Source organism: Apium graveolens, chromosome 4 (assembly GCF_009905375.1).
Source record: "Apium graveolens cultivar Ventura chromosome 4, ASM990537v1, whole genome shotgun sequence".
Lineage (NCBI taxonomy): Eukaryota > Viridiplantae > Streptophyta > Magnoliopsida > Apiales > Apiaceae > Apium > Apium graveolens.
The window spans coordinates 270,806,630-270,878,718 of NC_133650.1; the positions used below are offsets into that span (position 1 = coordinate 270,806,630).

Below are 72,089 nucleotides of genomic sequence, written 5' to 3' on the forward strand. Positions count from 1 at the left end.
CAGTCATCAGAAGGAATGTCAATCTTCTAAACCATAATACAACCTTCACAGCTTTAACCATCATCACTGTATTCTTTGGCACAAGCGCCTACAATTATCCTTTTACCGTTAAAGTGTCGGCCACCTCTTTGGCCTTTCCTGATAGTAATAGTTCCTTATAATCAATGTCTTTTAACCACCTTCAACTAAATTTTCTACCTCATTTCCATCACAGCTAATGTGAAGAGGTTTTCATTAAAATCTAATGAGTAAAAAAAATCACCATTTTTCCATAAGTTATTGCCTCAGTCTTTAGAGGCTAATCACTGTCAAGACTGACTCTCAATCATACTTAGAACATCTTTTATCTTAAGTCCTAATTGCCCTGAACAATTTCGACCATTACTGGTTCGATCCATACCTTCTCGTGGTTTAACACGTGCCTCACTTGGCATCAATATAATTACGTCATATTTCCTTTATCAACATTTCTATTCTTGAGAAATTTGAATATTACCTATCTCCTTGTAAAACCTCTAAGGTTATCCTTCAATCATTCCTCCTGTATTCCCTAGATACAGGGCATATCACAATACCATATACTAATACTAGAATCATTGTCTATATACTTTTGAAAAAATTTCTCCACTGATCCTTTAAAGGTTGTTGTTACCTTAATCCTTTCCAATTCATACTGTCAAAACTCACACTGTCCCTATTAAGGGTGAAATTCCTACCTTTATGCATTCCCCTAGGATTCATTTTAAGTTACCGATGTTCTATCCTTAATTCCACCTTTGAAAAGGTACATGCATCCATCCATGGATAAACCAAGTCATATATCCTTGATAGATTATCTTATTCATCATTCCCACCTCGATAGTCTATACCTAACTTCATAATAGCATCCTTATTCAAATTGAGGTCAATCCATATGGCCTCCAAAAGATAACAATGGTCATCCGCTTTTTCTTTCCTGATTTGGTAATGATAACATGGATGTTCTGGAAGATATTGGTCATGTTCAACGTGAACTTTTTCTTAATAATTCCTTATTTACTTTTGTTGTTTATCTCAACAGTCACCTCAATGTTGGGATATCTCTCATACCTGGCGTCTCCCTTTCTGAGTATCGAGCCACCGGTCTTACATTTCACATTCTTGAAGGTCACTTCCTTTATCCAATTTTCTTAATTTCTTACTTCCTTGTCTCCTTAGTCTATCCGCGTCTCATTATTTACCCTTCGAATTATCTCAAGGTTTCATTGAATTCTCCCAACTTACAGGGGATAATTATATATGTATCTCTTATGCCTTCAACCATCTATTTTAACTCATGGTGAATCACCCTCATCCTGACGATTACATACTTTTCTATGTCTATTGCTACGAGTCTTTAGGGTTTCCTCATACCCAACTCCCTTATCATTCCTCAAACTCTCTTGCCTTTATATTCCTTTCTCTTATCATTATTTCATGAACCAACACAACATAAGCATTTATTTCAAACATCCCGTTATTCTGGATTCGTGTCTTCAGAACGAATCTTGATAACTTTTACAACTTAGATTCATAATTCATCATACTCGTCTGCCTTTGTTCTGGCTCTTAAGCTTTTACACTATCTCCATAACCTTGGGAAGTACTTTCCTGAAAACAATTGACTGAACTTAAATCAGTTTATTATAATCTCTTGCTCCGTGCCTTCCTTGGCCTTTCACCAGCGGGTGGTCTCTCTCTTAGGAGGGTAAGTGACAAAACAGTCTTTTGTGGTTCGTCAATCATTTAGAATCTCAAATGATTCATCTATTTCCTTTAGCCAGGCTCTTGCCTCGATTGGGTCAGCTTGTTCCTTGGAACTCTGAGAGCTTAGCGACTTAAAGGTCATGAAAGAATTTCCCACTGCACTGTCTCCTCAGGGTGGTGGTTGGGGATAATAGTCTAAGTTCTCTTTAGACAGGTCCATGAATTGCCGTATAGGGGTACCATCTCGGGTCTCCTTTCCTTACTCGACTTTTGTTTCCTCAGTCTAAATATTTCTTCCTACTCCCCATAATTGGGGTCATCTTACATAATTTAAATCCTCATTTTCCACTTCATCATGTTATGGGTTCCTTTTGTCTTGGTGGCAACCTCCCTGACTATCACGTTCAGGGTTTGCTCTAACTCTTATTCCTCAAACTAGCTTTCATCTAAGATTTCATCTTTAAGCTCTTAAACATTTGGAACCCAAATTCTATAGGAATACCTCATTATTCCCTTATCATCTCTCTCGGTATTAATCTCATATCTATTTGTTGGCTCTCTGCCTTCATTCATCACTTTTACTGGCACAATATGTTCTTTTCCAATAATTCGGGCTGTATTGCTATATCAAACAGCTTTTCGGTACCGGCTCCGGTTACCTTCACTTCTATTTCCATTTTCTCAAAATCTCTTATAAACTCTCCAAAAGACATTATCATCTTGAGTCTCTCCTTTTTACTAAGGGCATCAGCCACCATATTGGCTTTCCTCGAATGATAAAGAATCTCCCAATCATTATTCTTGATTAGCTCTAACTGCCTCCTCTGGCATATGTTGAGCTCTTTCTACGTAAGAATGTACTAGAGCTCCTATGGTTTGTGAATCTCACACTTCTCTCCATACAGGTAGTGCCTCAAATCTTTAGGGCAAAACTATTGCCACGAGCCCAAGCTCATGGGTGGGGATATCGAATTTTAAATTCCCTTAATTGTCTTGACGCAGACGCGATTATCTTGTTGTGCTATATAAGAAGCACCCTAATTCCTTATGCGAAGCGTCACTTACAAATCACAAAATCTCCTTTTTCCCTCCGGCAACGCCAACATAGGGGCCGTCACCAACCTTTGCTTCAGTTCTTAAAAGCTGTTCTCTCATTTCTCTGCCTATTCGAACTTCTCAGTCTTATGAGTAAGCCGTGTTAAAGGGGCTACTATCTTTACAAACTTGAACGAACCTTTGGTAGTGACCAACCAATCCTACCTCTGGTAGTCGACCTAACCATGGTCATCAATTCATCAATGGTCCTTTATCCAATCTTGTCAGGATCCTCCATGGGATCCTCCTCAACAACTATCCCTTCTAGGACAACCTCCTCAACCGCTACATCCTCAATATCAACATCATCCGGACCTGCGTTAGGACGCTCTATCGGATCCATAATCTGATCTTCAATGAGTAATAAAACATCATCGCGCTGTTTCTCCTCAACCTCAGGGTTCGGAGTCCCGCTACCATATACGATAACGAACTACGCTCCTATCACGATATTTATAAGGGTTCCCATAAGGGTTTTAACTGTCAGTACTACGTTAGGTAGCCCGACTATGAACTTGGCAAGAGTTCTTATTATCTTAGTGAACTTATTATCTTAACGTCCCATCATCTCTGAGGTTTATAACGCTTAGCTCTGATACCATTTCTGTAACACCCCCAAATCCGGGGTCGGGGATCCGGGTTGTCACGAGTTCCATTTCCCTTAATAACACCCAATCTTAATAATTACTCAACTACTCTGTACTGTGACCCCATAATAAACACACACACCATACGTTATAGTCTCAGAGATGAACATCCAAAAATAACCACAAGTCATTTTATTCCACAATTATCTGCCAATACACCTTAAAAGGTTTTCTGAATAAATTTACATTTCTTTGCCATTATTACAATTCATAATTATACATAAATCTGATACATTAGAAGTTGAAAGCCTAGCCTATTGGTAGTTCCTACCTCAGCTACGGCGGCATCAATGCTTCTAGAAAACTGTGGAACGTCTCTTAATCGCTTGCGAATCGGGAGCTTGGTCCTGTTCATCCTTTCTATATGTTGTTGTGTGATGAAAGAAGAAAGCAAGGGTGAGCAGCAAGCCCACCAAAATAATATGTATAATGATTAATAGTATATGAGCCTTCTCTTAGTACTCATGAAAGTCTTGGTCAAAAGAAATGAACCAAGTTGATATCTTAATGCGATGAAGTCGCAAAATATTCAGTATATATATATACATATATACTTTTCAAAATATTGGAAGTCCTCTTCCATGCATAATATACACAAAGTCCCAGTGTATAACTGTATATAAAAAATATCGTTGCAAGGTGATCTCATATATCTAACCTTGTCTCAACGTTTTTCTGAAAATCTTTGTCATACATAAGATAATTATTAATTAGATATAAGTTTAAAAGATGAAGTTACCAAATACTCCAATATACTTATATCTTTTCCAAATACTACTTGAACTACCACCGTTCAAGTTATAATTAATTTCAAAAGTTCATCACATAGATGAGACTATAAGACAAGATTTGAATAGATTAAATCTTTAAAATATTATCAAAATAAAATGAAGTTACGAGATACTTCATTTGATGTAAACATCATTTTGAAAACTTGACCCTGCCAACACCCAACAATCGCCCAACCGTAGCCTTTCTATCGAAGTGCTCTGGGTAGTGTTGCAGAAATTATCCAATTGGATGATGAACTCATTACGGGAGTTTGCCGCGCCAGGAAGACCACTCACGATGATCAGTCGTAGTAGTACAACCCCACCATTTTCTACATGTAGAGGAGAACCTGTCAGATTTACTTATCAACCGAACACTGAACTCCTAAGGAATGGACCGCCTTAGCGGAACTTCCAGGCCATTTGGGCCAATATAATAAGGCTGGGCCGGCGCTACTCGGCCACTTACGCCACTCCTAGTTCAGATGAAATCCATGACTCTGAAACGTAAAGCTCGTCCCCACTTTCCCCAAGTAGAAACTTGTTGATACGGCTCCACCAAGAAGTCGTATCTATTTGGAAAGGAGAACTCACCGATATTTCCCAGGCGATGCCTGTTAATGGATTAACTTGTTCCAAGAATTTTACTTCCCGAGTGTTGGGTAAGTAATCAATTCATTTATCAAAACAGCAACCTTGTTGCGAATATAAAACACACCACAGAGCCGGATCCCTCAGGTTTTGAGCGAGTATTTAATCCCCTTAAAAGGAAGATCTTAAATATAAAAATGAGTTTTGGGATCCGCTCTAACTTTTAAAAATCATTTTGAAGACTCGAAAACACTTTATAGAGTGTTTGGAGTAAAGCTGATTTAATGAAGTAAATCAGTCCCTAGAATATTTAGAAAATGACTGAATATTATTATTTAAATAATATTCCCATAAAGAATAATCTTTATAAAAATAATTGAAGTAGAAGTATTAAAACTTATACTTGAAACGAGTATTAAATAACCAAAGATATACTTATATGAAAGTATTATCTTTATTTGAATAATCGAAAATAAGTTTGATTATTGACACCTTATTCTTTAATAAAATAAAGAATATATTACAGTAATAAGCGGAGTCATAATACCTCGAATGAATATTATAAATAATATTCGTAAAATAAAGGAGTCATACATCCTCAAATTAATATCCAAGTAATATCCAATAATAATATAAAAGAGTCATAAGCCCTTGAATGAATATTCAAAATAATATTCAATAATAAAATAAAGGAGTCATAAGTCCTCAGATGAATATTCGAAATAATATTCAATAATAAAATAAAGGAGTCATAAGTCCTCGGATGAATATTCGAAATAATATTCAATAATAAAATAAAGTTAAAGTTATCGAATAAACCTTATTCGATTAATAGTTTGGAAAACTATCACCATATATATATATATAAATATATATATATATATATATCCATATCCATATATACAAAATCTACTCGGGATCCTCGACTCCCAGTTTTAGAAAATATTTTCACCTTTGGGTCCCTATACTAAGGGTATATGCAAGTTACCGCTATCCTCTAGCATATGTATTATCAACTGAACCAACAGATATATATATGGAAAGAATGCGAAACAGGCATGCATATATATGTACCATAGCAGCATGCTTCAATATATTGCATCATTTGCTAATTAACCAACATGCATCTATCGCAAGATAATGCAAATACATATAACCATCACAACAACAGTTATAACGGGTAGAAAACTTGCCTGAGCGACTTGGGGTGATAAAAGGCTCGGGACGAGTCTGGTAACCTATAAACAACAAGTAAGTTGGAATTAAACCAAAATCACTTGTAAATCTATACTTTAACTAACTTAGACTCTAACGCTTGTTTTGCGCTCACTGATTCGCTTAAGTCACTCGGGTACCCTCGGCTCCACCATTTTTAATAATTTAACCTTTACGAGTTTTAAAGCGATTCCTTCACGAGTGTCTTACCAACTGCCTAACACACTTACCATAAATGTTTCATACATTAATTAACCCTTTTTGGTCTTTAACCTATGTTTCAAAGTAAGGCGAGGGGAAAAGTTTCGTTCGCGAAACGCCGTTACTTGAAACGGTCGTTTCTCCTAAACCGTGCATCGGAATCGAACGAACTACATATCAAAACGAAGCTCGTAACATGAGCTATCTAAACATGGCAGTGGTCATAATCTAGCAGGGGGTTCTCGGGTCCTAATGCTATGCACAAAAACAGTCCAAAGAAAATCGGACGTTACGATGGCTATGTTTACGCGATTTCCAATGTTTTAAACCATTCAAAACCATCCCAAATCAACCTCAAATCCAACATACAACCAACATCCATCCTTATCACATCATAACAACCCCAACCAATTCAATTTAATCATTCATACTTATGCCTAAACTTAACTTTAATCATACTTAAGTTCTTTTAATCAAAACCACAACATTTACCATTCCATTTCACTACCATTTCAAATCCCAAACTCTAATCACAACAACAAGCTACAATATCATCCTACTAATCAAAATCATCTTATAATATATAGGAATCTAGGGTTTGGAGATGGTATACCTTCCTTGAAGTGGTGGGAGGAGCTAGGAGCCTTAAGAAGCTTTGAGAAGTCTTAAGAATGCTTGGATCTTCAAGAAAAACAAGAAAAACTTCAAGTTAAAAACTTGAAAACACTATTCATAGTCTTCTTCTTTGATTAAATGGAGAAGATGGAGAAGGAATTGATGGCTTAAACTCATGATATAGCCCTAACTAAGCATGAAGATGATTAGGGAATTAACTCACCAATTTAGGAAGCTTGGATCTTTGATTTTGAATTTCTTGCTCTTTTGAATAGTAAAAAGCCGAGAGCAAAGATGAACCATGCCTTGGTTGCTTTTTGATTTTGATGAAAAATGATTTTGCTTGGCTTGTTTTTGTGTTTGATTTAGTAAATTACCTAGTTGCCCTTGATTTTGTATGGTTAAAAAGTCACCACATCTCCTTCCTTTTTTGTCATGCCTATGTCACCTTGCACATGTCATAATGCTCCCACTTGTCCACACCTTGTGGTTTGATGATGTCACAGTCCCTGGCTTCTTGTACAAGCTTGTCTCTTGGTCACTTATTTGTTTTACGGTTCGCTTATCTTTCGTTCTCGTTTATCGTTTGAGGGATCATACCCGAGATCTTATTACTTAGGTTCCCTTAACCTTTCTCAATATATTGTATTCCTTCTATGATCCTCTCTTATAATCCTTTAATTTAAATCCTTTTTATCCTGTTACCTTATACTCAATTCTCTCCGTATCTTGTGGATTTCCGGGAAAAATCAAAGTGTTCGGAATTGGATTCTGACGATCTTTACATACACTTATATACCACATAGAGTACTAATAATATCCCATAAGATTAATAACAGAACCCCTACATAGTGTGGCATGAAAAGTTTTCTCGTTCAGCAAAAACACTATTCATAAGGGTTTCAAAATTTCTCCAAAATTGGGGTTATTACATTCTTCCTTTAAACTACCCCATTTTGCCGAGGTGTTCTTGTAGCTGAGAACTCCTGAATAATACCCTTGTCTTTGCAGGATTCATTTAAAATTGCATTCCTGAATTCTGTGCCATTGTCACTCCTCAATCTCTTTACACAGTTTTGATCTTCAGCCTGCTTCTCAATTTTCTTGATGTGTTTAATAATGATGTGTGAAGTTTCATCCTTTGAATGCATAAACTCTACCAATGTGTATCTTGAGTAGTCATCCACCATCACAAGTGCATATTTCTTTCTAGAAATTGATAAAACATTAACTGGTCCAAACATGTCCATGTGAATAATTTGCAGAGGTGCACTTATGGAATTCATAGCTTTGCTTTTGTGACTAGACCTTTTCATTTTGCCTTTTTGACAAGCCTCACAAACTTCATCTTGAGCAAATTCCAAGTTTGGCATGTCTCTCACTAATTCCTTTTTAACCAAGGTATTAATTACTTCGTATATCAGGTTAGAGAGTTTCTTGTGCCACAACTTGCTTTACTCAATAGATTCCTTGGTGTAGAAGCAACATATACCATCCTTATTTTCTTAGTATAAATCTGCAACAAACAAACTTCCCTTTCTTGCTCCTTTCAAAGCAACTTCACCAGTCTTTTTGCTGATAATTGAGCAGTCTCCTTTGTCAAATGAAACCTTGAATCCTCTAGCTGTGAATTGACTGACACTTAGGAGATTCACCTCAAGACCAACTACCGGTGCTACATCTTCAATGACAACATTTACAGAAACTAACTTGCCATATCCCATTATGAATCCTTTGTTGTTGTCTCCAAAAGTCACCAATGGGCCATCCATCTCCTCAAATTGTGATAGTAGGGCTTTATCACCTGTCATATGCCTGGAGCATCCACGATCAATGATCCATATGAATTTCTTCACTTTGCCCTGCACACAATGATGATTACGTGTGTTTAGCTACCCAAGCAGTGTTGGGTACTTTCTTCATTTTAACAGAAGTTGCAGAAGTAGAATTTGATGACTCAAAAAGAGCAGTGTTCAAGGTTTGATTTTCATTTTCCTTTTTAGTTGTAGACCCAAGTTTAAATTTTTAAAGATCTACTCTCAGTCTATGACAACTTGTCATTACTTTCATATTGCAAGGAATGCAATCAAATTTGTCACAGAAGGAATAAGGATCTTAAGCCTTTGCTTCATTGTATTTGCATGCTCCCACTTTCGGCTCACTAACAGCCTTTTTACAAAGGTGATTTAGGTAATTGGTTGAGCCACATTTCTAACATTATTTCCTGGGAGCATCTGCAACAAATGCAAAGTTATTACTCTAGTTCACTCCAATTTTCCCATTCATGTTCTTCTTTTTTCTTTCCTGCATTCTCATTCTTTATTAGTGTCTTAGAAACTTGATTGACCATGGGCTTCTTTTTGATTTCAGCAGTAGGAGTGTTTTCTTCATTTTTCTTTTTATTGTCTTCATCTGCAAGTTCTTGCTTGATGACCAACTCAACTTCACTGAAATTGACTTCACATGCCTTGAACGCAGGTGTATCAACTTTTCTCAGCATAACTGAGACATTTTAATTAGAAATTGCTTTACCTTTATCACCTTCATTTTTATTATTATTGTTTAAGGCATCATGGTTCAAACCAATAGCTATATTAGCACATGGTTTGTTTTTCTCATGGTATTGTCCAACCAACTGAGATGCATTTATGAAAGACTTCAGTTTCACCTCATTCTTCTCCAACTTTTCCCTCAACACAACTTCTATTTTACTTGCACACTTGAGCTTGCTTTTCAAATATTCATTTTCTTGCTTGACAGTTTCAAGCTCAACAAGCTACAGTTCCAATTCTTACTTCTCAATCTCAAGCTTCTCATTTGTCTTTGAGAGTCTACTCACTTCCTCAGTAGCTGCCACCATGCTTGTGTGGATATAAAACATCTCTACTCTAATCTTTTCAACAGTTTCTTTATATTGCCTTGTATTTAAATCAATGGTAGTTAGAGTTGGTACCTTTGATTTTGATGAGGATGATTCTCCTTGCTCAAAAGCCATAAGTGCATAATTTCCAAACTCTTCATTCTCAGCTTCTTCATCAGTGTCATCCCAACTCTTGTCTTCAACTATGTAAACCTTTGCATCTTGTTTCTTCAAGAGAGCTTCATACTTTGCTTCCAATTCCAAATATGCTTTATCCTTCTTCACTTTCTTTGGCTTCCTGCACTCAGTGGCAAAGTGGCCCTACTCATCACAGTCAAAGCACCTTATCTTTGATCTGTCAGCAAATCCAGTATTGTATCCACCTTTGTTAGCTGAGTTATACTGATTTTTTGGTTTCTAGTTGTTGCTATTAGAAGACTGTCCCCTGCAATTGAAAAACCTTGGCTTTTTGACCCTTATGTTAGAAAATTTTCTATCCAGGTAAGCCATAGATTGATCCATCTCATCTAGCTCATCAAGGGTGTAGAACTCATCTTCCTCTAGCTCCAAAAAAACTTATTTACAAGGTCCTTTGTTCTTTTGCTCCACAGCATGAATGAATGAAACTTGAGCATCTTATTCATCTTCACTTGCTTCACTGTCATTGACAACTAAGGCACTTGAACTATCAACCACATGTCCTTGGTTTGCCTTTAATGATTTTTTTTGCAACATTGCAAGCTCATATGTTTTCAAGATTCCATACAAAACTTCCAGTGTTATTCTGTTCAAGTCTCTTCCTTCTCTAATAACTGATATTTTCTGTTCATGGTGGTCAGGAAGAGCTAGCAAGAAGTTTAGGTTAACCTCCGCAACTTTATAATATTTATCATGAAGTTGTAAGTCATTTATCAATTTGTCGAATCTTTCGAAAACTTCAGTAATTCCTTCTTTAGGCTTTGCCATGAAACCCTCATACCGAAACACCAGTATTCTCCTTTGATTTGATCGTACTTCCTCTGTACCCTAACAAAAAATTTCAATCTTCTCTCAAATCTGTTTGGCTGTGTCATAGTTGACAATATTGTTGTACATAACATTGTCAAGTGACTCTATCAGAATTAGTTACAGGCCACAATCCAGAGAGACTTTTTCCTTTTCAGATTCAGTGTATTTTGAGGGGTCTTTGGGAGCATAATTAGCTGGAATGACCATGTCTCTATCAGTAGATTTATCAACCTTTTCCATAGGAATAAAAGGGCCACTTGAAAATCTAGATGTACATTCAGTTGACCATCCTTATGAACATTATCATCTTTTTCTTCCAAAGTGTATAGTTGATTTTATCAAAGGCTGTTATCTTGATACTGTTTATCTTTTGTGCACTCATTTTTCCAAGATCTTTATCTGTTTACTTTCAGATTTTGCTCTGATACCACTTGTTAGATATTGAATGCAACACGGGGGGGGGGGGGGGTGAATGTGTTTCTTGGATTTTTAGCCTTTTTAAACTTGTTTGGATATTGTATGAGCAAAGCAGTTTATATTTACAGAGATATTGTGTTAGAGAAATAAATCAACAAGCATAGTATTTCAAAACTCACTTAATTTATATAAATTAAGTTTGTCTTGCTACAAATTCTGTGTTCATAAGAATATAGGAACTCAACTTCTTTCTTGAGGGAATACAAGAAAATTTGATCTATTTTTTTTCCAACTAAACCAAGGACCAGTGCATGCTTTATACACTAGCAACATGGGTTTACAGGACTTGCACTAAAATGTACTACACTACTTTCTAAAGTAACCTTTTTCTATTTCCATTTCTATCTTACCAAATCTGTTCAGAATCTTGCAGGTCTGTGACCATCCTTAGTCCAGTTAATCTTGGCCCTTGATCTCGTATTTTTCCAGCTACTTTGTAGACTTTTCAATCTAGTGAATAGATCATTTATTGACTGATAATTTTAAATTTTGAACTTGTCTACATTCTGTATTTGAGAGGCATGTCGGGATCTCCAATTTGTTCTATAGAGAAGTGACATCTCGATAAGTATAATGACTTACCGAGATCTCTGAGTTCTTTATATGTATATTTAACTTGTCAAGGTCTCTTGATATTTGCATGTGAAATGACTTATCGATATGTCTGATATCTCTATATGTAGAAATGACTTGTCGATATCTCTGAGATCTTTATATTCATTTTGACTTGTCGATATCTCTGAGATCTCTATATGAGAAATAGACTTGTCGATATATCTGAGATCTCTATATGAGAAATTGACTTGTCGATATCTCCAGTTCTTCACATCTTCATTTGACTTGTCGATATCTCTGAGACTTCTCTATATGCCAGTTTGGACTTCTCGATAAGTCATTCTGGACTTCTCAAATGACTTCTCGAAATTGCTTGATCCGTGACTTGTAGATTTCTTGACTTAGAACATTTTTCCTAGAACTACTTTATTCAACTCCAAGATTCTACACTTTTCTCTGAGGCATGATTATAACTTGATCCTCTTCCAGAGTTTATTCCTTAGCTTGAATTTGTTTACAGAAAAATCCTCCAGTCTAATCTTCTAAATTTTTTACAGACTCGAGAAATATAATACAGAATACAAAATTGATTATCAAACAACCAAATCTCAGGGTTGTCAATGTGATTTAGTCTTGTTATCATACAAGCATGTCTTGCACAACAATGATTGAATTTTTTTTGAGAAAATACTAAGGGTGAGCATAAAATTCAAAAACCGGATTATCCGAATTGCTGGTCCAGTATTCAATTAAAAAAATTCACAAATTTGGATATCCGGTTCGATTTTTTCATAAATATGGATACGAATCCGGATCACATTTTTACAAGAATTTGAATATCTGAATCTGACCCGTGTTTTTTAATTTTAATAAAAAATAAATTATATGTATAATACAAACAAGGTATTAATTTTTTACGTTAGAAGTTAAGAGTATTTTGGGTTTTGGGCTTTAATCTATCCTCTAGCTAGTGGCCTCTAGCTAGTGGCCTCTACGTTCTTTCAAATTTTCAGTCTTTCACGCTTATAAGATCACAGTGGTCTTAAGTCTCAAGCAGTCGTAAGCAAACTACAGACCCCAGAATATAATTATAATTTTTTAAATTGATTTGCAAATATTCATGGTTCTATTGTCCTTACATGTGGTCTACCCTTCACAGGACATGACTAATATAGACCTTATGCAGTTAAATTATAATGTCATCTAATCTTAACGAAAACATCGACATTGTAAATTTGGAAGATAGGAATGAAAATAATCAGTAATTAAAAATCAACAAAGTGACCCTAATGTGAAATAAGATTTAAAAAATAACATGAAGAAGATCAAAACATCATCAGGTCAAAAAGAAAAAAAAACTAGAGCTTCCAAACAAGGTGAAAAAAATGACAAGAAGAAAAGCAAAGCATCCAATCTTTTTTAGAAATATTGAGTGCCTTTCCATTCCTTTTTATGTACTCAGTAGCAAAGTGACTCATCTGCTTGCAATTATAGTGCCTCACCTTTTACTTATCCACCTTGTTGGATTTGGAATCCATTTCTTCCCATTTCTTGAAATTTCGTTTGTAACCACCAAAGAATTTCTTGTTGAAACCAACTTTCCTCTGTGATTTCCTGAACCTTATCTTCCTGAAATATTTCACAATCATAACTGCCATCTGTATGACTTTCGGATCAGGAATATCAATGTCAGAGTTACTTACCAATTACCAACATAACTTAACCTGTATAATAAATACAAATAAACATGCATCTAACCCCATCCAATTACTCAGGATCTTTTCAGGTGATAGTATGAAACAAGAACACAAACTCAACTATTATTACATTCCAAAATGAAATTTTCACAAAACTCTGATAAGAAACTTATTACACTCCACAAGTCTATTCAAATTTTACAACTAATTCAGTTTTTATTTCACACATATACTACACAAACTATACATGAGCTGGTAAATCAAAGCTCTCTTCCTGAATTGGGATTAGCACCCTTGGTGCCAGAGGGTCATGCATTCTCACTCGCTTCTTTACAACTCGAGTGTGAACAAGCTTCATTCTCAAGCTTTACTGAAAGATAAAGGAAGTAACAACAAGCGTCAGCCATAATTATTCAGCAAGTCGACAATATATATATATATATATGTATGCTAGTATCAACAAAAGTAAATTAAGTGAATCTGATAAAGGATAGATAAGTAATCTCAATGGATGTCTATTTATTTATGTGATTATTAAGGAATACCGCTGACAACGATCAACAATAAACCAGACTGGACACAAGAACTAATATATGTACTATAACCTGCTGATCAGTCAGGATACAGTATGGATCTATGCCCATCCGCTTAGACCCACTATCATATCGGGTACCCAGGCCTATTCTTGCCTCAATAAACAAAGGGTCCAGTTCATCTCTGGCCCTATTCGTAACCATCCGGTCCATAAAATGAGCATCTGGAATAATCGGTGTGCTTAGATGTTATCCCACCATCACGATTTGTATCTAAATATAAATAATGCGTAATCAAATGGAATATAAATAGAAACGTTCACTTATATAGGATAATCAGAATTATTGTAAAGATATTATCAAAAAAACAATAAATGAATTGCAATAACCCCAAACAAAGGTCATATGCTCAAGATATCAATAATTATTGTAATGGAAGATCAAGAAATATGCATACTAGCATAATCTGTATCTGGTACAAGAATAAGTACAATAATTCACTATTCTGGAATTAGAATAGGGGAAAACCTTGCTTGGTATGCGAACAAGATGAACTCTACCACTGCTAACTAGTCCTGGCTTGTACTGCCTCGTTCGGTTCGTATCTATAAATGAACAATACTAATTTAATTGACTTGTACAATAATTGTAAAACAATTGGTATCCGTTTACCCCTTATCGTTTACCCATACGATAACAAATAACTCGTAGAATAATTAAAACTATCATTTAGGACTCAACTACACATATAAATCACTTAACATATAAGTCAGATAGTCACCCAGGTTATTGAAATATTTTTAGAAACGAAATCGGGTCATTATTCATATTTTTACTCAATATCTGACTCGTATAATAATTTTGTAAATTATTTAACCCGTATTCTAAAATAAATTTGGCATATAAATAAATATATATCGAATGCCGACTCATTTCCGAAAGAAATTGAGATTTAAAACTATTTTTATCAGAAACAAATCATTTTTCTAATTTTAGGAGCGTCCATTTCATTTAAAATGAATAAACGGTTCGATTAATATATAATTAATATGAATAATCATATTATTATTCAAAATAATTGATTATTCATATTAATTAATCATTAATCCTATTTTTAAATAATTATATAAGAAAAATCGGAATTAAAAATGATTTTCCATAATTTTTGGAAATTAAATAAAGGTAAAATAAATTATTTAAATAAACTGATTAATTATCAGAATAATTACTCAATTTAAATAAATAAATAAATAAAATTTTGGAATTTTGGAAAATATTTGAAAATATTTCATATTTATTTATAAAATTAATTAATTAATTGAATTAAATAATCAATTTATTTAAATAAATAAAACTGATTTTGAATTTTAAAAAAAATTCAAAAACACATTTTTGAATTTGGATTTAGGTGAATGGATCAAAACCGGGTACATGAACGGGTTGGAATCGGGTCGGGAAGAAAACATCGGGTCACCAGGAACACGCCGTAAAATTTCCAGAATCCGGCGAGTTTCCAGAGTCGGGTGAGCTCCGATCAGCATCAAATCAACTCCGTTTGGTATGATTTTTGATGGGTTTTCATTCTAAACCAACTCAACAACACAATTTAGGCATCAACAACTCAAAATCATCCCTGAAAATCATTCTCCGACCAAATCAAACCAATTTCAGGCCAAACATCGATTTGGCATGAAACTTCACGTTTAATAGCTTGAATAAAAGCTTAGAACACATACAATCGAACCCCTAACACCCTACACACCTCAGATCATTCAATAATAAAAAACAATTAATGAAAAAAAATTCATAAACACTAATAATCGAATTATGCTTCCTAGCAATCGTTTGATGAAATTGATGATATAAATCAACTATACACAATCATATAAAGCTATATGAACCATCAAATCAATCAAATATCCCTAGAATAAAAAACCCTAATTTCAGTATGATTTCTAGAAATCAAAATAAAAAATCCATGAATCTGTGCATGAAACTGATAACATAATTGAAATATACAGATCAAGAGCTTCAATTTGTGCACTTATATGATGGTGTTTGAACCCTAGGATCACCAGAAATTAATGATTAATTCTGCAATTGGATCAATAACTCTAACCCTAATTTTTAGAGAATTTTCTGATTTTTCTGATTTTTTATATTTTTTTATAAAATTAATAATAAATATAATCTATTTATAATTATAAAAATGCCGAATTATAATTTAGGCCTTAATTATATTTCTTAATAAAATTAATTAGCCCTTAATTAATAATTTATGGGGAATAATTTTTAAAATTTTAATTTCAAATAATTATAAAATATATGCCAAAATTTCCCAAAATTATGAATAATCCAAAAATAAAAAATATGCAATATTTGAAAGTCCCATAATTAAAAAAAAATTAAAATAATATTTTATGGGCGTCGGAGTACCCGTAGGGGCCCGTAAAAAACATTTTTCATAAAATGAGACATTTTCTAAATTAACTAGATGTTCGAAAAATCAATATGGTAAACGCCATGTGATGCAAAATAAGGCCAAATGCTCTATATGAAATAACAACTATTAAAATGAACTCTGGATAACATAACTTTTAATATAAACCCATATAACACGTACAAAAATAATTGAAAAATATCCCGAACCACACTGAACATATATAACACATAACAACCAACATTTTATGATGATATAACAAAATAGTCGTAATTTCCCGGTTCTTGCAATTGTAGTATGAGTATCCCATTCCTCAAGAAGTGCTCTGGAAAACTTGGTATTAAAATCCTCCTTGTGATACTCTTTTCCAACAAGTGACGAATATTCAGCAATATTAGGAATCTGTCATAAGTTTTAGTGAGGCCTTCATCGGGATTTTCCTCAAAGCGTTTATACTTTTGAACAAGAACATCTCTTTTATTTTTCTTGATTGCATCAGTTCCTTGACATTGAGTTTCCAAGGAATCCCAGATCTGTTTTGCAGTTTTGCAAGCAATCACTCTATTTGACATTACAGTGTCCAAACTGTTATGAATGATATTCCTGACTTTTACATCCTTAAGTACTGCAACCTTATCTTCATCAGACCATTCTGATTTTGACTTAACTACATAGTGCTCATAAGTTGTAGCAGTCATAGTAATCAGCTTTGTTGGAAAAGGTGGTCTATCATTGATTGTGTTCATATAAGTTGTGATGTTAATGCTTTCATACCTATTACCTGACATGTTTGATCTTTTCTGATTAAGAATAAATTAGACTGCTCTGATACCAATTGTTACCCATTAATATAACAATTCTATGAGGGGGTTGGATACGATTGTATGAATAAATCGAAACCATGATATGAATATGAAACAGTTTTATTAATATGATATAAAACTCTCACAAACTCTCTCAAGAAATTCTGACGTTCATGAGAGCTGTCAAGTTACAACGATGCTCCGGTAAAAGATAATCACAAATGATAACCTTTTATGTGCTTATAAGTCACACACCCACTCTATCAATTACAAGATATATTCTAAATATATTTATCTAGTTTCCACACACACATACACAGATATATATATATATATATAAATCAACAGATATGATCCTATAAATCAGGAACCGATAGATCAACTCTCCTTCATAGCTAGGACTGTATAAATTAGTAGATAGTGATTAGCCTTCATATCTTAACCAGATAGCATCTCCTGACATTAAACAAATCCTGATGACATCAACAAATCCTGACTAGTCTTTCCAGGCACATCCAAATTCACCCCCTAGCAAACAAAGATAGAACTACCCGGACAATCAATGCTTAGCCTTGGATATTCAACCAAGAGGCTTCACAAGTTGCTCTTTCTAAGATATTAATTATGGATCAGTTGTACATCGGGAAGGTTTTCATTTATTTTTCCAGTCTATGCATCCTGAATTTCATATACATTCACGTTTCACTAATGCGAGAAATTGTTATAGTATTTTTATTCAGGAAAAAAGGAAGTTAAATGATTTTTTCAATAAATTATCTTCAAGAATCTGCTTAACGACAGATGCTTAAAGAATGTTAGAGTTAAGAAGCTGGTAAAGTTGTCATATTACTATAATTTATAATAAAGGAGTTAATTTTTCATTTTTATCACTATTGTTAGCACATTCGAGTCATATTTTTTTAAACGGTCAATCGTTTATACCTTAAATAATGCTAATGCCCGATCACATTAACTTCATAATTAACTTCATACTTCACCCCAAAATAAAATATTTGGTGTTAGGTATGAAATACAACACAGGGGGGTGAATGTGTTTTCTTGAATTTTAGTTAACTTGTGAAAGTGTTCGGCTATTTAGAAAAAGAAAGATGTATGGATTTGTATAAATAAAGTACTAATGAAAAACACACAAGCAATTATCAAAAAATCACTTGATTTATTAAAATCAAATTTGTTTTGCTACAAATATGTGTTCTTAAAGATAAGAACTCAGCTACAATTCTTGACAAAGAATTCAAGATTTTTTGTAGATCTGTTTTGTTACATCTGAACAAAGGACCTGCGACATGCTTTATAGATTAACATGCACGGGATTACACAACTTGCACTAAAATGGACTAACACAGTTTTTAAATCTATTTTGTACATTTTCATTTCCAGTGTTAGCAAATCTGTGCAGAATCTAGTAGGTTTGTGACCCTCCTTTTCCAGTGAATCTTGGCCCTAGATCTTGTATTCTTCAAGCTGCATTTGCAGTCTTTCCAATTTAGTGTTGAGTGATAATATTGAATCTTCAATTTGTCTGCATTGTGAATTATGAAGTAGTATATCGAGATCTCTTTTATTCTATAGAGATGTCACATGTCGATAAGTATAATGACTTATCGATATCTTGAGTTCTCTACATGTGTTAGTGACTTGACGAGGTCTCCAGTTCTCTACAAGTAGAATGACTTGTCAATATCTCTAGTTCTCTACATAAGATTTTGACTTGTCGATATCTCCAGTTCTCTACATGAGGATTTGACTTGTCGATATCTCTAGATCTCTACATGAAGAATTAACTTGTCGATGTCTCCAGTTCTCTACATGGGTTTTTTTTAACTTGTCGATATCTGAGTTCTCTACATGCAGATTGACTTGTCAATATCTCTTGGGACTTCTCTACAAGTCATTTTAGACTTCTCGATATCCCTTGATATGTGACTTATCGATATCTGACTTAGAACATTTTTCCTAGAAAAAACTTATTCAACTCCAAGCTTCTATACTTTTCTCTGAGGCATGATCATGATTGATCTTCTTCCATAATTTATTCTTTATCTTGATGGCTATTCATAGAGAAATCCTCCAGTCTAATCTACTTAACATTTTTATAGACTCAAGAAATACAATTACAGAATACATAATTAGATTATCATACAACCTATCCTTAGGGTTGTCAAGATGACTTAGTCTTGTTTTGTACAGGCATCTCTTGCACAATATTTAGTTTTGTTTAAAATTTAAGTCATTTAAGCCTCAACGTCCGAAATATTGTTTACATATACGATGTATTGCTACTTATAATGATGTTCCCTTTTTTGATTAGTAATTATTTAAAAATAACATTTAATTAGTAAAGATAAAGTATGGTTGGATTAATATATAATATTTTATTCGTAAGGATGGAGAATAGAGGTAGCGGGAGATGAAGTGGCAATATAGGGGATCAAAATTGCTTCCTCAAATATAGGGATGGAGTTTTTATCACTTAAAATTTATTAGTAAGGGGTAACATGGTCTGAGCAAATACTTTTTAGCTTCAATCCCTAAACTAGTCCATCCGGAGGAAATATAGGTAAAAGGGCTTTAACATGGGATATGCTTGATCTTATAGGCTAAGAGTGAGTTCAACTAAAAAAAGAACCTAACTGTATTTAGTGCCAATCACTTAAAATTTATACGTCTTGGATCATATATTTATTAAATATTATTCTTTACATTATGATGTTAATTTTTATATTCATATAGATTATATGTATTACACCTCCGACCATTATCTAAAATTTATTCTACGGTAGGCTACAATACCTAATTTGGAGAATTTTTTATGGTTGAAATTTGTTAGGTTACAATGATACTCTGGTAAAAGATAATCCTAAATGATAACCTATTATGTGCTTATACGTCACAAAACTGCTCTATCAAATACAAGATATATTCTAAATATATTTATCTAATTTTCATATAAATATCTAAATTAACGGTTACGATCTTATAAATCAGGAATTGACATATCAACTCTCCTTAACAGATGGGATTGTATCAATCAGTAGATTATCCTTCATATCCTGACCAACTAGCATCTCCTGGCATCAAATAAATCCTGATGATATCAGCAAATACTGACCAGTCTATCCCAACATATCCTAATTAATATACTTGTCCACTAGATTTCTTACTTTAAAGGCATATCTTAAGGTGCAACTAAAGTAAACCGTGGCAGCGTAATCATTACATTGACCTTCTCTTGACCATTTTGGCCATTTGGATTTTGAAAAAACTTGAAATAAAAATTACGAGCATGGTGAAAGAGATGTTGAGGTAACATGAAGTACATTATTTAAGTAGTTTTTCAGATTATTCATTGGTTACTTCCCCTGCTTCTTTCTCTATTGTATTAATAATGCAATTCCAAAATTCAATTAACATTGTTAACTTACCAGTCACTAATATCATATTCATTTCTTGTTTGTTTTAGATTGATTTATGATCATTTAGGGAAGAGAGTGAAAATATGGCTTCATTAGATCTGACACAGCAAAGTAAGCCATCTTTTGTGAACCTAAAAATGATATAAAATTACTAGTTAGTAGTTTTTTTCTAAATATAAATTTTTATTTTAAGTAGCAATACTGAATCGGAAATTAAATTGATTAAATTGCTTTGGTTATAGACAATTGTGTTGTGTCATTGCTTACATACAAAATATGAAAGAGGAAAGTGAACTAACCTTTATTTAAAATATTTGGTAGGTAAAAACTTGTTTTTTTATAAAAATAATACATAAACATAATTGTTATATTTTTTGAAATGAAAAATAAACATATCTTAGCTTTTATGTTGCATTTGGGTTGTGGAAAATAAGTATACAAATAAATTCTACTATATTAATTTTTTGCAGGTGGGCCCAAGAAAAGCCCAATTATGGGACCCATTTTTTATAGCAAGGTGTATTCTTTTGCAACTTAAAATTTGGATGTTAGGGTAGGAATGAAAAATGTTTCCATTGATAGCAAGGGCAACGAAGAAGAGACTAACATCACAAAAGTATTGCCGTTGATTTTGATTACTCTGCAACAACATTATTTTGACCTTTTGCAATATTTTTGAGCTGTTACAGAAAGCCATTTATGGAGTACTGATAGTTCACCCCATTGTTATTCCCAAATAATCTAACAAGTTGAATTACAGAAGGGGGGTTGAATGTAATTAAAGGTTTCTTTCCAATCTTCAAAACTTCTTACAAATATAAATATAACTGTGTATGAATATGCTAAGTGCGGATAAGAAATATTCACGTATTCAAACACAAAGTAAATAAACAAGGATGTTTAAAACTTTCGGGTGGATTGTTGTTTCCACCAGAGATATATATAAATGGTGAAGATCTTTGTGATGCAAGAAGCACACAGCTTCTTACAAGTAAAATTACAAAGAGAGAACTAAGAAATTCTTAACAGATTATGCCTTATCTATTTCTCAGTTCTTTCGATTGATATTTTTCTACTTTCTACTCTTGGTTTATATATCACCAAGTTACATGTGAAAGAGACAAACTAATAAAACAAAACTGTCTAAGTCTAATCACATGCTTCTTCATTTCTCCATCCAGCATATTTGTTTTTCTTTAATTTAGCATAAAAATAGAAATGCTTCTTGATCTTCATAATCCTGATTACTGGCTGGTACATTCCTTTTGTATACAATGAACCCATGTGACTGTCAAGTCACTATCAACTGCTATTTGAATTTGTTATCCATCGAGACTCTGTTGGATCATCCGTCGAGACTCTATTTGGATCATCCATCGAATGTGACTTGGGTCATTCGTCGAAGCCTTGTAGAAACATTCGTTAAAAGTATTTCCATAGCAGTTGACTCAATTTCACTTATACAAAATTACAGGGAATCTAATATATACAATTAGCCAACCTATTTTACATATCATTCTTGTAGTCAACATGACTTAGAATATCCTGCAACTTCTAATTCTTTAAGACATTACAGTACACAGGAATGTGCTACAAAAACTTATTTAAAACATAAGCTACTCTTTCAATAGATGATAAGAAAGATTATCCGTTGAAAGCTACAAAATTTACTTAATTAAATCTACCAAGCTGTTTTGTTAACTTATCATCAAGCCTAAAACAAATTCCTAACAATCTCCCCTAATTTAGGTTTACTAGAATTGTAGGCATGAATTTAGAGGGACTTGATGATAACAAAACAACCTATATAAAAAGGTCATTCAATAGCAGATAAAAATGATAAGTGCTTCAATTTTTTATTAAGAATTGATAAAAGGAAGTTCACACATGTCTTACAAGTTTCGTTCAAGGTGCTCCTCTAGTCTGAGAAAATTAATCTTTTCTCCTTGAATGTCTAGTCTTATTTCCCAATTTTTCATTGTTCTCTTTAATCTGGTGTTGGAGTTGTCTGTATAACTCAGATTTATCTTCATTAGATTGATCCAGCATCTCCAGCATTTATTTAAAAGTTTCATTTCTTGAAATCTTTAGCTGGTCTTCTAGTCTAAAAAATCTTATGGTGTTGTTTTCATCTTTGAAATCCATTAACCAGTACGGCCTCAAGTGCACTCTATTCCCAGTGTAAGGAATGGTTAAGACTCTTGGTAGTGTACTTGGGTCTCTCCAGCTTTATCTTATTTGTTCAATTTTGTTGAGTATCTCCTTTTTATCAACCATGGTAAATCCAAAAATTTTCTTTATTGCTGAGAATACTTTCACCAAGACAAAGTAGCCTTCATTGAGAATCCTATAAAGAGGGCAAGTGAATTCCTTTCCACCCTTGTACCTGAACAGTAATCTTTCTGGGAGTCTGTTGTGGGCATCTATAGCTCTCACTTCATCTATCTCATCCAGATAAAGATTGATGTCTGAAAACTTTTTAATGCCACAAATAAAGAGTTGATCTCCTTTATTGACTGTAGGTTTAGGTTTGGATAGGATTTTGGATTAAAATGGGACAGATTTGACTGGCTTTCTCAGTTTTTTCTTTATTCTCCTTGAAGTGGTTGGTATTGGGATGTTTAGCTCAGGAATAGGTAGGCTTTCCCAGTCTATTGGCTCATCTTTAAGAATGACTGGTTCATCATGAAAATTTACCTCATAATTGACCTTGATTTCAGCTTGCTCCATTGTGGGCAAGGTTTGTGATAAGTGGAATTCATATCCACTTAAAACGCTTCATTTCGGCTTATATTGGATGTTTTAGACTCAAGTATGTGCTCTTTTTGATGTGTTTTGTGTAATTGCATTGCAGGGCACTAGTTAGGAGGAGGAATGGAGTTTTCAATGATTTTATGCCAATAAGAGGTCAAGAATAGAGTTTCGGGAGATCGCACGAAGAAAGGAACGCAAAACAACAAAAATCAGAAATTCAGCAGAACCTCAGCACGCCCGCGCTCAAGACAGGGCGACCGTGCCAGTTTGGAAGAAAGGTAGCACGCCCGCGCTGGAAGCAGCGCGGCCGCGCCTGTTGCTTTTTCCAAAATCCTGATTCTATTCTGATTTGAAGAATTGAAGCGTCCAGATCATCCAGGAGCCTATATATAAGGATAAAAAGATGTTTTTAACAATAACAAAGCCAAGGAGAGCATAACAAAGACCTAGAGAGCACAAGACGGCTATGAAGAAGAAGACCTAGTTTATTTATTGTGTATTCTTTGATTTAGTCGATACTTTGGATGCTTATTTTTGTTTCGTTCTAAACCTTAGTACTTCTATATTATCTCGTAGTTTTCTGAACTTATTTAGTATCATGTTTTCAATGGAACCCATGGTGATGATGTGTTCGATCATGAACTAATCGTTGTCATGGGGTTCTAACACTTATGTATTTCAATAGTTGATTATTCTAAATCTTTAGTGTGTGGTGATTTATGATTTCCTAGTTTGGTTGTGCTTATTCGTCTTTGATGCGTAGCTAACATCTAAGATTGTTTGTTAATCTCTATTGAAGCGACAATGAATATAGAGGTTTATAACTTTAGCATAGGTTTATGTATGAATTGACATGCATAATTTGTAGGTAATTTTAACCATCTTACACACCCTATGTAATCAAAATAGATAACTTACTCTTAAACCGTTATATTTTCAAATCTTATAGACATATAGGGTCTAAGCATAATTGGTGTCTATTCGGCTTCTATCTTAATTGTGGATGCTTAGTAGTAGGGTATACGTATATCAAAAGATAGCGTATACTAATTTTTTGTTATCTGATTAGTTATCATCACCATCGCATGCTATTGATAAAGACATAAACTTTGAATGAAGTATTTAATGAAGTTAGAATCCCATGTTTTATTCTCATATAAGTAAATCACTTTTTAATCTCTTAGTTAATGCATACTAGTATAATCTCTTAAGTAGTTAATCAACTCAAACTTGTTACTTGTCTTAGCTGTGAACGATAATCATACATTGTCGCATAAGTGCATAATCTGAACTTAACCTAAACCAGTCTGTGGGAACGAACTCGACTTAAATCTTAGACTACTTGTGATCATGTATGTTTGCGTGTATTTTCGCGTGTATTTTAGTGCGAACAAGTTTTTGGCGCCGCTGCCGGGGACTCGGTATTAATTTTTAGTTTATGTGCTTGACATCAGTGGTCGTTAAAGTTCACTGACACGGATTCTTTTACTTTCACGGTTTACTTATTTGTGTTTCAGGTACTCGAGAGAGCGTGTATACGAACATGTTCTCAATCTCTTTAGGAAATTATTGAAGTTCTTGGAGAAGTTGATAAAGTTGAAGAAGAAAGTGAAGAAGAAGAAGAAGTAATCATTATAATGGGAGATCCAGCAGCAGCAATGAAAGTGGTGAAAGAGTATTCTCAACCAAAGATCATGGACATTCAATCGAGCATTGTCGGGGCCAGCCATCGTGGCCAATACCTTCAAGATCAAGCATAGAACGATCCAGATGGTCCAGAACTCAGTTCAGTTTGGGGGTGCTCCAACAGAAGATCCTAACATGCATATTAGGGACTTCATTGAGATCTGTGACACTTTCAAGTTCAACAATGTCTCTGAAGTTGCTGTGAAATTGAGGCTTTTCCCATTCTCTCTAGGGGATAAGGCTAAGGGCTAGTTACACTCTCTACCAGTTGGTTCGATTGCTACTTGGGAAGATCTTGCTCAAAAGTTTCTCACTAAATTATTCCCTATGGCAAAGACAGATGCAATCAGGAATGCTCTTACTCAGTTTGCGCAACAATCAGGGGAATCTCTATGTGAAGCTTGGGAGCGTTATAAGGAGATGCTGAGAAAGTGTCCGCATCATGGAATGCCCCGCTGGATGGTGATAAATTAATTCTATAATGGGTTTTGAGCATAGTCGAGACCTATTCTCGATGCATCATCAGGTAGAGCTCTATGGGCTAAAAGCTATGAGGAAGCTTATGAGATGATCGAGATGATGGATGCAAATGAATATCAGAACCCAACCCAGAGAATGCCACATGGCAAGGTAGCAGGAGTTCTTGAGGTGGATACAACTATAGCTATCACTGCTCAGCTAAAGGCGATAGCTATGAAAATCGATTCCCTGGCCAATTATGGAGTTAATCAGCTAGCCAGTGTTTGTGAGCTGTGTGCAGGTGTGCATGCGATGGGGCATTGTGCTATATCTTGTGAATCAACTCTGTTTGTGGGCAACTTTTAGAGGCTGCAGCAGCCAGTTCCTGCCAAGTACCATCCTAACATCTCTAATCATCCAAACTTCAGCTAGAGCAACAATCAGAATGCAGTGCAACAGCTATACCAGCAGTTAGGAAACAAGCAATTAAATCCTCCTGGTTTCCAGCAACAGTTTACACCAAGACATCAGTTTCAGCCACAGGGGATGCAACAACAATCTCATGGAGGTCCATATCCATCTGTTAATGAAAAATCTGAATTGGAGGAGTTGAGGTTTATGTTCAAATGCCAAGCGGTTTCAATCAAGACTTTGGAGAACCAAATAGGGCAAATTTCCAATGCACTGTTGAGTCGACCTCAAGGAACTCTTCCTAGTGATACAAAAGCTAATCCAGGCAAGAGGGAAGTCAAAGAACAGATTAATGCAATCACCTTGAGGTCTGGAAAGGTCGCAAACCCTCAAAATCATCAAGACGAAGATTCTGAAAAAATTTCCAGAATGCAGGCGTGCCCGCGCCCATATCAAGTGCACCCGCGTTCGAAGCTTAAAGATCCTGGAAGCTTCACTATTCCTTGCACTATTGGAAACTTGTCTTTTGAAAAGTGTTTGCATGACTTGGGAGCTAGCATCAATCTGATGCCCTTATTTGTCTTCAAGAAACTTGGTTTTCCTGAGCCAAAATCGGCAAACATGTCCTTATAGTTGGCCGATCGGACCATCACTTATCCACGAGGTATAGTGGAGGATGTCTTGGTCAAGGTGGACAAACTCATCTTCCCTACTGATTTTGTAATTCTGAATTTCGAGGAAGATGAGAAGATTCCCATCATCTTGGGAAGACCATTCTTGGCTACATACCGAACTACGATCGATATACAAAAAGGAGATCTTAGGATGAAGGTTCAAGATTAGAAGGTCGCTTTTAATGTGTTCAAGGCAATAAAGTTCCCCACAGAGAAAGAGGAGTGCTTTAAAGTAGAGCAGGTCGACTCTGTCATGAATTTTTAGGCACAAAGCATGCGCTAAATAATTCATGCAAGTATACGCGTTCACAAATAATATAGAATTATTTCTAGTTCGTTCCCACAGAGACTCTGATTAATTATATTTAATTAATACTTACTCACCAATGTATAATTATTCTTCAATGTCAAAATAATAACAATTAAGGTTGATTAACTAATATTAACTACGAGAATTAATCACTTGACTTAACAATATTAAACACACATAAGATCATAACTTCATTACTACTTCATTCAATAGTCATTGTTATTACCCTTAGCATGTAATGGTGATGATATTAATCGAACAACACGAAACTGATAAACGCTGACTTTCATTGTACGAATACCATTCTACCAAGGATCCACAATTAAGATAGAAGTTGAATAGGCATTAATTATGTTGAGACCCTATATGTCTACAAATTTGACAACATAACGATTTAAGTGCAAGTTATTCATGATGATTACACAGGGCAAGTAAAATGGTTAGAGTTACCCACTAATCATGCATACAATACATGAACCTATGCTAGCATGGAAAGTTCTAAATCTCAAGATTCAGTGTCGCTTCATAAGAGATTAATAGGCTATCTTACATGTTCACGATGCACATAAGATGAATAAGCACAACCTATGCTAGATATCATACAATCACCACATACCAAGGTATTAAACAATTAACTAAAGAAATCCATAGTAAATCCGCAATGATCCCATGATCACGATTAGCCCATAATAGAACTCATCGTCACCATGGGTTCATATGAAGTCATGATAAAAACACAACGATATAAACTAATAAAAATATTTAATAAATAATGAAGTACGTCACAAGAGTATTAAGGTTCAAAGCATAAAGAAAACTAGCATCCACTGTTACAACGAATTAAAAGAATCACAAGATAAACGTATGCTTCCTCTTCTTCGTTATTGCGTGCTAAAACGGTCTTCTCGATCTTCTTGCCCTTGCTCTCGATTATCTTCTATCAAGAAAATATCTTCCAAAAGGTTTATATAATAACTCAAAAGAACCAGCGCTCATAGAAGTCCAATCGTAATAGAATTATAAAATCCAGATTCTGAAAATCCGCACCCAGGCGGCCGCCTCCTTCTTCTAGGCGGACACCTGCTACCAGGAGGTCGCCTGCTCCCATCAGGCGGGCGCCTGCATCACTTCTAGAAAATTCCTATTTATGCTTCTGTTTTTGCTGAATTCTTCACACATCAACCCGAGACTGATTCCAAGTACTTCTTTAGGCTTTATTTGATGAAAACACCCTATCTAAGCAAGTTATACCCTGAAATGCAAAAACACTAAAAAAATGCGTCAAATACACAAAATACTCAAGTTCAAGACACCAATTCAAGCCATTATGAAATGCTCTAAGTGGTATAAAATGCCACTTAGCACACCTCCAAACCTAAATCGATGCTTGTCCTCAAGCGTCACAGACTCAAACTCAGAATAAAACATGCATGAATGTAAACTATATGAATGCAGCGATCCCCATCGCGATGACTAAACCAACCAACACATGACACATCAACAAATGCAATTAGGCGACTAAGATCAATTAAATCTTACAAGCTAACATACAACTAGAAACATGGTGTGTGTGAATGCTTAACAGATATGCTTCGAAACTAGATCAATCACCATAACTTAATTATCCTCAAGGCAATCACAAGCTTATACAAGGAATATATTCTAGAAACAAAATGACTTATAACACTTCAAGATTACTGGATTTTACTACGGAATCATGCTTTTATTCAACACATTAACAAATGCTTATTTGATCGTGCAATGAGTGAGGTCCACAAAAGATTTTTGCAATGGTACCCTTTTAGCAAGCGTTAGGTTAGCGGATCCCAGACTATAAAAGCCTTAGGTCACTAGGCACAAAGTCCCCTAAGAACTTAATAACTCGAATACCAAAGAGCCCACTCATGATCAATTGTGCATTAAACCATATTTTTTTTCTTTTTTCTTTTTTTTGTTCAATTTTTTTCAATTTCTGAGCAAGTGCGTTTCGCTCCATCTTGCTCAACCCTAGACTACTCGTATACAATACGAGCCGGCTACTAGCCATTTGACGCCTAGCCACAACTAGCAATGAATTCCAATTTTCCTTTCCTAATTTTTATCTTTTCATGTCTTTTATCATTAAGAGCCTATCATACATTCTAAGCATAAGCAATAGATTTACCTCAAAAACCATCAAACCATGACAACAATTTAGTCCTTAAGCATATTCTAAGAATTAGTGAAATTAAAAGTGTTTCTAGCATGCATGTCAACCTAACAAGATTCAACATCACTCTAACGCTATCACTATACTCACATCAATAATACATATTAATCAGTAAGGCAACAAAAAGGGATCATAGTATATGCATGAGCTATATGACATGATAAATAAAGCTATAAAATAAAAAAAACTATATGGCAAAAATATACAACTATATGAACTAAACTAACATGAAAATGCAACTACATGACACACACACAGATATGTTCCTTAACTACCACCCCCAAACTTAAAATCTTCACTGTCCCCAGTGAAGGTAATAGAAAGGAACACAGGGTATACCTACTCAGATGAATCATTATCATCATCACCCTCAGAGGGTGGAGTGTCAGGAGGTGGATAAGTAGAATCCTCACCATAAACGGGCCACTGGATGTCATCTCCAAGACCTCTAAATGCAGTCCCAAGTGCTTGGGTGAGCTCCTGTGCAAACTGACTCTGCGACTCATACATCGCATCCATCCTCCTGGAAAGCCTTCTTTATTGGACATCAGCCAATCCCGAACCATCTCCTCCCTGGGCTCTCGAAGAACCTGCCTCTCCCCGAGCCTGACTGGGCCTAGCCATGGTAGCACCAGTTGCTAGAACTCCTCCTGAAAGGTGATATCCCAAACCATGTGACTCAGGCTCTCCATCCGTCCACTCCTGTATCGCATTCAACGTCGATGAATCAATAGGAGCAGCCGATATCTGCAGCTACTCATAAGATAGCCACTGGACTCCACATGCCTTGCAAAGCTTCATGACAATAGAGGCATACGGGATGGAGTACTGCGATTTCCCCTCAAAAACTTCAAAATCCCTTGGTAGATGTACTCACCAAGGTCCACATAATATTCCTCATTCAGAATTCCCCATAACAACCTTGCCCTCTCCACTATAACCTCATGTGCATGCACAGAAGGAAGAATATTAGCACACATAAATGTATTCCAAGCACGAGCATACCTGTTCATCGCGACAACGGGGAAATTACGATACTCGTTGGTTCCCCTTTTGAACTTCCACACTGTGCCCCGCTGACAGAGAGTAGCAATAATCAAGTCCATATCAAAGTCCTCAGGGGACTTTTCATTCCAATTCTCCTCCTGTGGTTTCCTTCATCGCTGCCCAATAACACGGCGAATCGCCTCGGGCTGATAATTAACAGTAAGCCCACGAACAACAGAAAACCCATTCTTGTCGGCCTTGGCGTTCGTATAGAACTCGCGAACAATACTCATCGGAACCGCCTCAGGTGACTCGCATAATATAATCCATCCCTTCTCAGCAATCATCGGTAACAAATCACCATCCCTCCCTAATGGCAAGAACCCCATCTCCCTTATAATAGGCTTAGTCAGAAGCTTGGTGTACTCTTCTTCAACAGCCCCATCCAACAATCGGGGCCTCGCAACAGTGTTCCTAGAAGAATCAGCAGTCGGAATGGTGCTGCTGCTCCCTACAGTTCGTGATCTCTTTGGGGCCATTAGAACCAAAAATAAGGGTTAGAGAGTTGTGTTTGGTGTGTAGGAGATATTTCGTAGAGTTTAAAGTGTGTGGGATGTGTATATAGAGGTTGTATGTATATATATAGCAAGATTAGGGGTTTAATTTGATTAGGAGTGGGGATTATGGCTAATATTGGGGAATAATTCGTGGGTTAGTGGTGATATGTTGCCGTATTTTTTTGTTTTGTGTTTATGTGTTTTATTTATAATAGGCTGAAAATGAATTTTTCAAAATTCAGGGCCGCAGGCGGTCGCCTGGCACCGCATGCGGGCGCCTGCTAGCGCGCGGCCGCCTGATCCTAGCAGGCGGGCACCTGTAAGGTCTCTGGAATTTTTTTTTTCTGCCAACATTTTTCTGATTTTTTTGGGTTTTTGGATAAAGTACTAAATTCTAAGGTGTCCTATGGTCTCATATCTTGGGTTGCCTCCCAATAAGCGCTTCTTTTACGTCATTAGCTTGACGTAGAGTAATGCGATCAAGTTGACAATAAAACGGCACTAACCACTTCACGGTTTGCCGTATCCCCATAATAGTGCTTCAATCTCTGACCATTTACTTTAAATGCTTGGCCCGGATCGTTCTCAAAAATCTCCACCGCTCCATGTGGAAACATAGTTTTGACGATAAATGGTCCAGACCACCTTGATTTCAACTTTCCAGGAAAAAGTCGGAGACGAGAGTTGAATAAAAGAACTTGTTGCCCCGGCACGAATGACTTAGGTGATAGCTTCCTATCATGTCACCTTTTTACCTTTTCCTTGTACATTTTATTGTTTTCATACGCTTGAAGTCAAAATTCATCAAGTTCATTTAACTTAAGCTTTAGCTTCTTCCCAGATGCATCTAGATCAAGGTTTAACTTCTTCAATGCCCAATAAGCCTTATGCTCAAGCTCCGCAGGTAAATGACATCCCTTACCATAGACAAGTTGAAATGGGGACATCCCAAGTAGAGTCTTGTATGCAGTTCTATAAGCCCAAACAGCTTCATCGAGCTTCAAAGACTAATCTTTCCTGGACGGACAAACGACTTTTTCTAGAATGCGCTTGATCTCTCTATTAGGCACTTCATCTTGACCATTAGTTTGCGGATGATAGACAGTAGCAATGCGATGATTCACATTGTAGCGTTGCCTCATAGAAGTGAACTTACGATTGCATAAATGCGACCCTTCATCGCTTATGATAACTCGTGGCGTTCCAAACCTTATGGATATCTTCTTATGAAAAAACTCAACACTACCTTTGCATCATTAGTCGGTAGATCCTTGACTTCTACCCATTTCGAGATATAATCGACTGCTAGCAAGATGTACTGATTATTACAAGATGAGATAAATGGTCCCATGAAATCGATTCCCCAAACATCGAAGACCTCAACTTCAAGCATCATATTTAAAGGCATCTCATCCTTTCTGGTAAGATTTCTAACTCTTTGGCAATGATCACACCTTAAAACGAACTGATGTGCATCCTTAAATAATGTAGGCCAGAAAAAACCTGCTTGAAGAATACGAGCTACTGTCTTTTCACCACCATAATGTCCACCATAAACTGTGGAATGACAGTCTCGTAATATCCCCTCCGTCTCACAGAATGGGATACATCTCCTGATGACCTGGTCAGCTCCTTATCTAAACAAATATGGTTCATCCCACATGTACCACTTCACCTCATGCAGAAACTTCTTTTTTTGAGCCGCATTCATATTGGGAGGCATTATATTGCTAACAAGATAGTTCACAATGTCTGCAAACCATGGCTCTTCCTCTTGAATTACGAACAACTACTCATCCAAAAAAATATTCATTAATCAACGTCTTATCATGTGAAGTAGAGTCGGGATTTTCCAATCTAGAGAGATGGTCAGCTACTTGATTTTCAGTACCTTTTCGATCCTTGATCTCTAACTCGAATTCCTGTAGCAAGAGAACCCAATGAATAAGTCTAGGCTTCGAATTCTTCTTTGAGACCAGATAGCGGATGGCAGCGTGATCTGTGAACACTGTCACCTTTGTCCTAAGTAGATAAGATCAAAAATTTTCGAAACCAAAAACTATAGCCAAGAGCTCCTTCTCAGTAGTGGTGTAGTTCAGTTGGGCTCCATTTAGCATCTTACTAGCATAGTAGACCACATGAAAGATATTATTCTTTCGCTGCCCAAGAACTGCTCCCACTGCATAATCACTTGCAGCACACATCATCTCAAAAGGTTCTCTCCAATCAGGTGCCATAATGACTGGTGCGGTGATTAAACTCTTCTTGAGAGTCTCGAATGCTGCCAAGCATTCATCATCAAATTTGAAAGGCACATCTTTTTCGAGCAAGTTGCACAACGGCTTAGATATCTTAGAGAAGTCCTTGATAAAACGCCGATAAAAACCCGCATGACCAAGAAAGCTAAGGATTCCCTTCATAAAAATAGGTGGCGGAAGATTTTCAATGACGCCCACCTTGGCTTTATCCACCTCAGGACCTTTACTAGAGACCTTATGCCCAAGAATGATTCCTTGCTACACCATGAAGTGACATTTTTCCCAATTGAGCACCAAATTGGTTTCAACACACCTTTTGAGTACCAAACGGAGATTATTCAAGCATTCATCATACGAATGTCCAAAGACAGAGAAGTCGTCCATGAACACTTCGACATTATTTCCAATCATATCGAAGAATATAGCCATCATGCATCTCTGAAAAGTGGTAGGTGCACCACATAAGCCAAAAAAAAAACTATGCGAAAAGCAAACGTGCCAAATGGAAAAGTGAAAGTAGTCTTCTCTTGATCTTCAGGTGCAATGCAAATCTGATTGTATCCTGAATAGCCGTTCAGAAGACAATAATATTCATGACCAGCCAACCTGTCAAGCATCTGATCAATAAATGGAAGAGGGAAGTGATCCTTCCTCATGGCTTTATTCAACTTTCTGTAGTCCATGCATACCCTCCATCCTGTGACTGTTCGAGTGGGGATGAGCTCGTTCTTCTCATTTGCTACCACAATAATACCTTCTTTCTTAGGTACACATTGCACGGGGCTCACCCAAGAACTATCAGAAATAGGATATATGATTCCTGTATCCAGCCACTTTAGAATTTCTTTCTTCACCACTTCTTTCTTGATAGGACTAAGCCTTCGTTGTTGCTCAACAGTCGGCTTGCTACCTTCTTCTAGAAAATTTTATGCATGCAGTATGAAGGGCTGATCCCTTTTATATCTGTTATAGTCCATCCGATGGCCGATTTGAATTCTCTCAGGATCCGCAAGAGCTTGTCCTCATCACTACCTGAAAGGTTGGATGCAATAATAACAAGCAAAGTAGATGCATCACCTAAAAAATCATACCTCAAGTGTTCAGGCAATGGTTTAAGCTCCAAAGTAGGTGCTTCCTCAATAGATGGTTTGAGCTTTCCCTCAGCATTCTTGAGATCAGTATTTCCCAGAGATTCAAATGGCATGTCTAGCTTTCGTTTCCAAGGAGAAGAATTTAGATATTGTAGCTGCTCATTGCCTTCATCATCTTCACTGTCAAAATCCCCCAATAAGGCTTTTTCAAAGGCATCAGACCTTAGCACATGATCAAGTTCTGAAGTAACTGCAGAATCGACCAAATCCACCTTGAAGCACTCCTCATCTTCCGTAGAAAATTTCATCGCATTGAACACATTGAATGTCACATCTTGATCATGCACCCTCATGGTGAGTTCACCTTTTTGCACATCTATCAAGGTACGGCCTATAGCCAAGAAAGGTCTTCCCAAGATTATGGGAATCTTCTTATCTTCCTCGAAATCCAGAATGACAAAATCTGCAGGAAAGATGAGCTTTTCCACCTTTACTAGCACGTCCTCCATGATGCCTCATGGGTATGTAATCGAACGATCAGCCAATTATAGAGACATGTAGGTGGGCTTCGGATCCGGCAAATTCAGCTTTTTGAAGATAGACAACGACATCAGATTGATGCTTGCTCCCAAATCGCAAAGGCACTTGTCAAATGATAGCCTGCCAATGGTGCAAGGAATGGTGAAGCTACCTGGATCCTTAAGCTTTGGAAGTAACTTTTGCTACAGCACGACACTGCACTCTTCCGTCCGAGCAACGGTATCAAGATCATCCAGTTTCATCTTCCTTGAAAGAATACCTTTCATGAATTTCGCATAACTAGGCATTTACTCCAGAGTCTCAGCGAAAGGTATGTTGATGTGAAGTTTCTTGAACACCTCCAGAAACTTACCAAATTGCTTGTCCAGCTTTTGTTTTTGCAATCGCTTAGGAAAAGGTGGTGGAGGATAGAGTTGTTTCTCTCCTATATTACCCTCAGGCAGAGTGTGTTTAACAGTAGTCTTCCTTGGTTCCCCCTCTTTCTCCTTTTGCTTTTCTTCATCTACAACTTCAACTTCTCCATCTTTTGCCTTTTCAGAATCAGCAACTTTTCCAGACCTTAAGGTGACAGCTTTGACTTGCTCTTTAGCTTCCTTCCTTCCTGGCACTTTAGTATCGCTGGGAATTGTGCCAGGTTGACGATTAAGAAAGGCATTGGCTATTTGTCCAATTTTATTTTCCAAGGTCTTGATAGAAACAGCCTGACTTTTGCACAATAACTTTAACTCCTCAAAATCAGTACTAGAAGGTGGAGTAGCACCTCATTGTTGAGGATATGATTGCCTTTGAGCAAATTGCTGAGGTTGCTGGAATCCAAGTGGATTAAACTGTTTACTTGCAGCTTGCTGATATGGTTGCTGAACAATATTCTGATTATTGCTCTAGCTGAAATTGGGATGATTTCTGTTATTAGGATGATAAGTAGCGGGCACAGGCTATTGCGGTCTCTGAAAATTGTACACATACTAAACAGATTCATTAACAAGAGAACACTGATCCGTAGCATGAGAGCCTGCACAAAGCTCACAGACACTAGCTATTTGATTTACTCCATAGTTGGCTAAAGAATCGACCTTCAAAGACAGCGCCTGAAGCTGCGCTGCAATAGCTGTAGCTGCATCAACTTCTAGAATACCTGCTACCTTCCCATGCATCATCCTTTGAGTTGGGTTTTGATACTCATTTGCAGCCATAGTTTTAATGAGATTATAGGCCTCAGTATAGCTTTTGGCCCACAAGGCGCCTCCAGAAGCTGCATCGAGCATGGGCCGAGATTGGGCCCCCAAACCATTGTAGAAACCAGTGATCACCATCCAGTCAGGCATATCATGATGTGGACACTTTATCAACATCTCCTTGTAGCGCTCCCAAGCTTCGCACATAGATTCTCCTTGTTGCTGCACAAACTGAGTAAGAGCACTCCTCATAGCCGCAGTCTTAGCCATTGGATAGAACTTCCCCAAAAACTTTTGCGCAAGATCTTCCCAAGTAGTGATAGACCCAGCTGGTAAAGAATATAACCAGTCCTTAGCTTTGTCCCTTAGAGAGAATGGAAAAAGCCTCACCTTGATAGCCTCATCAGTAACACCATTATATTTTAAAGTACTACAGATCTCGACAAAATTCCTGATATGCATATTGGGATCTTCAGTCGCAGCACCTCCGAAAGAAACAGAATTCTGCACCATCTGAATAGTTCCCGGCTTGATTTCAAAAGTATTGGCCTGAATAGCCGGATGAATGATGCTTGATTGAATGTCATCAATTTTAGGCCAAGAAAAGTCCATAAGAGCTGGATCAGCTTGAACTATACGATCACCCATTATTTCAGGTTCTTTATTTTCACTCTCTTTATCCAAATCTTCAAAAACTATCTTCTCAGGAAAGTCAAGAGTTGTATCTGTCTCCTCAGCTTTATCCAGATTCCTCTTGCGAGTACGAGAATGTGTTTGCATAAACGCTCGCTAGAGTACCTGAAACACAACCGGAAGCATTAAGTAACAAGTCTTAATCAATGAATCCTAATGACCACTGATGGCAAGTACATAAACTAAACAAAGTAACACCGAGTCCCCGGTAGCGGTGCCAAAAACTTGTTAGGCATAAAGCATGCGCTAAATAATTCACGCAAGTATACGCATTCGCAAGTAATATAGAATGATTTCTAGTTCGTTCCCACATAAACTCTAATTAATTATATTTAATTAATACTTACTCACCAATGTATAATTATTCTTCAATGTCAAAACAATAACAATTAAGGTTGATTAACTAATATTAACTACGAGAATTAATCACTTGACTTAACAATATTAAACACACATAAGATCATAACTTCATTACTACTTCATTTAATAGTCATTGTTATTACCCTTAGCATGTAATGGTGATGATATTAATCGAACAACACGAAACTGATAAACGCCGACTTTTATTGTACGAATACCATTCTACCAAGCATCCACAATTAAGATAGAAGTTGAATAGGCATCAATTATGTTGAGACCCTATATGTCTACAGAGTTTAACAACATAACGATTTAAGCGCAAGTTATTCATGATGATTACACAGGGCAAGTAAAATGGTTAGAGTTACCCACTAATCATGCATACAATACACGAACCTATCCTAGCATGTCAAGTTCTAAATCTCAAGATTCACTGTCACTTCACAAGAGATTAACAGGCTATCTTACATGTTCACGCGCACATAAGACGAATAAGCACAACCTATTTTAGATATCATACAATCACCACATACTAAGGTATTAAACAATTAACTAAAGAAATCCATAGTAGATTCGCTATGATCCCATAATCACGATTAGCCCATAATAGAACTCATCGTCACCATGGGTTCATATGAAAACATGATAAAAACACAACGATATAAACTAATAAAAATACTTAATAAATAAAAAAGTACGTCACAAGAGTATTAAGGTTCAAAGAATAAAGAAAACTAGCATCTACTGTTACAATGAATTAAAAGAATCACAAGATAAACGTATGCTTCCTCTTCTTCGTTGTTGCATGCTAAAATGGTCTTCTCGATCTTCTTGCCCTTGCTCTCGATTATCTTTTATCAAGAAAACGTTTTCCAAAAGGTTTATGTAATAACTCAAAAGAACCAGCGCTCACAGAAGTCCAATCGTAATAGAATTATAAAATCCAGATTCTGAAAATCCGCACCCAGACGGCCACCTCCTTCTTCCAGGCGGGCGCCTGCTACCAGGCGGTCGCCTGCTCCCATCAGGCGGGCGCCTGCATCACTTCTGGAAAATTTCTATTTATGCTTCTGTTTTTCCTGGATTCTTCGCACATCAACCCGGGACTGATTCCAAGCACTTCTTTAGGCTTTATTCGATGAAAACATCCTATCTAAGCAAGTTATACCCTGAAATGCAAAAACACTAGAAAAATGCGTCAAATAGACAAAATACTCGAGTTCAAGACACCAATTCAAGCCGTTATGAAATGCTCTAAGTGGTATAAAATGCCACTTATCATGAATTCAGAACTTGAGCAATTACCAAAGTCAGATGCCTTAGAGAGATCCTTAATAGGGGAATCAATTATTGAAGATGAAGAAGGAGCAGAGCAACTACAGGTTTTGAATGCATCTCCGTGGAAGAGGAAGTTGGATATGCCATTTGATTCTCTTGGGTTAGCAGAGCTGAAAATTTCTCAGGAACGTCTCGAGCCGTCTATTGAAGAAGCTCCCACACTTGGGTTCAATACGCTGCCAGATTATTTGAGTTATGCATTTTTAGGTGCACCACCAGACAACGGGTTGGAATATATCTATGATAATCTAAAGGGTGACTGGCTGGTTCCTTCTGTGCTTACAGAGGGTCCCTCTCGTGCACCACAGACAGTTGATAGGTTTGGGCTTGGTGATGCGCGGTATAGACGGTTGATTCGGCGTATTGAGGTCATGCATGACATCCACCGACGTTTTGCTGAAGATTTGACACATTCTCTCGGTACTATTTTCCGAGACACTGGTGTCGAGGTTGATTGGCCACCTGATCCTCCACCCGAAGAGGGTGATCCTCCCGCTAACTAGGTATGCCTTGTTTCCTTATTATTACCTTCAATGAGGACATTGAAAATTTTAAGTTTGGGGGTGATAATGTAAGGATTAGTAGTTTGTGTGTGTCCATATAGATTTATATTGCATGTTTATTTGTAATTTATTTGTAGTTTTATTCATATGTTTGCATAATTTATTATTTAGGTTGTTTTTGTTTGCATATTTTGTCATGTTATTATGTTCCATGTTGCATTTGCATGCATATAACATGATCCCTTAGGTTGCGCTATTTCTGATTGATTTGTTGATGTTAATTTGAAGTGTAGTGATGTCGAATAGAGGGATGTTTAAGTTCTAATAAATTGAATTGCATGCCCAGAAACAAAATACATTCACAAGTATTATAGGTTGCTTTCGAACTAGATCATGATCATACTTGTTTGCTTGTTGAGATTTAATCACTTAGTTGTACTTAGAATTTGTGTTATTCCCGTAATGATGAAGTAACACTGATTTTTAAATTGGAAAAAAACTTGGATATCATTGTTTATTGTGAATAAGGCTAGGCGTCAAATGGCTAGTAGTCGGCTAATATTTTTATGAGTAGTCTAGGGTTGAATAAGATGGAGCGAAACACACTCATTCAGAAATTGGAAAAAAAAGAGAAAAAAAGAAAAGAAAAAAGTATATGTGTTTTTCTGTGTTGTGTATAATTGGCCAAGAGTGAGCTCTTTAATACTCGAGCTATTAAGTTTTATGGGACTTTGTGCCTAGCTACCTAAGGTTTTAATAGTCCGGGATCCGCTAATCTAACGCTCGCTACATGGGTATTATTGTATAAGTGTTTTGGGAACTCATTCATTGCACGGTCAAATAAGCGTTTATGTTATGTGATCATTATAAAAGCTTGAATCCTTGTATAACTCTAGAAAAATTGAAGTTTTGTAAGCCATTATGTGTTTAACATTTATTCTATGTATAAACTTGTTATTATTTTGGTAAAAGAATAGGATATGATTATTGATCTAGTATTGTGAGTATATCTGTTAAGCATCGCACACATGCACGTTTCTGGGTTGTAAGTTGATTTGTGGGATTTAGTTGAACTCTGTTTCGAATAATTGCATTCTTAGAAACATTGTTTATTGATTGGTTATAGTTATTCCGAGGGGATCATTGGATTTTCACGTAGTTGTATTCATGCATTTATTTTGTTTTTAGTGTTGAGTCTGTTTATGCTTAAGGACAAGCATCGATTTAAGTTTGGGGGTGTGATAAGTGGAATTCATATCCACTTATAACGCTTCATTTCGGCTTAAATTGGATGTTTTGGACTCAAGTATGTGCTCTTTTTGATGTGTTTTGTGTAATTGCATTGCAGGGCACTAGTTAGGAGGAGGAATGAAGTTTTCAATGATTTTATGCTAATAAGAGGCCAGGAATATAGTTTCGGGAGATCGCACGAAGAAAGGAGCGCAAAACTACAAAAATCAGAAATTCAGCAAAACTTCAGCTGGAAGCGGGGCTGCCGTGCTTGTTGTTTTTTCCAGAAGCCTGATTCTATTCTGATTTGAAGAGTTGAAGCGTCCAGATCATCCATAAGCCTATATATAAGGATAAAAAGATGTTTTTAACAATAAGGAAGCCAAAGAGGGCATAACAAAGCCTAGAGAGCACAAGACAGCTACGGAGAAGAAGACCTAGTTTATTCTTGTGTATTCTTTGATTTAGTCGATACTTTGGATGCTTGTTTTTATTTCATTCTAAACCTTAGTACTTCTATATTATCTCATAGTTTTCTGAACTTATTTAGTATCATGTTTTCATTGGAACCCATGGTGATGATGTGTTTGATCATGAACTAATCGTTATCATGGGGTTCTAACGGATTTAATTATGTATTTCAATAGTTTATTGTTCTAAATCTTTAGTGTGTGGTTATTTATGATTTCCTAGTTTGGTTGTGCTTATTCATCTTTGATGCGTAGCTAACATCTAAGATTGTTTGTTAATCTCTATTGAAGCGACAGTGAATATAGAGGTTTAGAACTTGCCATGCTAGCATAGGTTTATGTATGAATTGACATGCATAATTCGTGGGTAATTTTAACCATTTTACACACCCTATGTAATCACAATAGATAACTTGCTCTTAAACCATTATGTTTTCAAATCTTATAGACATATAGGGTCTAAGCATAATTGGTGTCTATTCGGCTTCTATCTTGATTGTGGATGCTTGATAGTAGGGTATACGTATATCGAAAGATAGCGTATACTAATTTCATGTTATCTAATTAGTTATCATCACCATCGCATGCTATTGATAAAGAAATAAACTTTGAATAATGTATTTAATGAAGTTAGAAGACCATGTTTTATTCTCATATAAGTAAATCACTTTTTAATCTCTTAGTTAATGCATACTAGTATAATCTCTTAAGTAGTTAATGAACTCAAACTTGTTACTTGATTTGCGGTAGTAGACTGGGTTGGCTTTGCTTCTTTCTTTTCTTCTTCAAATACCAGCTTCCTTTTGGCTCTTTCCTTCCTCACTCTTTTTACAGAAATATGCTTTGGTTCCTCCAGCTTCTCAGTTTCAGTTAAGATGGCAGGATTCTCACATTCTGATATGGTTACAAGCTTTTCAGCTTGTTTCTTAGCTTCTAAGGCAGCCTGCCTTTTCTGATGCTTGATCCTTAACTTTTCTTCTTTCTTGGCTTCTCCAAATTAAGGATGTCCAGCCATCACACAAATGAGTTTTCCATGCCTATAAATTTTAGTTATTCTCTTCTTCAAGACTGAGTCTCTTGGATCTTTATGATTAGCTATGGAGTGACCATGCAGCTTCTTCTCATCAGGTTGAAGAGTTGCATAGATTAGGTCCAAAGGATTCTTGCTAGAATGTTTTGAAGAATGATTCTTGGGCTTCAAAATCACAGTGGCCTTTTGATGTCTTCTAGTTGAGGTTTGACCTCTCTCCATATTCCTCAAGCTCATTTGACTTATTAAAATTTGTCTCAGTTGTGTGAAGTGCTTCACAGATTTGTCTTAATTTTCAACTGAACCAAACACCTTTTCAATTCTCTCATCAATTTTCTTCTTTTGTTCTTTCAGCTTGAGTTCAGCTGCTGCAATATTGATTAAGTCAATATTTTCCAACACTAGTGGATTTGAGAAAGTAATGGCTGGAACAATTACTTTGCTGACTTGAATGTGCACATCCTTCTCCCCTTACTAACTTGGATACTTACATCTTTCTCCCCCTTTTTGTTATCATCAAGTTGAGCAGAGTTGGAAGTTTGAGCAGCCACCAGTTGCTATAACAGATGAGTTTGAGTTTCTTGATTAGAAAGAATTTGAGCAACTGAATTCTCCACTTTTGTCATCCTTGAACCAAAGTTCTTAACTTTCCAATTCAAGTTATAATATTTCCTGAGATTCTGATTTAAGTAGGTCATGGTAGAATCAGACAGTTTTGCATCCAACCTCTTATTGATATCCTCCTTTACTTATGCAATATCATGCTTTAGTATATCCACAGTTTGATTATGTTGGAGAGCTTGAATTTTGTGTAACTGTAGGGACTCTAGATGTGCTTGTAGAAGACTCTTGGTGCTGGCACTATTTGTGGCTTGAATTACAGCTTGAGTTTGGTGGATGAGTTTGAACAGGGTGGATTTGAAGTGATGATAATTGCAGACCTTCATAAACATCCAGTCCGGAGTTTTTATTTCTCCCCCTATATTCCTGACTACATCCTCAGCATCCTCTCCAAGAGAGTCATCTCCAATAGAACCACCAAAAGCACCAGAAGGATAATTAAGATCATCACCATCTATAGAAGGTAGTGAATTGATTGCATCATTGGCTCTTAGCATAGAAGCTGTAGTGTGCACCAAGTTCAAAGTCCTTTCAGCAACCTCATTGCCCTGTCCAGCTAGAATTTGGTATGCTGGAACAGGATGAGTAAATATCTCAGCATCAAAGGAAATAGAGTCTAACACAGCTTGATATTCTTGCTGAAATAGTTGCTTCTTTTCTGCATCACTGATATCCTTTAACTCACTAGTAGAGGGCTCTTCCCATTCTTCTGTTGTACATGCTTTTATCTCATTATCTCTCTTTTATTGCATCAAGGGCTCCCCTTGGCTTCCTACCCTCACACCCTCACCTTCACCATCTAAGGTGGGAATTCTCTCACTCACTTTTTCCATGTTGGAAGAAATAGCATGCATTTGTTCACTCTTTTCCTCTCCTTTTGCCAGAGAGTAACTCAACCTCTCACTCAGTTCACTCCCTTCCCTCAATCCTAAGAGTGATTGAACAACCACTAAGTCATCTACACTAGTAACATTTGTAGAAATTTCAAGTTGTGTAGAGACTTCCAACAGATGAGAGACATCCGTCGGAATAGTATTTGTGAATGTCGACGGATAATTATTGTGAAGCTTATCCGTCGAGAGATAATCACTAGTTGACGGATGAGAAATATCCGTCGAGAGAGTAGAAATGATAGAGTTAGGAGTTGAAACTACTGTAGAATCTGTGGAGATTGATTCGAGATTATGCACAGATTTTTTAGTAGTATTAGAAAGAAATGGCAAGTGAGCCAACCAATCATCTATAAGATGAAGCTCACTTGCTTTATATTTTGGCTCCTCCATTGGTGTTAAAGATGGAGAATCAGGAATTGATGTGTCTATCATGTCCACATCCAGTGAGTTTGTGGGAGAATTTTGTGTGTGAGGTGTCTCAATTGTGAGTTGGAGCCACATCAACCTGACTTTGTGATGGTACATTAACAGAGTCTTTGACTGCAGTTGGCACTGTGTGTGCACCCTGTGACTCCCTCATAGGTTTAGATTTCATCTTTCTTATATAAGTTTGAGGTTGGTCTATGTCCCTTCCCCTTTTGGCCTGTGCTCTTGGTTGAGAGCTTGTTTTAAATTTCACATCCTTTTGGGAGGATGCAACTAGTAATGAGCTTATTTCCTTACTGAACACTACAGTTTGTTGGGAAACTGCAGTGTTGCTGGCTTGGGTCACACAAACCTCACTATCCTTATCCTTATGATTTCTTTGATTTTCACCCTGTCCTTCACCTTCCTCACCACCCTTCACACTCCCCTCTTGTGCTTTGGTAGGTTTTAAAACTAGTTTCTTTTGAGAGGAACTAGAGTGGGGTTTCTTTGACTTGGATTTAGAAATTTTGGATTTTTTGGCTTGGGTAGGCATTTGTTTGGTCACTGTCACAGATGCCATAGCCACAGTAGTTTGCAAAGAAACTTGAGGTTGGGAAATTACAGAGATAGAAATATTTACCTCACTTACCTGAGGTGCCTCCATGATTGGCTAGTAATTGAGAGGTACCTCACTGTTGAGATTGTTCCTGTTAAGATCAGCAAGAACCCTCTTTTCTTGGACCCAATAATCAAGCTTATTTGTTGGGTTCTCAATTAAGAGGTCCTTAGACACATAATTTTCTAGCATCATAATAAATCTAGCATAGTTTATATTCTTAGACCTCTTCTTAATGTCTCCTAACTTATGCCCTAGCTCATACATGACAGAACTACTGAAATTGAAGTACTTATCACTTAAAGCATGCAAAGCATGTTAACTATAGAGTAAATAACTGCATCAAAATTGCTAATATTTCCTGAAAATGCTTTAATAAAAGAGTCACAGAGAAAGCTCCATTCTTTTCTAAGGCCCATTCTCCTAACCTCACCTAAATTGGCAGAATTGAGAGAATAACCCATAGACACAAGCATGGTGCTCACATCTGTGTCTGTGTATGAAACAAGTGTGTTGTTTTCAGGTAAATGGAAGAATGCTTGAATTTCATCACGGTCAATACAATAGTCATTACCTTTGAGAGAGAAGGCAATGGTCTTATCTTTAGAGTTGTACACTGTAGTAGTCCAAACCTCCTCCACAACTTCACACCAGATAATTGGAGATTCAAGCATGGCATAGCTAAGTTTGCAACTTCGAATAAAGTCCATCATCTTGTGATAGTCCTCAGAAGCAGCAATATCTTTGTTCACCAGTGTTACGAAGTTGTTCTTTTAATACATAAATCCATATTGGGACATGATTTTGACTACTGGTGCCATTGTTGTGATTGAGAGCAGTTACAGAGAAAAGGGGTTTTATTTTGGAGACGAAGAGAGTAAAATTGCTTTGAGAAAGATAAAAGTAAAATGAAAAATGAAAGAGGGCTTTTATACTTTCTCAGAAATAAACAAGTAAAAATTGAAAAGTACGATAAAGTACCCAATAAAAATTGCCCAAAATAGCCATTTAAAAATGTAATAAACTGTAGAAATTCTAGAGATTATCCATCAACATATACTTATATACTGTAAGTAAATTCGGCAGATATAGAATTAACGGCTATGATTAAAACAATTCAATGGATATAGATTAAACAAATAGCCGTCGAGATAAAAAGTACCCAGAAAAATATTTGATTTTTCAACAAATAATAAAATTCAACGGATATTCATTTTTAACAGATAATGAACATCCGTCGAGATATAAATTTTGACTTAGACAAAATTTCATCTTTTTGGGAAAAATCAAATTTGTTTCTGGCTGCATTACAAGTTGCTCATTAATCAAAAGAATTTAGGAATAATTAAGCTTACCTAACTCACTTACCAACCAAGTAAAGGTGGTGTCATCAAGTGGCTTGGTAAAGATGTCTGCAAGTTGCTTCTTACTTGGAACAAAATGAAGTTCCACTGTACCATTCATGATATGTTCTCGAATAAAATGGTACTTGATATCAATGTGCTATGTCCTTGAATGTTGCACATGATTTTCAGTCATATCAATGGCACTTGTGTTGTCACTGAAAATTGGAATCTTGTCCACATGTAGACCATAATCCAATAATTGATTTTTTATCCATAAAATATGTACACAACAACTACCAGCAACAATATATTCAGCCTCAGCTGTAGAAATAGAGACTAAATTTTGTTTCTTACTAAACCAGGACACTAGCTTGTTTCCTAGAAATTGACAGGTTCCTGTTGTACTTTTTCTATCAATTTTACAACCTGCATAATCTGCCTCTGAATAACCAATTAGATTAAGACCAGAATCTCTAGGATACTAAATGCCAAGTTTTGGTGTTCCTTTGAGATATCTGAAAATTCTCTTAATAGCTATTAAATTAGATTCTCTAGGATCATCTTGAAATCTAGCACAAAGACAAGTAGCAAACATTATATCTGGACTACTAGCTGTTAAATATAAAAGTGATCCAACCATGCCTCTATAACTTGAAATGTTCACAGACTTTTCAGTAGTGTTCAATTCTAGTTTAGTGGCAGTGGCCATAGGAGTTCTTGTAGATGTGCAATCCATAAAGTCAAACTTCTTTAAAAGATCATAAATATATTTGGTTTGACTAATGAATATTCCATCACTTACTTGCTTAACTTGTAAACTAAGAATGTAAGTTAGTTCTCCCATCATGCTTATTTCATATTTACTTTGCATCAATTTGGCAATTTTTTTGCAAAGTTTCACATCTGTAGAGCCAAATATAATATCATCTACATAAATTTGAACAAGTATGCTAGAGCCATTAACATTTCTAAAGAAAAGAGTTTTATCAACAGTACCTCTTGTGAAGTGATTTTCTAAAAGGAACTTTGACAAAGTATCATACCAGGCTCTAGGTGCTTGCTTCAAACCAGACAGTGCTTTCACAAAATAGTAGACATAATCAGGAAAATTGGGGTCTACAAAACCAGAAGGCTGACTGACATAGACGTCCTACTCCAAATCTCCATTCAGAAATGCACTTTTAACATCCATTTGAAAGACGTTGAAATTAGCATGGGTTGCATAAGCTAGAAAGATTCTGATGGCTTCAAGTCTTGCAACAGGAGAAAATGTTTCATCAAAATCTATTCCTTCTTGTTGACAATAGCCCTTGGCAGCCAATCTAGCTTTGTTCCTGACTACTATGCCATTTTCATCCATCTTGTTTCTGAATACCCATTTGGTGTCAATAGGATTCTTGCCTTTAGGTTTGGGTACCAGCTTCCATACTTTATTCCTTTCAGATTGGTTTAGCTCTTCCTGCTTAGCTAAAACCCAATCAGGGTCCAACTAAGCTTCTTATACCTTCTTTGGCTTTTCCTGAGATAGGAAGCTGCTGTATAGATATTCTTCTTGAGTTGATTTTCATGTTTGCACTCTTGAAGATGCATCACCAATAATTAGTTCAAATGGGTGATCTATAGTCCATTTTCCTTATTGTGGTAGATTAGCTCTAGATGAAGAGGCCTTAAAATTGTCTTGATGTGTGACTGAGTTTTGATTAGAAGAAACTCCCCCTGAGTTTGTGGATCTTTGACTTGAAGTTGGGGTTCTTTCTGTATGTGATCTGTATTGACTTTCAACTCCTATTGATGGCTCAACGGATGTTGATCTTTTCCTTTCGAGGGATGATGCAGATTTTCTCTCAACAGATGATGCACCTTGTCTCTCGACAAATGTTGAATTATGTGCTTCATTTGTTGCTGACTTTTCTGCATTATCCTTAGAAATTATTTATTGAACAGTTTCATCATTACTATAATCACAGTTCATCTCAACATTGTCAAATTTGAGGCTTTCATGGAAATCTTCATCTTGCAGTCCTTCAATCTTCTTATCATCAAACACAACATGTACAGATTCCATAACAATGTTGGTTCTGATATTGTAGACTCTGTATGTTTTTCCAACTGCATACCCAACAAAAATACCTTCATCTGCTTTGGCATCAAACTTTCCATGCTGCTCAGTTTGATTCCTTAGAATATAGCATTTGTATCCAAAGACATGAAGAAAGTTTAATGTTGGCTTCCTGTTCTTGAATAATTGATAGGGAGTCATGAATATTGCTTGATTGACCAAAGAAATATTCTGAGTGTGGCATGCAGTATTAACAGATTCTTCCCAAAAGTAAGTTGGTAACTTTGATTCTTCTAGCATTGTCCTTGCAGCTTCAATAAGAGATCTGTTCCTTCTTTCCACCACTCCATTTTGTTATGGAGTTCTTGCTGCTGAAAACTCATGCATGATCCCATTTTCTTCACAAAATAACCTCATTACAGAATTCTTGAACTCAGTTCCATTGTCACTCCAGATTCTATTAACTTTGAGATCATGATGATTGTTGACTTGCCTTATATGATTGATAATGATTTCACTAGCTTCATCTTTAGATTTTAAGAAATATGTCCAAGTGAACTTTGAGAAATCATCCACAATCACTAGACAATATCTTTTTTTTGAGATTGACAACACATTGACTGGTCTAAACAAGTCCATGTGCAATAGTTGTAGAGGTTCTTCAATTGTAGATTCAAGCTTTTTTTTGAATGATGCCCTGATTTATTTTCCTTTCTGACAGGCATCACACAGTCCATCCTTTGAGAACTCAACTTGGGGAATGCCTCTTACAAGATCTTTCATGACTAATTCATTCATAGTCTTGAAGTTCAGATGGGACAGTTTCTTATGCCACGACCAACTTTCATCTTGACTTGCTTTGCTGAAAAGACAAGTAATAGAATTCGCACTTGATGAGTTGAAGTAAGCTAGATACATATTTCTTTTTCTCACTCCAGTAAGAACCACTTTGTTGTTCTTTTTGTCTGTAACAACACAAGCTTCTGAATTGAATGTAACTGAGTTGCCCTTGTCACAAAGCTAGCTGACACTCAACAGATTGTGTTTGAGTCCACCCACTAGAGCAACTTCTTCAATGATGACATTGTCTTTAGAAATCAAGCCATATCCCACATTATACCCTTTGCTGTCATCTCCAAAAGTAATATTTGGGCCAACTTTCTCCTTAAACTCAGTGAGCAGGGTAGAATCTTCAATCATGTGCCTTGAGCAACCACTATCCATGTACTAAATATTCCTTCTATTTCCCTGTACATATCAAAATCAAATCAAGTTAATTTTGGTACCCAAGTTTCCTTGGGTCCTGCCTTGTTAGCCTTGTTTTTAGGTTTCTTAGGCTTTTCCTTATTTGACATAGGTGATTGAGATTCAACCTTGGTCATTAGATTAGGTCTTTGAAAACCATTCATAATTGCAGAATAATCATGCACAGGTTGGTTAACATCAAATGGCATATTATTTGCAAACATGTTACTCCAGTATGACATGCTAAATGGCATTTGAGGCATACTAAATGCAGCTTAGTAAGGATTTTGTGTAAATGGCATATTAGCAAATTGTGCATCCAAATTTTGTGCAGGCATAACATTCATAGGCATTGTGGGCATATTTGGAAATGAGGGAGATGCAGACATGAGAGCAGGCATAGCAAGTTTGCAATTAACAGACAAATGATATCACACTTAACACGGATTTTTCTAGGTGCGTATTTATCAGGTATGTAGTTGTTATGTTTGTTAAGTCCTACTTTCCCATTCCTGTTATTTTTCCTTTTTGATTCTGCCTTAACCTCAATTTTCTCCAATATGTCATTCGATTCCTTCACTGACAAATGACCCACATTAACTCTTTTGTTCTCCTTGACTTGACTTGATTTTCCTGTAAGAAATTTCTTGGAAACTGATCCATATTTCTTATTGAGTTTAGACAACTTGGCTTTGCTAATTGGTTTTCTTTCACTCGTCAGATGTGGTTCCTTTTAATCTCTCGATGGATAATCTTCATTATCCGTTGAATCCACATCCGTTGAAAATCCTTCTACCAAATTAGGATCCAGTTTTTCCTTGCTCTTTTCCAGGCTTCTTCACAAAATGATTATATACCTTAAACTTTAGCAATTTGGGTATGAACATCTCTTGATGACTTTGTGAAGGGTTTTTAGCACATAAACGCAACGAAAACATAAATTTAAATCTTAAAAAAAAACCGAAACCCTCCGCAGGATCCATGCAAAAAATAATATTTAATTCGTAGTTCAGTATGTTTACCTTAAGAAGCTTTACGTTAATGGAAAGATGGAGGTCTTTAATAGCGATCCAAGAACGATGAACGGAAATCCCTAGCAGCTGCTCCTCAAGTGTGAAGCACTCCACCGGCATCCATCAAGAGTATAATGTGATGGAGGAGGAAGAGGTTGAGAGAATTAGTTGCCTCCCTCTTGTTCTACTTTAGAATTAGGGTTAATTATTTGGGTTTAGGCAAATAGGGTTTATCATAGTATATTTATAGGCAAAATTTTCAGCTGAAATTTTTTCATAAAATATTATTATTATTATTAACCCTTTAATTGATTATTCTTATTAACCAATTAACTAATAATTAAAACACCTTTTAATCATTAATCCCTTTTCTAAACACTTTAGAAAAATAATTCTCTCACTTGATTTAATTTACAAAATTAAATTCTTAATTAATAATATTAAGAACTTTTCTTAATTAATTTATAATTATTTAAATCTCATTTAATCAATTATTAAATTTGCTAATTAATTATTTATTTCACAAATAAATAATTATCAGCCATTATTAATTAATTCCTCCACCATTAAATCATTCTCTTTTATGGTGTAACCCTGTAGGTTCAATATTAAGCCGGTAGTAGAAATAAATAATAATAAAACTATTTTATCATTATTTATATAAATTCTCTAATTCATTAAATATGATTAATTAATTAATCATATTTATTCTACATCGTGAGGGATACTTCTCAGCATATCGCGACTATCCGGATAATACGAATTCACTGCTTAGAATACCAAGAACCTATTCAGTGAGTAGTTACCGTACAATCAATTCCTTCTACTCTGCAATGTCACGATTAAATACAAGGCATGGAACTTGTGTCAAGCCTATCTTATTTAATCATTTGCTTTCCCATTTACTATGCTTAGTTCTATTTAATGTAAATTAGAAACTCCTTTCTAATTTCATTCACTCTGGCCAGAGATTCCTGAACTAGCATAAGTGGATCAGCATTGAACATTCTCTTCCTTCACTGGAAGGGGTAGATCCTTTATTGATCATACACTATCTTCGTGTACAAATTCCTATACCCAGTAGAGCCCTTATAATTGTCCCTAGAGACTAAGAACTAAACCAAAGCATAGTTCAGTGTACACAATATGACTATGATGACCTCAAGTCTAAGGATACTTGTACAACTATCACTATGTGAACAACTGCTGACACGTGAGTGAACTCCATCAGTTGTTTAGCTGTGTGAGTCATGTTCAGTGAACTTATTCTATAATAAGCACCTACATACTGGCTATAGTATCACCACACAAATGTCTATGAGAACAGACATCCTTCATAATGAAGCAAGCATAGTATGTACCGATCTTTGTGGATTACTAATTACCAGTTAGTAATCCTACGACCAGGAAATATTTAAGTTTAGAGTTATCATCTTTTAGGTCTCATTATTATGATCTCATCATAATCCATAAAAAGCTTTACTATAAACTATGGTATATCTTATTTAAACACTTAAATAGATAAAGCCCACAATAAAACCAAAACAAGTCTTTTATTAATATCAATGAAATCAAAATAGATTGCATAAAAGTTATTCCTAAATCATCATACATGATTGGACTTAGGACACATCTCTTTCAATCTCCCACTTGTACTAAAGCCAATCACTCTGGTATCTAATACCCATCTTGTCTTTATGACGATCAAAGTGACTTTGAGAACGTGGCTTTGTGAGTGGGTCTGCTACGTTGTTATGTGTGTCAACTCTTTTGATGTCTCCTCTTTCAATACAATACAAGAAATGTTACCGCGCTCCCACTGACCTTTTTGTAGACACATGGTTCATCTATGTTTTTGATAAAACCAAACTCTTTGATTGTCTCATCAAAATGGATGTTCCATCTACGAGAAGCTTGCTTTAAACCATATATGGTTCGCAACAGCTTACACACTAGTTGTTCATTTCCCTTAGAAAGAAAACCCTCTGGCTGTGTCATATACACTTCCTCTTCAAGTTTCCCATTGAGGAAGGTCGTTTTCACGTCCATTTGCCAGATCTCATAGTCGTAGTAAGCAGCAATCACAAGCAAAATCCGAATTGATTTTAACATGGCTACTGGCAAAAAAGTTTCATCAAAGTCAATCCCTTGCCTTTGTCTGAATCCTTTTACGACGAGCCTAGCCTTATAGGTCTCCACCTGTTGTTCATTTCCCTTAGAAAGAAAACCCTCTGGCTGTGTCATATACACTTCCTCTTCAAGTTTCCCATTGAGGAAGGTCATTTTCACTTCCATTTGCCAGATCTCATAGTCGTAGTAAGCAGCAATCACAAGCAAAATCCGAATTGATTTTAACATGGCTACTGGCAAAAAAGTTTCATCAAAGTCAATCCCTTGCCTTTGTCTGAATCCTTTTATGACGAGCCTAGCCTTATAGGTCTCCACCTGCCCACTTGCACCCAATAGGCTTAACACCTTCAGGCGCCTCAACCAGAGTCCATACTTGGTTGGTATACATAGATTCCATTTCGGATTTCATGGCACTATGCCATTTCTCTGAGTCAACACTACTCATAGCCTCATTATAGGTCACAGGGTCGTCATCATCAATGATTGACAACTCATTGTCATTCTCAATGACAAGGCCATAATACCTCTCAGGTTGGCGAGACACTCTTCCTGACCTATGAATGGGCTGTTCCACAGAAGGTTGTTCAGTCTGAACAGGTGTTTCCACTTGATCTGTAGTAGTTTGTGCTTCTTGAACTTCATCAAGTTCAATTTTGCTCCCACTGTTTCCTTCAAGGATAAACTGCTTTTCCAAGAAGGTAGTATGTCTGGAGACAAACACCCGATGATCGGTGTAAAAGTAATACCCTATAGTCTCTTTATGATATCCCACAAAATTACATTTTATAGATCGAGATTCCAGCTTATCTGGGTCAACTTTCTTGACATAAGCTGGACATCTCCAAATCTTAACGTGTTTAAGACTCAGTTTCCTTTCTTTCCATATCTCATATAGATTTTGAGGAACAGATTTGGAAGGCACCTTATTCAGTAAATATGCTGAGGTTTCCAATGCATAACCCCGCAGGAATACTGGAAGATTCGCATAGCTCATCATGAACCGAACCATGTCTAACAAAGTTTGATTTCTCCTTTCAGAAACCCCATTCAACTGTTGAGTATATGGAGGAGTCCACTGGGAGACTATACTATTTTTTTTTTATTTTTTTTGAGATAAGCTAGAAACTCTCCATTCAAGTATTCACCACCTCGATCTGATCGAAGAGTTATAATACTATATAAATTCTCTAATTCATTAAATATGATTAATTAATTAATCATATTTATTCTACATCGTGAGGGATACTTCTCAGCATATCGCGACTATCCGGATAATACGAATTCACTGCTTAGAATACCAAGAACCTATTCAGTGAGTAGTTACCGTACAATCAATTCCTTCTACCCTGCAATGTCACGATTAAATACAAGGCATGGAACTTGTGTCAAGCCTATCTTATTTAATCATTTGCTTTCCCATTCACTATGCTTAGTTCTATTTAATGTAAATTAGAAACTCCTTTCTAATTTCATTCACTCTGGCCAGAGATTCCTGAACTAGCATAAGTGGATCAGCATTGAACATTCTCTTCCTTCACTGGAAGGGGTAGATCCTTTATTGATTATACACTATCTTCGTGTAAAAATTCCTATACCCAGTAGAGCCCTTATTATTGTCCCTGGAGACTAAGAACTAAACCAAAGCATAGTTCGGTGTACACAAGATGACTATGATGACCTCAAGTCTAAGGATACTTGTACAACTATCACTATGTGAACAACTGCTGACACGTGAGTGAACTCCATCAGTTGTTTAGCTGTGTGAGTCATGTTCAGTGAACTTATTATATAATAAGCACCTACATACTAGCTATAGTGTCACCACACAAATGTCTATGAGAACAGACATCCTTCATAATGAAGCAAGCATAGTATGTACCGATCTTTGCTGATTACTAGTTACCAGTTAGTAATCCTACGACCAGGAAATATTTAAGTTTAGAGTTATCATATTTTAGGTCTCATTATTATGATCTCATCATAGTCCATAAAAAGCTTTACTCTAAACTATGGTATATCTTATTTAAACACTTAAATGGATAAAGCCCGCAATAAAACCAAAACAAGTCTTTTATTAATATCAATGAAATCAAAACAGATTACATAAAAGTTATTCCTAAATCATCATACATGATTGGACTTAGGACACGTCTCTTTCACTTTGAAGCCTTGATTACCTCTTGCTCTCATTCAAGCTGCTTTCTTAAAATCTCCTCTTTCTTTAAAGATCGAGTTAGTTCCTCCTTAGCAATTCTACACTCTATTTTTAGTTTTTCAAACTCAACATATTGAGTTTCTAATACAGTATTTCTTTCACTTAAAAACAAATTGTTCTCCTTAATTTTTGTGTTTTCTTTAGTGAGTGATTTGAGTGTAACACACAAGTGATATAATTCTGTTGACATGTCATTTATAGCATCATTACACTCATCTTTAGAAAGATGTGTGATAAGTGGAATTTATACCCACTTGGAATGCTTCATATCGGCTTAAATTGGATGTTTTGGACTCAAGTATGTGGTGTTTTTGATATTGTAATAAACCCAATTTTTGGAATTTTTGAAACCCTGATGAATAGTAACTTTTGCTGATTTTACTGATTGAGTAAAATTATCAGACCACGCAATAGGAGCACTGTTATGGAAATTCTGAGATCGTATTAGTATTCCATAAAGTATATAATTGTATGTAAAGGTTGTCAGAATTCGAATTCGGACACTCTTATTTTTCCCGAAAATCCACCAGATACCGCAAGAATTGAGTATAAGGTAACATGATTAAAAGGATTTAAATTCAAGGATTATAAGAGAGAATCATTAAAGGAGTATAAAATATTAAGAAAGGTTTATGGAAGCCCAAGTAACAAGATACCGGATATGATCCCTCAAATGAAACCGTAAAACAAATAAACGACCAAGGGGCAAGCACATTCAAGTAACATGGGAAGGAAGCGTCCAAGAGAAGCTAAAAAATGTGGTTGTAAGTGAAGACACCCTCACACCATGAGATTGTGACATGTGGCAAAGGAATGATGCAAACAATGATATAAGCAAATGATGTCATCACTTTATCAAGATATTTATTCAAGAATCATCCTCCACCAAACAAGAAAAAGCTCTCCCGCATTTCCTTCTTCTTCTATTCGACCTTTTCATAGAAATGGTGAAATAGATTTTCAAACCTCAAGCTTTAGGCCATGGAAAATTACAAGCATTGTTTCTTTGGATCATATATTTCATAACTTGGTTATGCTATAAGTTTGGAGCCAAGATTTCAAGGATTCTTTAGTTAAACAATTCATCAAAGTTCTTGATGAATAGTGTTTTCAAGAACTAACATTTTGTTTTCTTATGTTTTCTTTAAGATCTAAGCTTGGTAGAGATAGTTAGAGGTTCCTGGAGGCTTGTTAGTGATTCTCCGCTCTCCAAGGAAGGTATAAACTCTTGAACCCTTAGTTTTAAGTTTGGTTTGTTTGGATGATAATGGTGATTAGGATGTTAGTTTGTTTGTGGTTGATGTTTGGATTGTTGTTGATTCGGTGTTGGTAAAATTTGGAAATCGTTAGGTTATAACCGTCGTAATGCCCGATTTTCCTTAACTGTCTTGTGCGTAACTTTTGGAACCAAACACCCACTGGTAAGAACTAAAAACTTCCAAGATTATATAGGTTTGGTTTTAAGCTTCATTTTGATATGTGGTTCGCTTAGATCCGATTTACGGTTTAGGAGAAATGACCATTTTAAGTTACGGCATTTCGGGAACGAACCTTTACCCCTCGCTTTACTTTGAGACCTTGTTTAAGGCCCTTAAAAGACTAATTGGAATACGAAACAATTATGTAAGGTGGATTAGGCAGTTGTTAAAGTACTCACGAAAGAGTCTCCTAAAAATATTTAATGGTTAATTTTATAAAAATGGTGGAGCCGAGGGTACTCGAGCGACTAATGAAAATTGTTAAGCGCAGAAGTGAACGTTAGGTTCTAAGTGGATAAAGTCTAATTTATTAAGCGACCATGTTTAATTCCGGATTATATGTTGTTAATAGATTACCGGACTCACATCGGACCTATTACCACCCCCGATCGCTCAGGCGAGTTTTCTACCCATAATACTGTTGTTGTGATATAAATATATATATATATGCATTATCTTGTGATAAGTGCATTGTTATTAGAAAATCTTGCAATATTTTGAAGCATGTTGATATGACATATATATAAATATATGCATGCCTGTTTTGAGATCTTGATATTTCATTGTCAATTCACTTGCTTATAAACTGCATAATACATATGCTAGAGATAAGCAGTACTTGTGTATACCCTTAGTATAGGGGATCCAGAGTTGAACATTTTTCTAAACCGGGAGGCGATGTTCCCGAGTATATTATATATATAGTTTTCAAAACTATTAATCAAATAATGTTTATTCGATATTTTTAAATTATAAGTGAATATTAGTTTTAATATTCATTCGAGGACTTATGACTCCGTTTATTTTATTAAATAATATTCTTTATTTTCTTAAAGAATAATGTTTCGTCATTTGCCAAGTATTCGAGAAATGATTGATATCGTCAATCATTCTTACCTTAAATATTTTTAGAAAATTATTTTCAAAACTTTTACTACATTTGCTTTGATAAAAGATATTCGTTATTGGAATATTATTTATATCATAATATTCAGATATTCTTTGATTATCATGGAATTGATTTATTCTATCAAATCATCCTTATTCCAAATGCTTTTAAAAGTGTTCTCGAGTCTTCAAAATGATTTTAAAAAGTTAGAGCGGATCCCAAAACTCATTTTCAAATTTAAGATCTTCCTTTCGAAGGGGATTTAAATACTCGCTCAAACCCTAAGGGATCCGACTCTGTGGTATATTTTTGGAACAACGAAGTTGCTAATTTGATAAAAGAGTTTGATTAATTGCCCAATATTCGGGAAGTAAGCCCAATCGAAATGCGTCGGCATAAGCGACATGGGCTCAGTGGGAGTCCATCAAGGTGTAAGTGGCTGAGTGGTAGTCCATTAAAGCGTAAGTGGGTGAGTGGCAGTCCAGCATAAGGTCCTAATGCGGCCAGGGTGATGACCAGTGGAGAATTCATCCATCTACTAGTAGAAAAGGTGACTTAATTGGTATCTTTTCCTGATCAGCAAGATATCAGGTTCATGCCAAGGTTTTCTTCTTTCCAAATTCATTGGATATTGCAACGCTGTTTATAATTTTCATAACAGAGGTTTTCAAGGAGTGTATGAGATATATATATATATATGTATATATATATCGGGACTTAATGAAGTATCTCGTAACTTTATTTCTTTCAAATGATATTTCAAAGATTGAATCTATTCAATTCTTATCTTGTAGCCTCATCTATGTGATGAACTTTTGAAACTGATTATAACTTGAACGGTGGTAGTTTAAGTAGTATTCAGAAAAGATATAAGTATATTGGAGTATCTTGTAACTTCATCTTTTCAACTTATATCTAGTTTATGATTATCTTATGCGTGACAAAGATTTTCAGAAAAACGTTGAGACAAGGTTAAATATATGAGATCACCTTGCAACGATATTTTTTTTATATATATTTATAAACTGGAACTCTGTCTATATTATGCATGGAAGAGGATTTCCAAGATTTTGAAAAGTATATATTCATATATACCGAATATTTTGCGACTTGGTCGCGTTAAGATATCAAACTTGGTTCATTTCTTTTTGACCAAGACTTTCATGAGTACTATGAGAATGCTCATATATTGTTAATAATTATACATGTTATTTCGGTGGGCTTGTTGATCACCCTTCCTTTATTCTTGCATCATACAACAACAGCTAGACAAGATGAACAGGACCAAGCTCCCAATTCGCGAGCGGATAGGAAACATTCCACAGTTTCCTGTAGGCGTTGATGCCGCTGTAGCTGAGGTAGGAACTACCAATAGGCTAGGCTTTCAACTTTTGATGTACCAGACTTATGTATATTTATGAATTATAATAATGGCAAAGAATATGTAAAGTTATTCAGAAACCCTTTTGAGGTGTAATGACTTATAATTGTGGAATAAAATGACTTGTGTTATTTTTGGAATTCATCTCTAAGACTATAAATTATGGTGTGTGTGTAAATTGTGGGGTCACAGTATGCGTAGTTGGCTGTTTATCAATATTGAGTGTTATTAAGGGAAATGGAACTCGTGAAACCCGGATCTCTGACCCCGGATTTGGGGGTGTTACAGAAATGGTATCAGAGCTAAGCATTATAAACCTCAGAGATGATGTGTCGTTAAAATGATAAGTTCACTAAGATAATAAGAACTCTTGACAAGTTCATAGTCTAATGATAGAAAAAACCCTTATGGGAACCCTTATACATATCATGATAGCAACATGGTTCGTTATCGTATAAGGTAGTGGGGCACCGAACCGTGAGTTTGAGGAGCAACAACGCGATGTTGATTTAGTACATATTGGGGATCAGATTGTGGATCCGATGCAGCACCCTAACGAGGGACCAATTGATGTTCATATTAAGGATCTAGCGGTTGAGGATGTTATCTGTTAGGAATATGTTGTGAACATGATGATAAATTAAACAAAACACCTTTTCAGATTTAACTTAGTGAATTTGTAGCACTCGATGGATAATCAAATATTATCCCGACGGATGATTTATTATAGTCCCGACGGATGACAATTTGACATCCACCGAGTGAGTAGCTTATGTAACAAATAAGTATTGTAGCACATTTCTGCAAACAACTTTATGTAGATTCTGTAGGAGTATATGAGTCATGTTGACTACTAGTGGATATACAGAATAGGTTGATTAATTGTAAATATGAGATGTCTTGTAATTCTGTATAAGTGAAATGGAGTCAACTGACAAATAGCTACCCGACGGATGATCAACAAAGCTACCCGACGGATGATAAACAAAAACTACCTGACGGATGACAAACATGTACCCGACGGATGATCAAATTCAAATATCTGTTGACAGTGACAACACAGTCACATGCGTTGGGTGTTTGCAAAAGGAATGTGGCAGCCTGTTAAGCAGGAATTTGAGAACAAAGAAGCATTACCATTTTCATGCAATTGTGAAGATATTCAAAGATGTTGGAATAGAGTAGTGAAGCAGCATGGAGTTAGACTAGATATGTTTTGTTTTATTATCTTGTATTATTGTTATGTAAACTTGGTGATATATAAACCAAGTGTAGCTAGTAGAACATTCAACTAAGCAAACACATTTTAAAGAGAGATAGAAAAAGTTGTACTTATCAAGAATTTCTCTGTAGTTTATTTGTTCTACTTGTAAAGCAGCTATGAGCCATTTTAAGCTACACAGAGTTCTCAAACTGATATATATATATATATCTGGTGGATACATTCAAATCCACCAGAAAGTTTTAAAAGCCTGTGTTCTTATTACTTTGTGTTTTGATTTATATAATTCTTTTATTCCGCACTCTGCAAATCGAACTCGTATATATATTCAGTTAGAACAGTTTCCCTTCTGTAATTCTTGTTGTATTGTTAGGAAATAACAATTGGTATCAGAGCAAGCTCTTGAAGTACAAAGTGTGTAAATATCACAACAAACCACAACATGAACAAGAAGGATGTTGGAGTCAAAATTCCATTTCTGGACAAAGATAATTATCACCACTGGAAGGTGAAAATGCACCTACATCTTCTTTCCCAAGATGAGGCCTATGTGGATTTCATAGAGAGAGGTCCTCATGTACCAATGAGAGCTGCAACTGGCAATGAACCATCTGTTCCCAAACCTAGGCATGAATGGTCAGATTCTGATATTGAGCAAGTCAAGAAAGATAAGAAGGCCATGGACATTTTTTTCAATGGAGTTGATGGTGATATGTTTGATAACATCATTAACTGTAAAATAACCAAAGAGGTTTGGGACACAATCCAGATTATTTGTGATGGTACTGAGCAAGTAAGGGAGAACAAGATGCAGCTACTGATTCAACAATATGAGCATTTCCACTGTGAAGAAAGTGAGTCTCTCACTGATATTTTTAGTAGATTTCAAAAGCTACTAAATGCTCTGAAGTTGCATGGAAGAGTCTATCAAACAAAAGCCTCTAACCTCAAGTTCCTTAGATCTCTTCCAAAATAGTGGATGCCAATGACAGTTTTATTGAGAAATTCTCGAGATTACAAGGAGTTCACCTTAGAGAGAATATATGGCATCCTAAAAACTTATGAGCTTGAAATTGAGAAAGATGAGAGGATAGAGAAAGGAAGGAAGAAAGGAGGGTCCATAGCACTGGTTGCTGAGTTAGAGAAAGAGAAAGATATGAAGGTAGAAGTTGTTGAGTCTACATCAAAGGTCTGTGAAAGCAAGGGTAAAGGGCTGGTAGCTGAAAATGAAGATCACTTGAGCCAAGATGACATGGATGATATTGATGAACATCTAGCATTCCTATCTAGAATATTTGCTAAGATCAAGTTCAAAAAGAATTTTGGAGCAGCCAAGCCAAATAGAAACATAGTGGATAAATCCAATTCAAATATTTCAAGCAATTGAATGACAGATTAGAAAAGATTGAGGTTAAAATAGAAGCTAAAAAGAAAAACAATAGAAATGGGAAAGTAGGAATTAACAAACATAACAACTACACACCTGATAAATATGCTCCAAGAAAAATCTGTGTTAAGTGTGGTAGTGTTAATCATTTGTCTGTTAATTGCAAACTTGCCATGCCTACTCCTATTTCTGCACCCTCTTCTTTTCCCAACATGACTGCCATGCCTACTATGCCTATAAATGCCATGTCTGCTCATAATATGAATGCACAATTTGCCAATATGCCATTTGCACCTATTCCTTATTATGTTGTATTTAGTATGCCTCAAATGCCATTTAGCATGCCTTACTGGAATAACATGTTTGCAAATAACATGCCTTTTCCTGTTAATCAAAATGTGCATGGCAATTCTGTTTTAATGATTGGTTTCCAACTCAGATGACTAAGGATGAACCAGAAATTCCCAAGTCAAATGAGATCAAACCTAAGAAACCAAAGAAGAAAGCTAACAAGTCAGGTACCAAGGAAACTTGGGTACCAAAATCAACTTGATTTGATTTTGATGTGTGCAGGGAAATAAAAAGAATCTTTGGTATCTGGATAGTGGTTACTCAACGCACATGACTGGAGATTCTACCTTGCTCACTGAGTTCAAGGAAAGAGTTGGCCCAAGTATTACTTTTGGAGATGACAGCAAGGGTTATACTGTGGGATATGGCTTGATTTCAAAAGACAATGTCATCATTGAAGAGGTTGCCCTAGTGGATGGTCTGAAGCATAATTTGTTGAGTATCAGCCAGCTTTCTGATAAGGGAAACTCAATAACCTTCAATTCAGAAGCCTGTGTTGTGACAAACAAAAAGAGCAACAAAGTGGTTCTCACTGGAGTAAGAAAAATGAATGTGTATCTAGCTGACTTAAACTCATCAAATGCAGAATCTGTCACTAGTCTTCTCAGTAAAGCAAGTCAAGATGAAAGTTGGCAATGGCACAAGAAGCTGTCCCGTCTAAACTTCAAGACCATGAATGAGCTTGTCAAGAAAGAACTGGTTAGAGGTATTTCTCAAGTGGAGTTTACTAAGGATGGATTGTGTAATGCCTGCCAAAAGGGAAAGCAGATCAAAGCATCATTCAAGAAGAAGCTTGATTCAACAATTGAAGAACCTTTGCAATTGCTACACATGGAATTATTTGGACCAGTCAATGTGTTGTCCATCTCAAGAAAAAGATTTTTCCTAGTAATTGTGGATGATTTCTCAAAGTTTTCTTGGACATATTTCCTAAAGTATAAGGATAAAGATAGTGAAATCATCATCAATCACATAAGGCAAGTCAACAATCATCCTGATTTTAAAGTAAGAAGAATGAGGAGTGACAATGGAACTGAGTTCAAGAATTCAGTGATGAAATCATTTTGTGAAGTGAATGGGATTATGCATGAGTTTTCTGCAGCAAGAACTCCACAACAAAATAGAGTAGTGGAAAGAAAGAACAGATCTCTTATTGAAGCTGCAAGGACAATGCTTGAAGAATCAAAGTTACCAACATATTTTTGGGCTGAAGCTGTGAATACTGCCTGCTACACTCAGAATATTTCTTTGGTTAATCAAGAAAAGTGCATGACACCCTACTAATTGTTCAAGAATAGAAAGCCAACTATAAATTTTCTTCATATCTTTGGCTGCAAATGTTATATCTTAAGGAATCAAACTGATCAACATGGGAAGTTTGATGTTAAAGCAGATGAAGGAATTTTTGTTGGATATGCTGTGGGAAAGGCATATAGAGTATACAATCTAAGAACCAACATTGTTATGGAATCAATATATTTTGTGTTTGATGATAAAAAGATTGAAGGACTACAAAATGGAGATTTCCATGAGAGCCTCAAATTTGATAATGTGGAGATGGTTAGTGATGACAATGATGATGAAAGTGATCAAGAAAGAGTGAATAAGGATAATGCAGAAAAATCTACAACTAATGAAGCACATAATTCAACATCTGTCGAGTTACAAAATGCTTCATCCGTCGGGAGACAATTTGCCTTATCCGCGGGAGACAATCAGCTTCATCCGTCGGGACACAAAGTGCATCATCCGCCGGAACATTAAGAGAAGCTGAAAGTCAGAATAGATCACCTACAGGAAGTTCCCCTTTCTCAAATCAAAGATTCACAAACTCAGGGGGAGTTTCTAATAATCAAAACTCAGTCACACATCAAGACAACAATGAGGCCTCTTCATCTAGAGCTAATCTACCTCAATAAATGAAATGGACTAAAGATCATCCTTTTGAGCTCATCATTGGTGATGCATTTTCTAGAGTTCAAACAAGGAGAGCAACTCAAGAAGAATGTCTATATAACAGCTTCCTATCTAAGGAAGAACCAAAGAAGGTAGAAGAAGCTTTGTTGGATCCTGATCGGATTTTAGCTATACAGGAGGAGCTAAACCAATTTAAAAGGAACAAGGTATGGAAGCTGGTACCCAAACCTAAAGGAAAGAATCCAATTAACACCAAGTGGGTATTCAGAAACAAGATAGATGAAAATGGCATAGTGGTCAGGAACAAAGCTAGATTAGTTGTTAAGGGCTACTGTCAACAAGAAAGAATAGATTTTGATGAAATCTTTACTCCTGTTGCAAGACTTGAAGCCATCAGAATCTTCTTAGCCTATGCAGCTCATGCCAATTTCAAGGTCTATCAAATGGATGTCAAAAGTGCCTTTCGGAATGGTGATTTGGAGGAGGAAGTCTATGTTAGTCAGCCTCCTGGTTTTTAAGATCCAAATTTTCCAGAATATGTCTACTATCTTTTGAAGGAACTTTATGGACTGAGGCAAGCACCCAGAGCCTGGTATGGCACTTTATCAAAGTTTCTTTTGGAAAATCACTTCACACGAGGTACTATTGATAAAATTTTATTCTTTAGAAATGTTAATGGCTCTAGTATACTTGTTCAAATCTATGTAGATGATATTATATTTGGCTCTACAGATGAAAAACTTTGCAAAAAGTTTGCCAAATTGATGCAAAGTAAGTATGAAATGAGCATGAAGGGAGAACTAACTTACTTTCTTGGTTTACAAATTAAGCAAGTTAGTGATGGAATATTCATTAGTCAAACTAAATATATTCATGATATTTTAAAAAAGTTTGATCTAATGGATTGCACATCTGTAAAAACTCTCATGGCCACTGCAACTAAACTTGAATTAAACACTACTGAAAAGTCTGTGAATATTTCAATCAATAAGGGCATGGTTGGCTCACTTCTGTACTTAACAGCTAGTAGGCCAGCTATAATGTTTGCTACTTATCTTTGTGCTAGATTTCAGGCTGATCCTAGAGAATCTCACTTAGTAGCTATTAAGAGAATTTTTAGATATCTCAAGGGAACACTAAAACTTGGCATTTGGTGCCTTAGAGATTCTGGTTTGATCTAACTGGTTATTCAGATGCGGATTATGCAAGTTGTAAAATAGACAGAAAACGTACAAAAGGAACTTGTCAATTTCTAGGGAACAAGCTTGTGCCTTGGTTCAGTAAAAAGCAAAATTCAGTTTCTACTTCTATAGCTGAAGCTGAATATATTGCTGTTGGTAGTTGCTGTGCACATATTTTGTGGATGAAAAACCAATTGTTGGACTATGGTCTACAAATGGATAGAATTCCTATGTTCTGTGATAACACAAGTGCAATTGCCATCACTGAAAATGCAGTACAACATTAAAGAACAAAGCACATAGACATCAAGTACCACTTCATTAGGGAACATGTGATGAATGGTACTGTGAAACTTCATTTTGTTCCAAGTGAAAAGCATCTTACAGATATCTTTATCAAGTCACTTGATGAATCCACCTTTTCAAGGTTGGTAAGTGAGTTAGGTATGCTTAATTCTTCTTTAATTATTTCAGATATTTTTACAAGTTTTAATGCAGCTAGAAATTTAATTGATTTCTCTCTTTTGGATGAAATTTTGGCTAAGTCAAAATTTACATCCTGACGGATGTTCATTATCCATCGAGTTTGATCATCCATCGGAATATTATTTGTTAATAAAAATTGATAATCACATATTTTTGCATAATTTCATACCTATTTATTGCTTGCTTTCATATTTTAAATAAATTAATTTGTTGCATTCTCATCATTTTTTTTAGATATTTGGAAAAATGAGAAATGTGAAGAAAAGAGGAGAAAAGGGCAAAAATGGAAGAAATATAATGTCACCAAGTAACTTGAAGAAAAAGCCAAAAGAAAGAGTTGGTGGAAATCAATGATCAAGATCAACAAAACACACCTCTCACTTGGATGACCAAGATTCACCCAACTCTACCCTAAACCCTACTTTTTAGCTATAAATACCCTCCTTCCCCCTTGTATTCATAACTTTAGTTTTTATCTTAGTTAACCTAATTTTTAATAGTAGCCTCTATTTTCTCTTATTCTAGATCTAGTTTTCACTTCCATTGTAATAGCTCTCAAATATTTGTAAGCACTCTTTCAATTAATCTCATTCAAGTCTTGTTATTACATTTTCTCCTCTACTTTCATGTCTTGTTATATTTATATTGGGATATGATATCTTTTAAAATTTCACAAATTATATATTTGGAGATTTGAAAGGAGCCCCCTAAATTTAGCGTTATTGTTTCTTATTTTACTTTTCGGCTCCATTTTATTTACTTTTCCGGCGAAGTCTCGTAACTCCGGCACAAACTTGTTTTGTACCCGGGGTCATGTTTTGATCATAAAGAGCTGTTTTCTTTAATTTATGTCACTTTCTTTCACCATATCTTTGTTAATTGGCATGTCAGTTTAGTTATTAATAAATAAAAATTGCCATTAAATCCTAGTTTGTCATGTTAATTTTCGTGGCCACTACTGACTGGTACCCTGCTTTCTTTGTCCAACTAGTTTGATTATTCATTATGTGCATGCTTTAGTTTACTTAATTAATCTTTAGATCTAGTAATTTAAATAATGCCTCATTTAATTAGTGTTTTACATCTTGTGATTAAATCCAGTTTGTAGTTTTACTCATTAATTGGTTAATTAAGTACTAGTTAAATAATTTTAATATTCACCTAGTTTTTCTTTAATAATTAATTGTTCATTTAAGTAGTAGTTTATTGATACCACTTGCCAACATTAACTTTTCTTGTACGTAGCCTTTTCTTTTTATTACTAGCTTTGTTATCTTGGGCTTTTAATCTTTCTAGCCCAACTTCTTTTTTGTCATGGTTAAAATTTAAGTAGGCTCACACTATTTCATATTTCTTGTTCATGGTCCATTTAATTAACAAGCTCATGTTCTCTCCTGGCCCATTTCCTAATTCATGTACGTAGTGTTAGTAATTAGGAGTCAATTACTTTGAATTAATTCTTGTTCCATTCCATAAATTGGTAGTTAATTAATATTCGGTCTTTCTAATGTGTGCCCTTGGGCATATATTTGTCACTAATTTCAATAAAAATTGGCTTTTTTTATTGGTGGCATTGATGTGAATGCAGGGGGCCATTAACATTTATTATTCAACCTCCAATAAGAAGAACCCATTTATATGGGAGTTAGTGACTATTGTGTACCCTTGGGAACACCATAGAAAATCCCATTAATATTTTAGTTGTCTTAATTAGCATATTTAGTTGTCATCGTTATTTTTTAAGTTTCCACTTCATCGTTATTATATCTAATTGATGTTTGTAGGGTCTATTAATGTATGCATTTAGAGTAATTACTACTTTCAAATAAATCATTGTTTTACTTCTCTGTCCCATTTCCCTTACTGTTTCTGCCTTAGATTCAAAATATTAACATGCTTGCTATGCTCTTCTTTATTTAATTCTACTGACAAGCTTAGATCCTAGTTTATTTTATCATTAGTAACTTTTGTCGTATTTTATTAATTTAAAACAATTTAAAATCCATTTTAAAATCTTTCTTCTAGTTTGCCTAAGTTAAAAATTAAGAATTGTGAAAAATATATAGTCTTTGTGGAACGAATCTCAAAATATTAAAACGAGAATTATGCGCTTGCAATTTAAAAATATTTATTTTTGGCACACCAAGTTTTTGGCGCCGCTGCCGGGGACTATAATTATTTTATGCGCCTTAATTTTTAATTTTTCGAATTAGTTGTACTTGCTCTCTTTGTTTAATTTTTTTTTTAGAAAATTGAAGATTTGGAAAGCTCGTTGGATCTCCGAAAATTGCCAAGGCTCAACGGATTTTTTGGAAGCTTGCTTGGGTAAACCGTATCTCTCTCTTTTCGTATTTTTCACTAGTTATAAAAATCACAAAAAAAATTGAAAATTTAAAAAATAAAATTAAAAAAAAACGAGTTAGTTAAATACATAATTGTTGCATCATGCATTTGTTCACCTAGGAGCACATTATCTTAGATTTTATTTTCTTGTTTTTAATTTTTCGTACCTTATAAATTGTGGTGATTGCTGGAGGACCCAAGGTACGTTAAATTTCTTCTTTTCTTTAGTTAGGACACGTAATTTAGAGCATCCATAATTGTTTATCGCTTTTATATCTCATTGTGAGTTGCATCATTTAAATAAACTTTAAGGGCAAAACCACATCACAAGATAAGTGGAGGATTTCATCACTCTTTCCTTGGCCCACAACCAATAAATCCATCATTTTGCATACCATAGCCTTGTTAATAAAATTAAGTATACATTAGCCCCTACGACTTCGTGCTCAACTAGGAAAAAAACCTGAAATGATCAAATCTCTAAGTATTCATTCTTTGGTGTCTAGGCTAGCGAAAGCTTACCTGGCCATTTAGATTGGTGACTAGGCTGGTGTTTAGCCTCTTGGCAATACTTGCACCTACCTGGCCAATCAGAAAGAATACTTTTAGTTTTGTGAATTTTAGTAATATCTTATTGTTAGGAGCAAGTCTAGAGTTTTTTAGGGAACCATAGATTTAGATTTTTTCTTTCAATTTTTCACTCTTTCTTTTGCGTGTTTTAAATTCTTGCACTTATATGCTACTTGGTTCATATCCTGTTTATGCGTACTACGTGGATTATAGATAATTCCTCTAGATTAGTGAGACCAATTGTGCGTACTTCCTCATCGGAATCCGAACCCGTAGAAATTGTTGAACCCGTAGTAAACATGGTAGTTTCTCTTAAGGATCGTTGTTACCCCACCCATTCAGCCCAACCTTCTTGTATTACTCTTCCACCGGTTAATGGTAATAATTTTGAAATTAAAGGTCATCATATTAGCATGTTACCTAAATTTACCGGGAGTGAAGGTGAGGATCCGTATCTTTTTATTCATGAATTCGAGGAGGTTTGTGCCTTACAAAAACTCCAGCAATTGACCGAGGATTCCATTAGGCTAGGATTAATCAATTTCGCTCTTAAAGAAAATACTAAAAAATGGTTATATAGCCTACCGGTTAATTCTATTTCAACTTGGGAGGGATTCATAGTCATTTTTTTAAAAAAATATTTTCCAAACCATAAGACTACGAGACTTACAAATGAGATTAATCAATTTCATCAAAAGGAAAATGAGTCTTTTTGAAAATATTTTGATAGATTTAAAAATATTTTGTCCCAATGTCCCCACCACGGAATAGAAAAGTGGAGACTTTATAAGATTGTTTACGAGGCCTTAGATAGTTCTACAACCGCGTTGTTAGAGTCTATGTGTCAAGGCAAATTCATGGAAAAAGACGAGGATCAGGGTTGGGAATTTTTCGGGGAACTAGCAGAAAAGACCATGTTGTGGGAGTCTACTAGGGAGCCGAATAGGGAGCCTAGTAAGCACAATGAAACACTCGGTTCATTAGCTAACAAAGGCTTGCATTTAGTTGGTAATTCTATAGAAATCGAAGCGAAGTTAGCTACTCTCACTAGAAGATTAGAAGCTTTAGAAACCACTAATGCCCCTTCCCAAGCGTCTATGTGTGCGAACTATAACTCTCATAGTCATGGACCTCAAAACTTTCAAGAGTTTGAGCAAGTGAATGCTATGTGTCAACCTAGACCTAGGAATGACCCTTTTGCACCCACATACAATACCGGGTGGAAGAACCACCCGAATTTTTTTCATGGACCCAAGGCCAAAACTACCAATCTCCTCAACCCACTTTTCAAAAGCCTAATCCAAACTCTTACCCCACTTCTAGTCAAAATCCTTATCCAAACCCAATTCAAGCACCCTTGAATCCTCCCAGGTTTAGTGATTCGGATAAGAGACTTAATTCCTTAGAAAAGAGTATTGAGGCTTTGCTAAAATCTCAAACTAATTTGACTCAATCTCAACAAGCCTTCATGCAAACCATGACCCAAGATAGAAAATTATTGAATTCCAATGCCCAAGCCATATCTAAGTTAGAGGTTCAAATGAGTCAATTAACTAACACGATTTGTGAGCGCGAGAAGAATAAGTTTCCAAGTCAACCCGAGGTGAATCCTAAATTTCCGCTTAATCAAAGACCTCATGATGTGAACGCCGTCATCTCTCTATGCTCTGGAAATCAAGTGAGAAATTGAGTTGGTGTTGATGCTAACGAAGAAGAAAATTCGAGTTCGACACCTAATCCCTCACCTTTGAGTCCCATTCTAGATTACTCGAAGCAACCAGAGAATTTCGAGTCTAGCGAAACACCTCACTCGATTGCACCACCTTTGAAACCTAGCCCCGATTTGTCTAACGAGTCGAAAGCTCCGTATCCTCAACGACTTATTTCGAACAAACAATCGGCTCAAGTAGACAAGATCTTAGAAGTTTTCAAGCAAGTTAAGGTCAACATTCCACTTTTAGATGCCAGTCAACAAATTCCTTCGTATGCTAAGTTTCTAAAAGAGTTGTGTACTCATAAACGAACCACTCATGTTCCTAAGAAAGCTTTTTTGACATCTCAAGTTAGTTCGATTCTCTCGAATGAAATTCCCGTGAAATATAAGGACCCCGGTTGTCCTACTATTTCTTGTGTCATAGGCAACACTTTTGTTGACAAAGCTTTACTTGACTTAGGTGCTAGTGTGAATCTTCTTCCATATTTTGTGTACCAAGAACTCGGTCTAGGTGAACTTCAAAAGACCAATGTCACACTTCAATTAGCCGACCGTTCTATCAAAATTCCTAAGGGAATAATTGAAGACGTGTTGATTAAGGTTGGTGATTTTGTTTTTCCCATTTATTTTGTGGTCCTAGAAACTGAACCGGTCAAAAATCCTAAAAATCAAATACATATCATTCTAGGAAGACCTTTTCTAGCCACATCCAATGCCTTGATTAATTGTAGGAACGGTTTAATGAAACTAACATTTGGAAATATGACCATTGATCTCAATATCACCCTTTCTTTTGCGTATTTTAAATTCTTGCACTTATTTGCTACTTGGTTCATATCCTGTTTATGCGTACTAGATGGATTAGAGATAATTCCTCTAGGTTAGTGAGCCTGGTATGACACTTTATCAAAGTTTCTTTTGGAAAATCACTTCACAAGAGGTACTGTTGATAAAACTTTATTCCTTAAAAATGTTAATGGCTCTAGTATACTTGTTCAAATCTATGTAGATGATATTATATTTGGCTCTACAGATAAAAAACTTTACAAAAAGTTTGCCAAATTGATGCAAAGTAAGTATGAAATGAGCATGATGGGAGAACTAACTTACTTTCTTGGTTTACAAGTTAAGCAAGTTAGTGATGGAATATTCATTAGTCAAACTAAATATATTCATGATCTTTTAAAGAAGTTTGATCTAATGGATTGCACATCTGCAAAAACTCCCATGCCCACTACAACTAAGCTTGAATTAAACACTACTGAAAAGTCTGTGGATATTTCAATTAATAGGGGCATGGTTGGCTCACTTCTGTACTTAGCAGCTAGTAGGCCAGATATAATGTTTGCTACTTGTCTTTGTGCTAGATTTCAGGCTGATGCTAGAGAATCTCACTTAGTAGCTATTAAGAGAATTTTTAGATATCTCAAGGGAACACTAAAACTTGGCATTTGGTACGCTAAAGATTCTGGTTTTGATCTAACTGGTTATTCAGATGCAGATTATGCAGGTTTTAAAATAGACAGAAAAAGTACAAAAGGAACCTGTCAATTTCTAGGGAACAAGCTTGTGCCCTGGTTCAGTAAAAAGCAAAATTCAGTTTCTACTTCTACAGCTGAAGCTGAATATATTGCTGCTGGTAGTTGCTGTGCACAGATTTTGTGGATGAAAAACCAATTGTTGGACTATGGTCTACAAGTGGATAGAATTCCCATTTTCTGTGATAAAACAAGTGCAATTGCCATCACTGAAAATGCAGTACAACATTCAAGAAAAAAGCACATAGACATCAAGTACCACTTCATTAGGGAACATGTGATGAATGGTACTGTGGAACTTCATTTTGTTCTAAGTGAAAAGTAGCTTACATATATCTTTACCAAGTCACTTGATGAATCCACCTTTTCAAGGTTGCTAAGTGAGTTAGGTATGCTTAATTCTTCTTTAATTATTTAAGATATTTTTACAAGTTTTAATGCAGCCAGAAACTTCATTGATTTCTCTGATTTGGATGAAATTTTGGCTAAGTCAAAATTTACATCCTGACGGATGTTCATTATCCATCGAGTTTGATCATCCATCAGAATATTACTTGTTAATAAAAATCAATTACTTTTTTCGATTATTTTATAACCCGACGGATAATTGATTTATCCTCATCCGTCGAATTGTCTCAATCTTAGCCGTTAAAACTCTGAACGTTATCCATCGAGTATACTTATAGTTTGTAAGTATAACACGACGGATAAGTGACAAAATTTTTACAGTTTATTTTTAAACGACTATTTTGGGCTATTTTGATTGGTTACTTTATTTCACTTTATTATTTTTGACAGTTTATTTCTGAGATAGTATAAAAGCAGAATTCATTTTTATTGTACTCTTTTATCATTCTCAAATCAATTGCTCTAACTTTCTTTCTTCTTCAAAGCAAATATTCTCTCTGCAAATTTCTCATTTTCTAACAATGGCATTAGTAGTCAAAATCATGTCTCAATCTGGATATATCTATGAAAAGAACAACTTTGCAGCACTTGTGAATAAGGAGATTCCTCAGTCTGGAGACTTTCACAAGATCATGGATTTTGTGAAGAGTTGGAAACTTAGTTATGCTATGCCGGAATCACCCACAATCTACTGTGAAGTTGTGGAGGAGATATCACTACAAGGAAAACCGGCTCACGCAACGGTTTTTGCCCGTTATCTGATACCCTGAAAAACCGTTGACTATTGAGCCGCCGTCTCTTACATGGATCAGACAAGGGGAAAAAACTGTTGTGTGAGTCTACATAGACAACGACCATGTCATTAAGCCCGTTGTATTATATCCAGAAAAGATAACATTTTTGCATAGTTTTCGTTGCAACAAGTAACATTACTCAAGTGTTTTCCCAAAGTCAGGAAACACTAGTGTATATTATCACTAATAGTATGACATTAAAATAAGAAATACAACATTTTGTGTCATATAAACGTTGTTGTGTACCCTAACACACAACAAAAATGAGCTAAGAAAACTCTTGTAACCATGGTCTACAGACAACAGTTTTTTTTTTCTAAATGTATGGCTTGAACTACTACATACAACGGTTATCCTTTCCCAACGTGTGGTTCGAGTACCTTGCATACAATGTTTTTAATTTTTTTTAGACACTGATTTTTGTTATTAGAAATATTGTTTTAGTTCTAAAAAATACAATGCTTTTTATGAAACTTGGAT

The 72,089-nt window shown here is 35.7% G+C and overlaps 3 non-coding genes across 3 annotated transcripts; 1 reads left to right on the top strand and 2 right to left on the bottom strand.

Annotated features, from left to right (window-relative positions):
* Positions 1–25,451: 25,451 nt before the first annotated feature.
* Positions 25,452–25,558, bottom strand: LOC141723036 (small nucleolar RNA R71). Its single transcript, XR_012576029.1, has one exon. It is a non-coding gene; the product is annotated as a small nucleolar RNA R71 (small nucleolar RNA).
* Positions 25,559–35,928: 10,370 nt separating this feature from the next.
* LOC141722244 (small nucleolar RNA R71) lies at positions 35,929–36,035 on the top strand. Its single transcript, XR_012575265.1, has one exon. It is a non-coding gene; the product is annotated as a small nucleolar RNA R71 (small nucleolar RNA).
* Positions 36,036–67,817: 31,782 nt separating this feature from the next.
* Positions 67,818–67,924, bottom strand: LOC141722514 (small nucleolar RNA R71). The gene has a single exon (XR_012575532.1). It is a non-coding gene; the product is annotated as a small nucleolar RNA R71 (small nucleolar RNA).
* Between the last annotated feature and the right edge of the window lie 4,165 nt (positions 67,925–72,089).